General features: G+C 44.1%; 2 protein-coding genes across 7 annotated transcripts; one reads left to right on the top strand and one right to left on the bottom strand.

The window, feature by feature from the left end:
* Positions 1–27174: 27174 nt before the first annotated feature.
* GRIN1 (glutamate ionotropic receptor NMDA type subunit 1) lies at positions 27175–66455 on the top strand. Of its 5 annotated transcripts, XM_027849382.1 has the most exons (21): positions 27190–27447; positions 31624–31758; positions 35859–36035; positions 39864–39926; positions 40782–40882; positions 47460–47581; positions 47860–48034; positions 51232–51376; positions 51483–51566; positions 51931–52072; positions 52211–52338; positions 52893–53057; positions 53241–53359; positions 53566–53678; positions 53924–54072; positions 54390–54547; positions 54986–55147; positions 55630–55739; positions 56663–56808; positions 58720–58830; positions 64708–66455. In XM_027849382.1, the coding sequence occupies exons 1-21, from the start codon at positions 27190–27192 to the stop codon at positions 64774–64776; spliced, it is 2832 nt and encodes a 943-aa protein (XP_027705183.1). In that variant the 3' UTR covers positions 64777–66455. The 5 variants fall into 5 exon arrangements, with proteins under 5 accessions (XP_027705210.1, XP_027705183.1, XP_027705186.1 ...); XM_027849409.1 differs by lacking the exons at positions 39864–39926; positions 64708–66455 and adding an exon at positions 64234–64365 and having other exon boundaries at positions 27175–27447; XM_027849385.1 differs by lacking the exon at positions 58720–58830.
* Positions 64809–68059, bottom strand: LRRC26 (leucine rich repeat containing 26). 2 transcript variants are annotated; one of them, XR_003568039.1, is made up of 3 exons: positions 67261–68059; positions 65934–67026; positions 64809–65410 (listed from the first exon to the last, which is right to left on the bottom strand). XR_003568039.1 is itself a non-coding variant. In XM_027849415.1 (2 exons), the coding sequence occupies exons 1-2, from the start codon at positions 67880–67882 to the stop codon at positions 66704–66706; spliced, it is 945 nt and encodes a 314-aa protein (XP_027705216.1). In that variant the 5' UTR covers positions 67883–68059; the 3' UTR covers positions 64809–66703. The 2 variants fall into 2 exon arrangements, 1 of the variants encoding a protein (XP_027705216.1); XM_027849415.1 differs by having other exon boundaries at positions 64809–67026.
* Between the last annotated feature and the right edge of the window lie 3310 nt (positions 68060–71369).

Genomic DNA, 71369 nt, shown 5'->3' with positions numbered 1-71369 from the left:
ATGCTTCCCCTAGATTGTACTGTGAGGGCTCTGAGTTCATGCTGATGCATCATGGACATCTGACCCACTTGATAATACAGATTCCGTGACCTCTAGGACAGAAGGGACCAGATACTCACTCACTCACTCGTGGCAGGAAAAGCTTGAACCTCTCTTTAGGACATTGTGATCACCAATAAATGTTTATTGATTGATTTATCGATTCTCTATCAGTGTCTTCAGTCACAGTCACAGCTCAGCAATGTGCAAGGACTGGTGTTGATGCTGCCATCCAGTGGCCATCACTGAGACTGCACTGAAGCAGGTGGAAAGGTTTTGAATGCAGGTTGAGTGGTATCATCAAGTAGGAGCAGAAAGGCACATTGGAGATCATTCGGCCCAATCTCCTCACTTTACAAAAGTGAGTGTGCTCAAGGTCACACAGGGAGTAAGTAATCACAGGCAGAATTTTAATGCAGATCCTTAAAACCTACACCCAGCAAGGTTGCTGTTACCCTTCTATGGCCAGCCTGGCAATGCTGGGTTTTAATATGCCAGAGAAAGGCTTTACAGAACCAAAAAATCCCAGAATTTCATCTGATCAAACCATAGCTGAACTGGAATTTCCCTACAACTTTCCAAACAAATTGTCTTCCAGTCTTTGCTTGAAGAATTCCAGTGAGGAGGAACCCATGACTTCCCAAGGCAGCCACTTTCAGATAGCTCTAATTGTGAGGAAGTTTTTTGTTGCATCAAGTCTGAATCTGCCTCTTCAAAACCTTCACCCACTACTTCGAGTTTTGCCCTCTGGGAGCCAAAAGGAACAAATCTAATCCTTTTCCATCTGACAGCTGTTCAAATGTTTAAAGATAGCAATTGGGTCCACGTTCTCCTCATCCCTCTGCAGAGTTTTCTCTTCTCTAGGCTCGCCCTTGGCTCATTCAAAGAATAATCACAGGACATAAAATTTAGATATTTCACTGTCTTGGTTGTCATCTTTTGGATGGTCTCCACTTTATCAAATGTTTTTGGTTTCTTGTTTTAGGAGGTATTCAGGACCTGTGGTGTTACAGGTGTGGAAACTCTGATCACCAGTGTTGATTAGTAACTTATTTGTAATGTGGGGTCTTAGAGAGTTGTCTGGGGCATTGAAAGGTCTTACCACTGGTATGTGTCAGAAGCAGGATTTGAACACAGGTCTTTGTGACACTAGGACCAAACCTCCATCCATTATACCCTGCTGGCTTTCAATTTACCTATGTACTTCCTAAAATGTGACCCACAAAATTGAACCAAGTACTCCAGGTCGGAAATGATCTGGGCAGTATGGTATAGTGGATAGAGGTTTGGGTCTGAAGTCAGAAAGCCCTGGGTTTAATTAAATTCAGCCTTTGGCACATACAAGTGGTTTGACCTCACAGTGCTTAAGACAACTCCCTAAGACTCCACTTTACAGAGGAATTACTCATCTACATCTGTGGACGGTTTCCACACCTATGATATCACAGATGTTGAATAACTTCCCTTTGCCAAAGAAACCCCCAAAAGTTTCTTTAAGGAAGCCTAAGATTGCAGTGGGGAGGGTTCTCCTGAAAAGAGACTCTGTTGAGTTGCCTGATAACTGTCAGTGACGAGGGTTGGAAGAAAGATATGCCAATCCCAATCCTATTGGCACCACTTCCCTAGCTGCCATAGCTCATGGCTCTTACCTCCAAGAGGGTAAATCCTGTAGGACACAGCTCCATGTTCTCTCCTCTCCTATTCTCTCCATCTGTGGCCCTTTAAGACATTGTGAAACTTAGTGGTAACTCAAGTTTCTGGCCAAATCTTTAGCTAAACCTCTTGCCTGTACTTCTGGGATCTGCATGTCAAATATACAGCGTCAGCCTCGTCAAGCCAGAGAGTTATCTAACCTGAGAGTTTAGTGGGTAACATTCCATCTTCCCTGACATGCTTCAAACCTCCCTTATACAGCCATTCATGGCCTCATGGCAAGGTCAGGAAGGTGGCACTTCTTGCTGTAGTCATCCATAATTCTACCAAGTACCTCTTTTCTCTGCCTCCTAACTTTACTATTAGGGCACAGCAGTGGTCTGAGCTTTGTGCTATACCATCAGCCTTGATAAGACCCTCTGTATCTCCCACTTGAACTATTACGGCGGCCTCCTCCCTGGTCTCCTGGGCTTCATTCTCTCCCTTCTCCAACTCACCCTTCACACAGCTGCCAGTCTCATGACCATTCCCCTGGTCAAAAACTTTCAGTGACTCACTACTAAATACAATTCAAAAATCCAAGGTCCTCATGCTGGCATTCAAGGCCTTCTACAATTTGGTATAATCATTTCATACCAGGTCTCTTCATGTACTTAATGTTTTAGTAAAACTGGACTATTTCCCAGATCTTAATCTTCTTTTTCCCATCTCTATACATTTGAATATGTATCCTTCCCCCTTCTATCTAGAGCTGATTCTCTATATCACCATCTGTTGAAGTACTTCCCTTCCTCTGGAACCAGATTAGGCACTAATTAGGCCTTCATGAAGGCTTCTCTGCTCAATCAAAGCTTAATATTCTCCCTCCCCAAATTCCTCATGCTAGTTCAGTCCCTATTATACCTTTATCACATTTTATCTACTTATTTTTATATATATGTAATATTCTCTTTATTAATCAGGGTCATTTGGTCATTTTTCATTTTCCAAGCATTTAACACAATTCTTTGCACATGATAGGAGATAAACAGTTTGTTAAATTGACCTGAAATAAATTAAATTGAACAATTGTAATTCTAAAATAAATAAACCCAATTCTCTTATAAAGATAAAATATTATGTCCTGGATTAAAATCAAATGAAAACTCAACAATAAAAGCCTATTAGAAATACACTTTTTAAATAAGCACTGGTAAAAATGAAATAAAATTATTTCTTTTTGAAGGTAATAGTTTACTTAGAGAACCCTAGAGTGTCAACTAAAAAGTAATTAAAATAAGTAATAACCAGCAAAATTGCGAGATATAAAACAGATTCCCTGAAATTGTCGACATTTCTGTATATTACTAACAAAACCTAGCAGGAAGAAACATAAAGAGAAATGTCATTTAAAATAACTACAGAATGTATAAAATATTTGGAAGTCTATCTACCAAGACACACATGGGAATTATATGAGTAGAATTACAAAATACTTTTTTCATGGAAATAAAGACAGATCTAAACAACTAGAGAAAAATTAATTGCTCATGAGTAGGCTGAGTTAATATAAAGTAAATGGCAATGCAACCTAAATTAATTAACTTATTCAATGATATACCAATTAAATGACAAAAGAATTGTTTTATGGTGCTAGAAAAAAACATTAAAATTCATCTGTAGGAGGAAAAAAGTTAAGAATCTCAAGGGAAATAATGAAAGAGAGGAAGAGAAACTAACATTACTAAATTTCAAACTACACTATAAACCAGCAATTATCAAATCAATTTGATATTTGTTAAGAAATCAAGAGGTCTGTCAGTGGAAGAGATTAAGTACAAAATATACAGAAACAAATTAATCTAGTAGCCAAGTCTTTGATAAAGTTAAAGAGCTCAGCCCAGTAAGAACTCATTCACTATTTGACTTTTTTTGCTGGGAAAACTGAAAAGCAGTCTGGCAGAAACTAGGTAAACAGTATATACTATAGGCCAACACCTCACACCATATAACAAGATAAGCTCCAAATGGGTAACATGACTTGGACATAATGGGTGGTATCATAAGCAAATTAGAGGAGCAAGGAAGAAATTTCCTTTCATATTTATGGATAGAAGAAGAGTTCATGACCAAATAAGCATTAGAGAAGATCACAAAAGAAAAAATGAATAATTTTGATTATATTATATATGTATAATTTATAAGTATAATTCAAAAGTTTTTATACAAACAAAACTAATATAACTAAAATTAGAAGGGAAGCAAATAACTAGGGAAAACTTTCTTGCAGCAAGTTTCCCTGATCAAGATATATAAAGGTTCAAATTAATATGAGCAAAAGCCATTCCTCAAGTGATAAATGAAGGTCAGTGGATATGAATAGGTAGTTTTCTAAGGAAGAAATCCAAGCTATTTATAGTCAAATGAAAAAAATTCTACATATCACTAATAATTAGAGAAATGCAAATTAAAACAACTCTTAAATTCTATTTCACACCCACCAGACTTGCAAAATTGACCCAAAAAAAGGAAAATGGCAAATGTTGGAGGGATTTCCAGGAAACTGGAATGTTAATGTATTGTTGGTGAAGCTGTAAATTGGTCTAATCATCCTGAAAAGCAATTTGGAACTATGACAAAAATGTTATTAAACTGTGCATAATTTTTAAACCACTTATATCACTACCAGTCCTATACCTCAAAGAGATCAAAGAAAGAGGAAAAAAGAACCATATGTACAAAAAAAACATGTAATAGCTCTTTCTTATGGTAGTAAAAGACCAATATCTAAGGTTATGTTCATCAGTTGAAGAAGATAAAAACAAATTATGGTATATGAATGTAATAGTATACTATAGTGCCATAAGCAATGATGAAAGGGATGGTTTCAGAGAAACCTAGAAAGACTCAGAGTGATACAGATACAAAGTGAACAGAATCAGGAGAACAATTTATATAACAACTGCAAAAACAAGCAACTTTGAAAGACTTAAGAACTCTGATCAACACAAGGACCAACCATTATTCCAGATGACAAATGATGAAGCATGCTACCTAATTCCTGACAGAAAGTTGATGGATTCATGATGCAGAATGAAATATATGTATATTTTGGACATGGACAATGCAGGAATTTGTTTTGCTTAACTCTGCATACTTGTTACATATTTTTCCAATGGAAGGAGTAGGTGGAAAGAAAAGAAATTTGATTTTTATTCATTAAAAATTTTAAGTAGAAAAATTTAAAGTAAAAGTATTCCCCAAAATAGACTAATCAAGAATCTGCCAAGGCTCATTACATGAACTGTTATCTAGACATGCTTCCCTCATCTGGTACTTGTGCAGTTGGTCTTTTAATGGAAGAATTATTTGTTTAAAATATATTTTATTGTCTTTATATCACAACTATTTCCTACCTCCATCCACTGAAGCTTGAATTCTTGTTTGTGACAAAGGAAAACAGTTACAAAAAAAAATCTGACACAAAAAACATGTCTGTCAATGTATGCAACATTCTGGCTTAGTAGTCCCCTCCCCATCTTCCTTGAGGAGGAAGCACATTTTTTTAACTCTTCTCTAGGAGGTTCATTAGTTTTTCAATGATTGCAAGTTCCACTTAATTTTAGTGCTCTTTCTTTTCTATTGTTGGAGCAATGTACTTTGTTTTCTTGGTTCTGCTTATTTCACTCTTCTTCAGTTCATAAAGATCTTCACGTATTTTTTTGAATTCTTCGTAGTCATCATTTCTTATATTATTACTGCATAAAAACATTCCATTAAATTAATATAACCATTACCCAGCATTACCCAATCTGCAGGAACCTAATTTCTTTCCAGTTCTTTGCTATCACAAAAAGTATTATTAGGAATATTTTGGCATATACTGAATTTTTGTTTCTATCTTTGACTTCCTTGGGTTATTATGTCCAGTAGTGGGATCACTGAGTCAAAGAGCATGGAGAATTCACTTTTTGCAATCCAGAATAAATATGCGACTTCCCAACTCCATCAATAGCACATTAGTGTCTCTCTTTTCATAGCCCTTCCAGCATTATTCCCAATGTCTTTTATCTTTCCTAATTTTCATAGTGTGAGGTAAAAGCACATAGTTGTTTCAATTTTCATTTTGCTTCCTATTAGTGATGTGGAGCATGTTTTCATGTATTCATTTACAGTTTATAATTCTTCTGAAAATCTGGAGTTTAGTGCTAAAATTTTTGTCAGCTCACTATATAGTTTGGCTATCATTACCTTCTTCAATGATTTTTGTTGCAAGTATTTTCTCACTCTACCATTATTATTGTAATTATGTCTTTATTAATTTTATTCATATGTAACCCACACATGGGTACCTGTATGACATTTCCCCACAAATCCTCCAAAGAATTCACCTAATGTATTAGAGGTTTTCCTTTCATTCTTTTTTTTTTTTAAGACATGGGATTTTTTTTTACTTTTGTCAATATATTACAAGCATTTAATTCCCACTCCATTCTAATTCAACTCTCCCTTTTGGAAAAGAAAAAACAATCAAAACAAACAAACAATCAAACAAAACAAACAAATCAAAACAAAAACATTTGAAAAACCCACATTTGATAATGTATATAATATTCAACTCTTGTTTACCTCTTTATGTTGTGAACTTTTGTTTTTGCTGTGTCTGAGAGCATGATTGTAATTCCTTCTTTTTTTTTTTTTGGATTTACCTGATGGTAGTAAATTTTGTTCCAGATCTTCATTTTTGTTTTGTGTGTGCCTTTGATAATGTTTCTGTTAAGCAACAAATCGTGGAGTTTTATTTTCTTATCTAATCTTTCACTCTTGTCATTTATTTTGGATTGTTTAATCTATTTACATTTAAAGTTATAAGAGTTAGGTTCTCCATTCACCTCTACTATTGGAGAGGGGTTTTCAAATTGAGGTTTTTTTTTCCCCTCTTCCTTTGTAAAGGGCAGTACTTTATCTCCAGTTATTTTAGATTAATCTACCTTAAAGCAACCCTATTCCCACCAGTTCTCTTCCTTTCATTTTGCTCACCCCAATTTGTTGCACTTTTCCTTTGTTTTGAAGTTTTCTTCAATGTATTAGTTCTTGTTTCTTCCTTCCTTTAATTTAGTTATATAATTCTTCCCTTCTTTTCTTTCCTTTTAGTTAAGTAGTCAAGTAAAATCTCTCTCTCCTCCCCTTCAACTTGTTTTGTTTGTTAGTTTTTTAAATTTCATTTTCTGCACTTTTGTCTAAAAAGGATTTTCCCTTTCATTCTCTTCATCATTTATCTTTCCTTTCTGTCTATTCTTGATGTTTATTTTTTGATTCATGACCCTTATACTTATTTGGTCCTTCTTTATTCTCTATATTCTTCATGGAATTAAAGCTTCTAAACTAACTATTTTGGGTTCCCTCTTCTAAATATTTTCCATGTTATTGCTTTGTAGATCTTCATCTCTGGCCTGCTTTTTCTGTTGTGCCTCATGCTTAGAAATACCAATTCCTAAAAAATAAAATACATATTCCTGCAGGTGATAGAGAAGATAAAAGTATTACTCCATGTCCAGAATTTTCCTATTTTCCTGAATGTGCAGTTCATCACTATCCTTTTTTTCCCCTTTGCCATGAAATCTCTTCCCTGGGTGCATGCCTTCCCACTCTTCTGGGGGTCAGTTGATGCTAGAAATTCTGATTCCCCTTCTTCTGAGGCAGGATAAGTGGTCTCTCTAAGCAGTAAACCCTTGCAGATTATACCCATTGTAAGGTTCTGATCTACCTTTATAAAATATTTCTCTTCCCTCATGGGAGTATTCCCTAGTGGGACTCCCCCCATCATGTAAACAAATTTTGCCCTTTCTTTTCATATGTTTCAGTCACTCCTTTTGCCTCATAACTGTTCTCCTATAGGGCTTCTTCTTCCTGAGAGACTACAAGAATTATTTTCCCTTCGCTATTAACCTTTGACTTGATCATAGTGTGTCACACATCCCCCTCTCTCTTCCTCCTCCCCACTCTTTTTTTTATGTGCGCTTTCATTCTGCAATTTAATCCTACCAAAAACAAACAAACAAACAAACAAAAAACAAGAAACAAAAAACCCCAAACCATTGATTCAACTGCAGGCAGGGAGTTGCAAGGCTTAGCCCATGGTATTTCAGGCCTTTTTCTCTGTCATATCTCCTACTTGACTTCCATTTTCATTCTTGTCTCCCTCAGTATTTTTAGAAAGAAATCTCTTTGTGGTATCTCTGTTGTCCTTCCTTGTCCTTGTTGATGTATTTGTTTACCTTTTCTGTATTATCTATTGTCTGGGATGTTTGAAAAACAAATAACTTGTTCAGGTCTCGTTTTCTTTATAAAAATGCTTTAAACATTCCTTTTAGTTGAATGTCCATCTTTTTTCATTAAAAGTTAGGCTCAGGTTTGCAGGGTATGTTACCTTGGGCTCAATCTTGAATGCCTTATTCCTTTATGTATGTGTGTGTGTGTGTGTGTGTGTGTGTGTGTATAATTTTTTTTTGCAAGGCAGTTGGGGTTAAGTGACTTGCCCAGAGTCACACAGCTAGTGAGGGTTATGTGTCTGAGTCTGGATTTGAACTCAGCTACTCCTGACTCCAGAGCCGGTGTTCTATCCACTTCACTACCTAGCTGACCCTTTTCTGTTGTTCTCTTGAGGAATTTGGTTTTTGTCTTTGGAATTGTTAAATTAAACTACTGTATGTCTTGGAGTTTGTAGCAGAGGTTAGTTTGCTAATGTTGTTTTTCTGGAGGTGATCTGTGGATTCTTTTGACTGGTACTTTGTTTGCTATAATCAGAAATACTGGGCCATTTTCTTGTTATTGTCTCTTGCATTATAGCTTTTAGGTTTTTTGACTTGTGTTCTTCTGGGAGAACCATAATTCTTATATTGTTCCTTTGCATCCTCTCTTCGAGATCAATATGTTTTGCTTTATGGAGATAATATTTTCTTTTAATGTTACTGTTTTTTGTTTCTCTTCTTCCAGAATGTCCTTCACTTCTGCATATTTGGATTCTCAGTCACTTGTTCTCTCTTTTGTTTCTTTAGTAAGGTTTGTTGCTATGGTTTCAATTTTTTCTGTTCTGCCAATTACTTCTTCTGTTTAAGCCAAAATTTCTGCTTTTACAATTTTTATTTCTTTTTTAAACCATTTAAGAACATCATGTTGTAGTTTCTCTCTCATTAGTATTTTTTTTTTTTGGTTTTTAGTTTGACTTCATTTGATTTCAAGTGATTCATTTTCCTTAGTCTTCACAATTTCATTTTGTAGATGCCTGGACTCTTCTACCTGACCTGGAGGCCATATTCCTTTCTTTTATTAATATCTTCTCTGTTGGTTTGTATGCGTGTGCTCAAGGTCTTTAACAGAATTTTATTCTTCCTGACATATTTTGTAATTGCAGTCTTTTTCCCTTTTATTCCACTTTTTGCTCACTTTCTCACTCTTTCCTCTTTGATTGTAGTTTTCCTCAGGAATGGACTTCAAAGCTTTCTCAGCCTACTCTCTCACTGGGCAATTCACATTTTACTATCCTTTGTCTCCACCCCCAACTGACATTTGGGGGAACAGTTTAACTTCCTTTTGGTAATCTTTTCATTCACATAGTTATAGTCATTGCTTATCACTCATTATTTTAATACTTGTGAGATACTTTAATACATAGTGAGATACTATTATCTCACTTGATCCATTCACCTGTAGTTTCCTATTCTTGCTTCGTGACTGGGCCACCTCCTTTTCTCATCTTACATAGCTTTTATAATGTCTTTTATGCCAGGTCATCATTAATGACATTCTACATCCTGCTCGTGATGACCATTCATTTCTCTATTGTCCTTTTGGTTAGTGATAGTTTTGATTCCTCCAATTCTGTAGTATTCCATGATTTGGGGTCATACAGCACCATATAGCACCAGGAGGATATTGGCATTAAAGAGATGAATTTTTGTGGCAATGAGAAGTTGGAGATCATTGAAAGACACGGGCATTTACCCAAATTTGATTCAGTCTAATGGACTCCTTCTATTCAACTCTGGGCCTAGTTCATTGCCTATCTCTATGCCTCTATAAAAAATAAAATTAAAATATGCATATGTGTACATACATATAAAAATTTACATGCACATATTTGTATATGCATATATATTATATGTATGTGTATATATTATGTATATTCATAGTTACAGATTCAGATATATCTGAATAACCACAGCTAGGGTTACATAGATATTTACTAGGAACTTAACTCTGAATATCAACAAAACTAGTTAAACAACTATTGACATTTGAAAAAATGAATTTCAACATGTACAATGTCCATAACTACTCCCTCTGTGTATCCTTTCATTTTCTCTGTCCATACATCCCTATATTTACCCATAAATTTGTCCTTCAAATAGTTGTAGTCAGTGTGCTTACCTTTCTGGCCCTGTTCCCTTTCTCTCAGGTATTTCAAACAAGTTTGTTAAGTTTTCTTCAGGTTCTTCACATTTATGTGATAGATGGAATTGACTGGGTGTATATTTACTGGTCCTGCAGAAGCAATAGAAGCACACACCTGGCTCATTCTCATTTTCTTTCTGCAAGCTAAGAAAAGCAGACTGTCAAGTTATTAATTAATTAAGATTCTCCCCTCAGATCATCATTTCATGGTTACATCTTTTCCCTTACAAAATCCCTTGTCATCAATATCAAGAATAGTATGATCCTCAGTGGTAACAAATTGTACTTCAACCATTACAGGCATTTTGTATACCAGTATGTATGCCTATCAAATTCTTTTCTAAAAGAACTCTTTTGTAGCCAAAAAGGACACTCTCACACCAGTGCCTTCTCTCTGGGATTACCTCCCATCTATACTTTACATTTGCATGTTGTGTTCTACATTAGAGTGGGAGCTCCTTGAGGACAGAGACCATGTGTTTGCCTGTCTTTGTTTCCCAGGGCTTAGCACAGTGCCTGATACCTAGTAAATAGTTAATAAATGCTTGTTGACTTACTGACTAGTCACCAGGTGGCATCAGCCAAATGGTTCGTCAGAGGGTATCAGTTTGTAAGCCTCAGCTTTCCCAAAGTCCACAGTATCCCCACTACTGGCCAAAGTGTGCACTGCCTACAAATTCTAAAATTACTCCCTTTGCCAGTGCCCCAACTAACACAGCTGGTGGCTCTTGAGTGTTGGCCCAATTCAATATTTTTCTAGGGAAACAAAAAGGTACATAATTTTGAAATGTTAAATTATGAAAACTTTACTATGGCTCTTTCTCCATGGCTCTGCCATCTCCCTGCATTTGAGAGATTCCCTTTAATTTGACTGTCTACATTTTATGTCATCTCATGGATATTCTGGCCTGAGGCTATATATATTTGTTATAGAGAACAAAAATAACAGAAAAACTATTTCTAACCATTTCTCAAAATGTATATATAACCTCAACTAGGATTAGACACACACACACACACTCACACACACACACATGTAATCTGAACTTAATATTGAGCATAAACAAAAGTTCCCATTGCTTTTCCTACTTTTCTTCAGTGGCAAAAAGATTGGGGGATGGATTTACATGTCTGAACCCCCTTTTTAGGGTTCAGGGGCCTCAATTTACTGAAGCAAAAAAATATTGTAGGAGGGTAAAGTTTACACTCCCTCTGTCTCACCAATTGATACAGCTCTCAAAAGCAGCAGTTAATCCAATCAACCTGTAAATCATCTCTGCCCTGGCTACACTCACTCCCCAGGGTTTTGGAAGGCAGCTTGAATCTTTGCTTTGGGTCTGGGTCCTTACTCTCAAGCTGTCCCAGTCAAACAGATGGTGGCTCAAGCCTCTCTTACAGTGGTGGCCATGCCAAAAATGTCAGTCTGAGCCCAGTGACGAGTCTCCCTTTGTGGTCAGCAGGACCACTGGCACACATGGCTCTACCTCTTTCCTTCCCTTCCATGTGCACCAAAATTTGTTGCAAGATGTCTTTTTAAAAGAGCATTTTATTAGCATCTTTTGTTTTACCTCATCTATACTTACCAATATATCCCTCCCTCTCCCAGAGAGCCATCTCTTAAAATAAATGTGGTGTTGTTTGTTTGTTTGTTTTTTTAAATAAGCTCTAGGGGTCTTTATCTCAATTCCCACTCTCATTAGCAAACTGGGTCCCAGAACATGACAACATGCTCTCTTCAGGGACCCAATGGCTCATCGTCATCAACCCCTATGCTGTTGTCGGCTCCCCTTTCTTGTCTATCTCCTTTTTCCTGAAGGCAAACTCCCTGCTTGTGTGCTGTGTCATCTCTACTCTCTCTGTCTCATTTATCCATCAAGGACATCGAAATTCCCAAGTGCAGCTCAAGCCCACTTCCTAGCTCAAAGATTGTGATAATCCAAATCACTCTCAGGAACGGGAGAGAATGTTTGTCCCTCTGAACTACAAATCCCAGAAAGTCAGTAAGTTCTCAAACTTCAATTACATGGAGAAAAATCAGCCTAGTATAAATGGCAGCAATCTTAGTAGACATTCCTCCTACAAAACCCATCCCTTGGTGGCAAAATTCTAAAGGTCTTCTATAGTAGAGTTCTTAACCTTTTTTGTGTTATAAATGAACCTCTTTGGGAAGCTGATGAAACATAGGGACTCTTCAGAATGATGTTTTTAAACATATAAGATAAAATACATAGAGGTGTAAAAGAAACTAATTAAATCAAAATATAATTATCAAAACATTTATTAAAAAAAAAAAAGGTTCATTGACTCCAGGCTAAGAATCTCTGTTTTAGAAGATCTTCTGCCATTTAAATGGTCTTAGGACCATTACTATAGAACTCTAACTTTGGAGATGCAAGAAGCTGGCAACACTGTAGACAGTGGTCAGTTCAGGTAAAAAAATAAAACAGAAAGACATGAAAAAACAAACAAACAAACAAAATTACCATCTGCTGATGGAGAATAGTACCAGGGAGACCCAGGCTTTCCCTCCCCTCACTAGAAGGGCCAAGTCCCAGATCTTCTATACGGTCAGTGATGCTTAGAGGCTGTGCGAAGAGGATCTTCCAAAATAAAGCCATGACACTGAGAAAGAGAAGGACTGAAAACATCATGGCCATAGCAGAGATGATATGATGACACATCCAATAATCACCAATTCTGATCATGGGTCAGGGTCATTAAGAGGTCACGAGCCTTTTGCACATTGACCCCAGAACATGAGATGATGCTGAGACTGACCCTACCTACACCATCACTCATTTAGTGTCCCCTCACCTACCAGTCAATATCTCCTATAGTCTTACACTTCCTCCCAGAGAGCCCCATCAGGGAGATGATACCAAATCTTTCTCCCTTTAGTGCCCTCTGATGAGGGGATACCCCTTTCATCCTCAGGGACTTGGTAAAGGATCTCCCTCACTTTTATCTGGGGTCTCAGAATTGCCATCAAATCGATTAGGGGATCCCTTTTCTTCCAGGTAAATTCACAATTGCTATAGTTATGCACAGTCTCAATTCTTCAGTGTCTAGAAAGCAAGGTATCTCTCAACAACAATTTCACTACATCACCCCCCAGCCCTTTCTGGGAAGTTGTCAGAACCATTCTAGGGAAAGAGATGTGCCATTTCCTCTCTCTTAGGGGCGGGCAGCATATTTCATCATCAGTCCTCTAGAATCATGACTGGTCACTACTGATCAGAATTCTCAAGTCTTTCAAAGTTGCTTGTTTTTAATGTTGTTATTATTGTATAAATTGTTCTCCTGGTTCTACTCACTTCACTTTGTATCAGTTCACACAAGAGATGTGACAGTTCCACTAGAAATATTCAGAGTTGAGTCCCAATACAAGTCCCAGGCTGGGAAGTAAGGGCCAGGAAGAAGAATGAGTAAACAATGACAACAAAAGAATAAAGAGCTATTGGGATGCCAGGGATCCCAAGACACTTGGAAGAAGAGAATTACTCCAAAACACTGACAAGCAAAGCCTCAAAGAAAAACAGAACTTACCTACAAGATTAATTAGAATTCCTAAAAGCAATTGTGTGAATTTAAAAGAAAAAAATGATATTATAAATTAAATGAGAGTGATAGAGAAAAGAACTGGAAAGGAAATGAGAAATTTGGAAGAAAGACTTTGGAAAGAGAAATAACAGTTTGGTACAAAAAGTACAAAGTCTTACCCAAGTAATAGACTCCCTAAAATTAGGAAGAACTAAACAGAAATTAATGAAACAACATGTTGTCCATGAGACAACAAGAAATATTAAAATAAAGTCAAAACATTTTAAAAATAGAAGAAAATATAAAGTATCTCATATCAAAACACATGCACACACACACACATACACACGTACATGACCTGGAGAGCAGATCCAGGAGAGACAATTTAATAACCAAAAATTCATTGGACTACCTGAAAATCTATGACCCCCCCCCCCCCCCCAAAAGGATATCATATTTTTTTAAATCATGAAAAAACACTTCCTGGACAAGAAAGGCAAAGGAAAAATAGAAAGAATGCACTGATCATCTGAAAGAAACCCCAAAATGAAAGTTCCCAGGAACATCATAGCCAAAATCCAAAGCTTCCAAGACAAAGAAGAAATACTGCAAGTATCCAGAAAGAAAGAATTAAAGAATTCCAGTACTGAGGAGCCACAGTCAGGATCACAAAGTATATAGTGCTACCACTAAGAAGTTATCAAGAGCACAGAATTCAATAGTCTAAAAGGCAAAACATATGGGCCTACAACCAAGAATAACTTACTCAGCAAAACTGAATATAATCCTATGGGGGGGGGGAATGTATCTTTAATTAAATAGAGGACTTTAAAGCATTCTTAATGAAAAGATAAGATCTGGGGGGCGGAGCCAAGATGGCAGAGGGAAAGCAGTGACTGTCTTGAGCTCTCTCCCAAAGCCCTCCAAATACCTAAAAAAATGGCTCTAAACAAATTCTAAAGCAGCAGAACCCACAAAAAGACAGGGTGAAACAAATTTCCAGCCCAAGACAGCCTGGATGGTTGATCGGAAAGGCATATTGCGCTGGGCAGGGAGAGGAGCACAGCTCGGTGTGGGCATGCAGGCCGCAGCAAACTGGAAGCAGGCCTTAAAGGACTGACTCGTGGGCAGCTGTGGTGGTTTCCAGACTTCTCAACCCAGGAACGCCAAAGGCAACATGGAAGGTCAGTGAGAAAAGTCTGTGACTGCAGTGAGAGAGGAGCTAGGTCTCAGCCACAAGTCTCGAACCCAGCCTGGGGCCAAGGCTTTTTCCTGAGCTTCTGGCCCACAAACTGAGGGGGAATCAAGGGGCTGATCAGAGGGAGATTGCAGGGATCTCTTTGCCAGTGCTGAGGCAGGAATCTCTTGCTTTACCAGTGCTTGGATCTGGGTCACAGTTCTGAGGAGGGGTCCTGGGGTGGTCCTGGGGTGAAGAGGAACACTGGTGTGGTGGAGCTTGTTGTGGCTGTGGAGAGGAAACACCTCGCCCCTTATCATACCACCTTGGAAGAACTGAAAATTTACAAGTCCCTAGAAGTACCTCTGAAAACAGCTGTACAAACCCCTGAAGCTTGGGACAGTACACTCTTCACATTGGAAGCAGACTTTTACCTTAACAAAGAGTTTAAAACTCAAGTAATTGGCTGGGATCATGAGTAAGCAGCACAAAAAATATCAGACTATATTATCTTACTTTGGTGACAAAGAAGATCAAAACATACAACCAGAAGAAGACAACAAAGCCAGAGCTCCTACATCCAAAGCCTCCAAGAAAAATATGAATCAGTTCCAGGCTTTGGAAGAGCTCAAAAGGGATTTTGAGAAGCAAGTAAGAAAAGCAGAGGAAAAACTGAGAGTTTTGCAAGAAAATCATGAAAAACAAGTCAACAGCTTGCTAAAGGAGACCCCAAAAAATACTGAAGAAAATAACACCTTAAAAAATAGCCTAACCCAAATGGCAAAAGAAGTCCAAAAAGCCAATGAGTAGAAGAATGCCCTAAAAAGCAAAACTGGCCAAATGGAAAAGGAAGTCCAAAAGATTACTGAAGAAAATACTTCCTTAAAAATTAGAATAGAGCAATTGGAAGCTAGTGACTTTATGAGAAATCAAGACACTGTAAAACAAATCCAAAAGAATGAAAAATTAGAAAACAATGTGAAATATCTCATTGGAAAAACAACTGACCTGGAAAATAGATCCAGGAGAGAGAATTTAAAAATTATTGGACTATCTGAAAGCCATGATCAAAAAAAGAGCCTAGACATCATCTTTCAAGAAATTATCCAGGAAAACCATCCTGATAATTTTAGAACCAGAGGGCAAAATAGAAATTGAAAGAATCCACCGATCTCCTCCTGAAAGAGATCCCCAAAGGAAAACTTCTAGGAATATTGTAGCCAAATTCCAGAGTTCCCAGGTCAAGGAGAAAATATTACAAGCAGCCAGAAAGAAACAATTCAAGTATTGTGGAAATACAATCAGGATAACACAAGATTTAGCTGCTTCTACATTAAGGGACTGCAGGGCATGGAATATAATATTCTGGAGGGTAAAGGAGATAGGATTACGACCAAGAATCACCTACCCAGCAAAACTGAGCATAATCCTGCAGGGGAAAAAATGGTCACTCAGTGAAATAGAGGACTTTCAAGCATTCTTGATGAAAAGACCAGAGTTGAATAGAAAATTTGATTTTCAAATATAAGACTCGAGTGGAACATGAAGAGGTAAACAAGGAAGAGAAAATCATAAGAGACTTATTAAGGTTGAACTGTTTACATTCCTTCATGGAAAGATGATATTTGTAACTCATGAGACCTTTGTCAGTATTAGGGTAGTTGGAGGGGAAAAAATTATATGTACATATATATAGATATAGATAGATAGAGGGCACAGGGTGAGTTGAAAATGAAGGGGTCATATCTGGAGAATAAAATTAAGGGGTGAGAGAGGACTATACTAGGAGAAGGAGAAAGGGAGAGGTAGAATGGGGTAAATTATCCCACAAAAAAAAAAAACAACATAAAAGAAAAGGCTCTTACAGTGGAGGGGAAATGGGGGAAGGTGAGAGGGAATGAGTGAATCTTATTCTCATAGGATTTGACTTAAGGAGGGAATAACATACACACTCAATTGGGTGTGGAAATCTGTCTTACCCTACAGGAAAGTAGTGGGGGAAGGGGACAAGAGAGTAGGAGAATGATAGAGAGGAGGGCAGATTGGGAAAGGGAGTAATCAGAAACAAATACTTCTGAGGAGGGACAGGGTCAAAAAAAAAAATAGAATAGATGGGTGGGTGGGATAGGATTAAGGGAAATAGAGTTAGTTTTTCACAGCATGTCTACTATGGAAGTATTTTGCATGACTGCACATATATATAACCTATATTTAGTTGCTTGCCTTATCAATGAGGGTGGGTGGGGAGGGAGGGAGAAAATTTGGAACCCAAAGTTTTAAAAACACATGTTTAAAACAAATCATTTCACATGCAACTGGAAAATAAGAAATACAGGAAATGGGGTACAGAAATCCATCCTGCCCTACAGGAAAATTGAAGGGGAAGGGGATAAGAGAAGGGGGGAAGAGATAGAAGGGAAGGCAGACTAGGGGAAGTGGTATTTAGAATGCATGACATCTTGGGGTGGGGGGAGGGATGAGCTGGGGTGAAAATTTGGAACTCAAAATCTTGTGGAGTAAATGTTGAAAACAAAAAAAAAATTAAAATTACCATAAAAAATAAGAAAATAAATAAATAAATAAATAAAAGAAAAAAAAAGAAAAGATCAGATCTGAGCAGAAACTTTGAAATATAAACAAGGTAGTCAAGAGAAATTTAACAAGGTAAAATACAAGTGAGCAATTACAAAGGACTTTGTAAAGATGAACTATTTACAATCTAATAAAGGGGATGACACAAGAATCCCTTCAGAATTCTTATGTCATTAGAGGTCATAGAGTCACATAAGAAACAAGAAAGGGAGGACGAAAGAGATTTGATGTTTTGAGGATTTTATAAAAAGAAATTAAAGGTAGTGGAAAATAGATACACTGGGAGGGAAAGGGAAGGAAGAGTACCAGAATTTATTAATAGTCTGGGAGGGCAAGTCTATACAAACATGGAATCTCACTTTCATCTGAACTAGTCAAAGGAGAGTAGAACTCATAGAATGACCTAAAGATTTTGATGTAGGCATACATTCAACTCAACAGGAAAACAGTGGGGAACGAGGATAGGGGAAAGAATTTAGCCATAAGCTAAACAAACTCTAAGTTCAGAGTGGGGAATTATGAAGGGGGTTTAAAAGGAAAGAAATATGGGGCAAAAATCTTATTGGATTCTGGATGAGGGCAAATGAAGAAGGTTAGGGCAGTAGAAGCTATTTGCATTAAATCTAGAGCATTAGTACCAATTATGCCCCTGGTCCATGCCCTTCTTCTTTTGTGTAAAGAGGGGGCTGGAAGCAAATAAAGGAAGGAGTATAAAAGAATAGGATAGAGGGAAATATATAATTAACTATCATAACCATGAATGTGAATGAGATGAATTCATCTGTAAAATTCAAGAGGATAGCAGTGGATTAGAAGGCAGAATCTAAAAATATGTTCTTTACAAGAAATTCACTTGAAATACAAAGAACAGAATAAAAAGTTATAGCAAAACCTTAACTAAACTCCAAAAATCAGTAGTAGCAATCATGATTTCAGACAAAGCGACAGCAAAAAAAATAAATTTAATTAAAAGAGATAAACAGAGAAACAACTTTTGGTGAAAGGTACCAAAGACAATAAATTAAATTTCTATACTTAACCTATACACATCTATGGCACAATATCTAAATACTTAAAGGAAAAACTAAAAGTCAGGGAGAAATAGAGAGTAAAACCAAAATAGTGGAGATCTCAATGTGCTCCTTCCAAAAATAAATAAATTTATACTAAAATAAACAAAAAAGACATTGTGGACCTGAAGAAAATTTTAGAAACATCAGATATTCTGGATTTTGGGTGATTATTCAGTGGAAAATGGAAATATTATACATATTTTTCATCTATGTCTCCCACCTTTACAAAAACTGATCATATTTTAGGACATAAAAACCTCACATACAAATGCAGAAAAGCAGTAATATTAACTACAGGCTTTACTGACCACAATATAATGAAATTATATTCAATAAAGGGTTGTTAAAGACAAGATTAAAACTCGACTAGAGACTAAGTAACTTAATCCTAAAGAATTGGTAGATCAAAGGACAAATACCAGAAACAATAGATATTTCCATCAAAGATAATGACAACAATGAGACAAGATATAAAAATTGGGGAGATGCAGCCAAAGCAGTATTAAGGGGAAAATGTATTTCTCTAAATATTTTCACCAACAAAAGAAAAAAATAACAGATCAATGATTTGGGCGGTCAACTGAAAAAAAAAAACCCTTGAAAGCCAACAAATTCTAAAACCCTACCAAAGTAGAAATTCTGAAAATCAAAGAAGAGATTAACAAAATTGAAAACTAGACACTTTACAGCCAGCTGAGCTGTGAAGAAGCCATAGAATGGCAGAGACTTGTGGTGAAGGAAAAGGATGGGACATTTGGACTAGGCTGAAGCCATGCCATTCTTTGATGTTCATAGCTAGCTAGACCTCAATGTTGACAAATGTATGACAAAGATGAATGTTGGACTATCTTACCAGATGCTAGCCTAATGCCCTGCTTTTGAGAAGGAATTCATTGAGTTTGCCCATGAAATTGGTATGACCTGAACCTAGAAAGAATGCAAATTCAAATATGCTTTCACTAAATGTTTGCATAAGTGGAAAAATGATGCAACACTTGAAAATAGTCATCAAGCAGAAGGAGAAACTAATGAAGGATGGAAAGCATATTTCATTTCACCGCTAAGGCAAGGAAGAGTTGAGGCCTTGAGCAGTCAGTGGTGACATTGGGTGGTTTCACTCTTTATGCTGGGATGAAATATAACCTGTTGTCCACCAGAAATGTATATTTCTTATAACAGACACCTCCTTCCAAAGGTAAAAAATTAGAGCATAGAAACCAACCAGCTTTCTCCTACCCCTGGTTCTCTCTGTACTTTATGGTTTTTTTGTTTTCTTTTTTGTTTTTATACTTTTAGGCAATTGGGGTTAAGTGACTTGCCCAGAGTCAAACAGCTAGTAAGTGTCAAGTGTTTGGTCTGAGACCAGATTTGAACTCAGGTCCTCCTGACTTTAAGGCTGGTGCTCTATCCACTGCGCCACCTAGCTGCCCCTTTTTTTTGTTGGTTTTTTTTTTTACTTTTTTTAGTATATAGTATTTTTTTTTTTTTTTTTTTTTTTGGTAAGGCAATCAGGGTTAAGTGACTTGCCCAGGGTCTCCCAGCTAGTAAATGTCAACTGTCTGAGGTCGGATATGAACTCTCTCTGTACTTTAGCACAAGGACAACCAAACCAGGCAAGTCATGGTGGTAGTTCATGCTCTAATATAGGATCTGTGATTCTACCTGTGTCTGAAAATAAGCATTATAGAAAGTAAATATTTACCAGTGTAAGCAAAGAAACAAAAATTTTAAATTTTAAAATCATTCAATTTATAAATAAAACTAGGAATTGGTTCTTTTAAAAAAAAAATCTAAACAAATAGACCTTTAGTTAATTTGATTAAAAAGGAGGAATATCAAATTGCAAGTATTAAAATTAAAAAAAAGAGAATCACAACAAGTGCAGAAGAAATGAAGGACATAATTAGAAATTATTTTGTTCAACTGTATGGCAATAAAACTGATAACTTAAGTGAAATATTTTAATTTTTTTTTAAAAAAATACATAAATGCCCAGATTGAAAGAATAAGAAATGGATAATTTAAACAACCAAATCTCAGAAAAAAAATTTGAACAAGTCATAAGTGAACTCCCCAAACATCCAGCAATAGTCTTCATCACTCCCCTTATGATCTTTCACCAGAACCTTGGACTTTGTTCCTGAATTTCTGAACTCTGTTAGGTGAGCTTTTGCTTTATCTTGCCTGGAATCAGGTCACTTCCTAACCATCTTCACACTATGCCAATGCATATGAACTATATCCCGTTTCCATCTTCCCATTTATATGTTGCCTTCCCTCATTAGAGCTCCTTGTAAGGGCAGATACTATCTCTCTTGCTTATATTTGTATCCTCAAAGCTTAACACAATACCTGACACATAGTAATTGCTTAATAAATGCTCTATCAATCTGTCTACCTATATAGATAAATCTATAAGAAGAAACTCTGTTACATCTTTTTAGGGAGACCATAGACATAAGCCAAATCTAAGCTTTATTTAAGAGATTTTCCCTGGGACCCTGGGGTGGGAGAATAATGAGTTGAAGAGAGCAAGAAAAACTTGATCCCCTCTCTTTGCAGTCAGCCTTCTCTCCCTCTCTGGGTCTGCTTGAGCCCTTTGTGAGAAAGAGCCCCCCTGGGCCGTGGATGACAATAGTAAAACACAATATTAAGACTCTTCAAATAGAAGTATGAATTAATGAAGCATGAAGTGAGCAGAACCAAGAGAACCATCTTATCTCAAAGAAAACAAAACAACTTTGAAAGACTTTTGAACTCCAATGAAAACAATGACTAATTACACCTCCAGAAGGTGATGAAGTATGTTACTATCTCCTGACAGAAAAGTGACATACTCAAGGTGTAGAAAGAGAAAAGGAGACATACATTGTTAGATATGAATACTGTATAGATTTGTTTTGCTTAACTATGTTTCTTTGCTAAAAGCATTTTTTTCTGTTTTTATGGAAGATCAGGTGAAATTAACAACAGCAATGCCCCTCAAAAGGAGACTGTTAAAACAGTTTTTAAATGCACAGAAAAGAACGGAAAGTCCAGAATGAAGAATAAGATAAATAGAATAGTTTTGAAAGTAATGTGTTGAATTTATAATACATTTTAAAAACAAATGTTATGAAATGGAGATTCACAGTTTCATATACAACCTTTTTGTGTTCTGTTGTGTACATGAAAATACTTTTTGTGTTTAAGTTCAGAATTTTTTAAATTAAATTTTAAGAAGACATCCTTTTGTAAAGGTTAAATCAAAGAGATGAAAATTTAGACTAGGGATTCTTAATCTAAGATCCATTAATTTGTTCTTTGAACGTTTGATAACTCTATTTCAATATAATTAATTTCTTTTTAATCACATGTATTTTATTTTATGCACTTAAAAACGTTACTCTGAGAATGGTGCTTCTAAAAGGGTCGATGGTGCAAAAAAAAAAAAAAAGATTAAGAACCCCAGGACTAGAATATGATTGCTCCCAAACAGTCCAACCTAGGTTCCTCTGTTTTCTCCTTCATCTTTCCATTTTCTGCCTTTCAACTCCACGTCACTTAAAAATCCTGGGGCCCAAACCTGCTGGGCTAGGTTCCAAAGAGAAATTTCAGGCACTCATTGGGCAGCTAGCTATTGAAGGGGGAGGGGCATTCAGCATGCCTTGTGTAACCCTGGGAGAAAGTAGAGAAAGGAAGACCTGCTAGGAAGCCATGGAGCTAGTCCAGTAGAAGTGTAGGAAGATGGCAGTGAGACTCAAGAGGAGGGGACAGATTTTAGAAAGTTTGGAGTGGTGAGATTAACAAGACCCAGTAACCAAGCTTTTTATCTCTTCCCAAAAGACTTGGGGAAGTTTTCTACTACTGTCTCCTTTAATCATCTAATAAAATCATATTCCTCATTGTAGCTATATTTCAGTTGATTAGGAGAAGTGTTTTTGTTTGTAGCCAGGAGAGTTTCTATACTGATGCCCTAGACTTTGGCACACCCAGACTCTGGCAGACAAATGCAAGACTGCAGTCTAAAATGTGTTCAACCATGAGTCATTGTGCGACAGCAATTCTACATGGAGTTGAGAGAAATAAAGAGCAAAACTTAATTTCAGTAGACAGTCTTCAGCCATCTTAGGAAAACAAAAAGGCAATTAGAGTGAGGTACTAGCTGACCCCAACAAACCAAACTTGTGTATTTGATTACCTGATGTTTGGAGTTCTCTTACTGCCCAGTGTCTTTACCTCCAGTCTCTTTCTGCTCCAGATCATTCTTAAGTCCAATACATCAATGCATTGTTGATCCCATTGATAGGGATGATTACTACATGGATTCATGACCTACATCAGGAGTGTAAAACATGCAGCCCACAACATTCCCAAATGTGGTCTGAATCAGATTAAAATGTAGTTCCTATCTGATGTGGTTATGTAGTAATAAAAAAAGTCAAAAAAAAGTGTGGTTTTCTAAGTCATTATGCAGTCATTAGGAATCCTTTTGTATGGTTTAATGGTTTCCATTTCTATTTAGGTTTGACATTACTGATCTACATCATTGTGATTTATCCAAGCCTCCTTATCCTGTGTTTCTTGTCTGTCTTTCCATAAAATCTTCATAGAGTACCTACCCAATGTCCATTCTTCTCAGAGCTTCCAAAATAATCTTCCTAATAAATAAGTCTGAACGTGACACTCCTTTGCTCAGAAATCTCCAGTGGCTCCCTCTTATCTCTAGAATAGAGTATAAGTTTTTCAACCTAGAATTTAAGACTCTCCATAGTCTGGAGACCAACCTACCTTTCTAATCTTTTTCACTTACTTCTTCCCATTCATTCTCCATTGCCATATGAACCAGAACAGTATTTGTTCCTTGATCTTGTCCTCCTGCCTTCTGCCCAGTTCTCCTTACCTAAGATGCTTTCCTTCACATCTCTGCCTGTTGAAATCCTTCTTCTAAATTACTTGTTTCAGAGGATGTACAGCTAGAGCTAATCTAATCTAATCTCCTAATTTCATAAATTAGAAATCTGAGGCTTAAAGAGGTTCATTGCCTTCAAGATCCAGCTTGGGTGCCAATTCTTTATTAATGCCTTCTCAACCCAAGTCCAACCACTTACCAGTCCCAACTGAAAGTCATGCTCAGATTTTCTTATAGTACTTTATTCTTGTAGCACTTTTCCTCTCATTGTACTCCCTAATCAAGTTTTCTTATAGTACTTTGAGGATATCCTTTCCCTTTATCACATTCAACCTTGTAGCATATAGCATGCATATTTGCATACACATGGTTTCCACTAGAACTAATATCATTTTTTGTCTTTGTATACATGCTCTGAGCTAAGCTGCTATACTATATATAACTAGGTGTTTAATGTTGGTTGGATTAAATCAGTCTTATCTTTCCAACCATACTATGAGCTCCCAAAAGTCTCTTCTTCCTGAATCTTCTGTAGCACCTACCACATGGTTAAATACACAGGTATACAGTCAATCTTGAGGTTGAATTGGCACCATAATGTAACCATGGAATAGGACAGATTCAAAACAAAAAATTTGAACCCCAAATCCAGTTTTTACATTTTAGAGGCAGGTGTGTTTTTGTTAAGGGGCCAATGACCACACACACACACACACACACACTACAGGGAGGGATGAGGTTAGGGGCCCAGCAAGAGTTTCCATGGCCATCTTCCATCTATATCCTTACTCCTCTCATTCTACAAGCTGGTTAATATTCCTCCTGAAAATAAGCCTAGGAATGGGTATACGTAGTTTTTCTTGTCACATATTTGACAAGTATATGTCATTCCCAGGTTCTACAACTTCCCCTACTTTAGTCCCACCTCCTAACACACATGGTAAGTGCTTTTATTCCTCTGTCCTGAAGATTATATTCTCCTTATCGATCTTTTCCTAATTGGTCTAAAACAGGGGCTACATAGGATTATCGGACATAGAGAGAGAATCTTAGAAATAATCTAGTCAAACCACCTCATTTTACAGATGCAGAAAAATAGGCCCATGCCTGACTATGGATTTGCTACAATGATTTTCTTTTTCTTTTCTAGTGTGTAGAGGAAAAGAGAGAAAATAAAAATTTAATAATAATAATAAAAAGAAACAAACTGAGGCTCAAAGAGGTTAAGTGATTTGCCTAAAGTCACATCCAAGCATCAAAGCCTGGGTTCAGACCTAGGTCTTCTAACTCCAAATCCAAATCCATTGCTCTTTCTACTGTATCAGAATGTTATGTCACATGTATCCACACTTGTCTAAAATGTTGCAGGTGTAGGAGGAACATAGATCTTAGAAAAACCGTCCTAGTCTGGGTGACCAAGGACCAGGAATAGGAAGGGCATGGGAAAATCAAGATTAGCATAGCCTGGCCATGGAAAGGTTGTGAATTAAGGAGTTTTGAAATGGTCCCTTCAGTCACCTAGGAAAAGCAGGAAAAAATAAAATAAAAGAGATGCCATTTATAAACCTGAGGCAGCTAGCTGGCACAGTGGATAGAGTGCTGGGCCTGGAGTCAGGAAGATCCAAGTTCAAATCTAGCCTCAGACACTTACTAGCTGTGTGACCCTAAGAAAGTTACTTAACCCTGTTTGCCTCAGTTTCCTCATCTGTAAAATGAACTGGAGAAGGAAATGGCAAACCACATCAGTATCTTTGCCAAGAAAAGCCCAATAAGGTCACGAAGATTTGAATATGACTTAAAATAATGACAACATTTACAAAACTCCCTTTTAATTCCCTCTAACCTCCTCAGTAACAGAGTTGTATAAAACAAGGTGCACCTGTTCTTCCTAGTCTCTAGGCTAGAACCTTTTGGGGAAGCTCTGGCCTGTTTCCTCATACCCAGTCTAATTTCAAATTAGGAACAGAGACTAAGAATATGGCAGAATAGAGGGAGGTTAGCTTTTGGGTGGTGAATGGATTCTGAAGCATAGGAGCATAGGTTTAGGGCTGAAAGTTACTTTATAGGTCATCTCCTTGAACCTCTTCATCTTACAGATAAGGAATCTGAGGCCCAGAGAGGTTATCTGCCCAAGGTCACATAGTGGCCAGGAGAGCAAGGCATGAAGTAAAAAGGAGGAAGAGACCTCTCCTGGGATACTGGGGACTGGAGAGAAAGCTAACCCAACTGTGAGCCTGGAAAGGCAATGCCTCCACCCCATACCTCCTTCCCATGACCAGCCTTTTGAGGAGGATTGGGGTGAGGTCCCTCCTTTGTCCCAGTTTGGGGCTTCTTCACTAGGCCAAGAGAATCTTCAGTTGCCATGGAAACAGTGATGTCACCAGCAGAGGCAGAGCGCCAAATCTCCCACCATGGGGGAGGGGGACAAGGAAGGAGAATTTAGGGGATAGAGAACAGGGCCAGAGGAATAGGGCATAGAAACTGGGGCATAGGAGACTGGGAAAGGGCAAAACGGTAGGAAGAGATAGACAGGTGGTCTTGGGAGGATAAGAACACAAAGATGGAATATGACTTAGAGAAAGGAACCCCATTTTCTTGATTATTCCTAGGTTTTATGATCTGGGGAAGAGGGAAAGGGAAAAGAATCTTTAGACTGGTAAAGAGACTGAAGGGTTTGGGGTGTTGAATTACAGAGGCAGGAAGAAAGAGTAGGTGAAGGAGCCCTGATTTCCTCTGTCATATGCCTTATAAACGGGAAGTTCTTCCTAGTGTCTAACCTCAATCCATTCTTCTGTAGGTCCAGCCCTCTTTATTCTTTTTCTTCCCCCACTTGAGATGAGGGTTACCCCCACTCCTATCCTTATCCCTTTAGGAGTCACCCTGACTGAACAGCCTGGCTCATTTTGAAGCCTCTGATTCCTTCCCTGATTCCTCCTTATGTGAACCAGAGCTTCTAGACAATTGCTTCAGCTTCTCCTCCCTTCTCTCTCCCCTCCTAAAACTCACAAGGGGAACTCTGAGTTCCCATGACGGGCCAGTGAAGCTTTCTCTGGAGGTGAGGAAGGTTCAAGAACATGGGAACTGCTAGAGTCCTCATCCAAAAAGTCACTCAGAACAGACATTTTCCGGCTTATGATCACCTATCCCAGCCACCCAGACCAGGCATGAAGTGACCTAAACTGGTAGGCAGCGACACGGTCGGGATGGGAGTAGGGGGCGGGGCGGGAGGAACTAGAACGCGAGGTGGGGAAACCCGTTCTCCAGGCGCCTTCCTCACCACCCCCACCCCCAGCCTCCATGCTCCAGACTCAGTGGGCTGGAGACCCGAACACCACTCTACGTGTCACTAACACTCGTTCCCAGTAGCTCGCATCCGCGCACACGAGCACGCGCGCACACACTGGTGTGTGCTGGGGTTGGGGTTGGGAGAAGGAAGGTTTGCGGAGGCGGGGGTGGCAAGCGAGGAGGGGCTTGGGGGGGGGTCGTTCTCTCTCTCTCTGTAGCTCCGCAGGCGAATCCCTGCTAGCCCCGCAGCAGCAGCTGCGGCAAAAGCCACAGCGTCAGGACCAGAGCTGCTGCCGCTGGGTCCCCTCAATTAGCTCCACTCACCCGTTCCCTACAAGGCGCTGCGGGTTCCTGGGCCCCCCTGCCGTGCAGCTCACATCCTTCACTTCAGAACCTCGGACAGCGTGGGGAGCTGGGAGTAGAGCGCGCCTGGGGCGCACAGCTAGGAATGCCCAGGGGCATGCAGGTGCGGAGCTGCTAACACCCCGGGGCCCAGGTTGGGGCCCATGAGCACGATGCGTCTACTGTTGCTCGCCCTGCTCTTCTCTTGTTCCTTCGCCCGCGCCGCTTGCGACCCCAAGATCGTTAACATTGGTGCAGTTCTGAGCACCCGAAAGCATGAACAGATGTTTCGTGAGGCTGTGAACCAGGCCAACAAACGGCATGGATCCTGGAAGATACAGCTCAATGCTACCTCGGTCACCCACAAGCCCAATGCCATCCAGATGGCCTTGTCTGTGTGTGAAGACCTCATCTCCAGCCAGGTACCCTCCCCCTCCTCTGGGGCTCTAATCCTAGTCCCTAAATCCTTTCCCCCTCCTTCACATCATTCATACCCATCACATACAACCCCTAACTCTCTCATTTGTCGTGCTGTGCTGTTTCATATCCTTCAACGTCCTCCTTAATCCCTGTCTCTTTCCTCTCATTCTTCCTCTCTCTCCCTCCTCCCTCTTCTCCCATCCCAACCCATCTCCCTTCTCTATTCTCCCCCCTCTTGCCTCCACTATCTTTTCTTCCACCACTCTCTTCATCCCTCTTCATCTATCACCATCTCTCCCCTTCATTTCACTATCCTTCTCTCCATCCCCTCCTTCTCCATCATCCTCTTCATCTCTCTTCTTCCACTCCATCTTATTCCTTTCCTTCCATTTTCTTCTTTCTCCCTTCTTTCCATCATTCTTCTTTCAGCCACTTATCCACCTTATCACACCCTCTCCTCTGTATCCTCCTCCTCTGCAACCTCCTACAATTCCTTTTTTCCTGTTCATCCTCCTCTACCTCTTCATTTCTTTCCTCCTTCTCCCCTCCAGTCTCCTATCATTTCCTTCCTCCCTTAACTGGCTTCCTCAGATCGAATATCTTCCCCAATGATCATTCCATTTGGCTCCAGATTCCCTCAATGTCATGTCAGAAAAAACGTCTTTGTAAAGGACTCTAATGCAGGCAGCCATCTGTCCATCTATCCATTCCTCCACACCTTTGTCCCCAGGTCCAGTATTTGAGTAATTATCTTGCTGCCCTCATCAGTTCTCAGAGAAGCCAGAGCAGACATCTGGTATGCACTGAGGATTTTGTTGGGGGGGGGGGTGGAGAGAGGAAAAGAGGAGGAAGGAAGGAAAGGAGAGGAGAAAGTGAGAAATAGAGTAGGAAAGTGGATAGCAAAAGAATGATGGAGAAAAGAGAAAGAGGAGAAAGGAGGGAGGGAGGAAGAGTAAGAGAAAGGTGGAGGTAGGGAAAGGAGAGAGTGGGAGAGTGAGAACAAGCAGGAGAGAGAGGGAGGAGGGGGGAGAGGGAGGGAGAAAGGAGGAATAGAGAGCAAGAGAGAATGGGAAAGCATGAGAGAGACAGACAGACAGACAGAGAAGGAGAGAGAGAGAGAGATCATTCTGTGTTTTAGTGTGTGCTGGGTGTGAATGCCTGAACAGCAGTCATGAACTCACAGAATGGAGCTTTAGGAGAGGACCTGAGGCCATCACTGTGTCCTTCTGTCTTATCTTATGTCTTATCTTTTAGTTCCCTCAAATCTTTCTCTGCCTCTCTCATTCTCCCTTCTCCATACATCATAATATTAGTGAATATCTACATGGGAAGAGAAAATGGTTGTCTTTCTATGTTGCTGTTACACATATAACTGTTATACGTGGGGACAGGTACATGTGTGGTTCTACATGGGTTTGTATGAAATATATATGCAGTATACTGTGCTCACAGTGTGTGAATACGGGAATGTCACAGGTGTGTGAGACATATTCTTTTGTGTATGGTATATATACACATACATCATACACAATATATATGTATATATACAAATATATGTACTTGGCTCTGTAAAGTGTACATAGAGGTTATATGCTCTGTGTGTGTGTGTGTGTGTGTGTGTGTGTGTGTGTGTGTGGTGTACATAGGGAGGAGGGGTTCACAGTAAGGGGAAGGATAAGTTAACATAGCTTCCCTTGTGTCTGTCTAAAGTTATCCCTCCCCTGGAGCTCAGCTTCCTTTTGAATTCCAACAAAGCCAAGAGGATTACCCGCAATGCAGTCCTTTATGTAAGAGACAGTGAGACACAGAGACAGAGAGACACACACTCAGAGACAGAGATCCTAAGGCACAGGTGCCCACACACAGTGTGTGGCATGCTAAGCAATGTGTACCTAATTCAGGAAGTGTCACTGTCAAGGTCCTAATTGTAAAATAATAAAATGGCCCCCAGCTCCCAACCCACCACTGGACCTTCCCACTATATCCAGAGTTCACTCCCCTGTAATCACCTCAGCTCTCTGTCCATGTGCCAAGTTATACTCAATGACCCTCTCTCCAGAATGTCCATTCATGTAGGAGTGGGGTTCTGCTTGCTCTCAGGTTCCTCCTAAGACCACTCACCCAAGCTGACACAAAGCCAGATCCAAGCAGTAGGAGGTGAGGGAGTGTGAAGTAGTGTTGCCTTGTCAGAGATTGTGGGGGCTGAAGAATAGATGGAGGCACCCAGCAGGGAACAGCTGTTCCCTATGACAGTGTTCCTTGTGGAGGAGGAATGAGGGAAAAGGAGTACCTTAGATCCATGCCTCCAAATTACCACTTACCAGATCACAAGGGGATGGGGAGTTAGGAGGGGACAGTACATATGTACATGGGAGCAAAAGTGTTTTCAGGAATCAGATTCACAATCTATTTACCATTCTTCTCACAACCAGACTGATTGTTTAGCTCCCAGGCGCTCATTTATGAGACCACATCTGTAGCCAGCAATTTGGCTCACCAATATCCCTGCCTAGGAATGTTGATGCAAAGGGGCTGGGACCAGCACAGGCCAGTCCAGTTAGGCTAGGGAGACCTACTAGTTCTGCTTCTCCTCATTTTATTGTTGAAGAAACTGAGGCAGACAGAGGGTTAAATGACTTGCCCAGAGTGGGTCACACAGATAGTATGTATCTGAGAGGCCAGATTTGAATTCAAGTCTGTCTCCAGATCCAGCTTCCTATCAGTGGAGCCACCAGTTTTTTCTGAACTAGATGACCTATAAGATCCCTTAGAGCTCTAAATCTGTGATCCTATGACAAATTAGTAGTGGTGTCCCAGTTAGTGCCAGTTCATGGGGAAGGACTTAGGTAATTGGAGACGTTGTAAAAATCAGGAAAGGGAGGGCCTGATTACTTAGCTGTGAATTTGTCCTTCCTGGATAAAGAAAAGACAGCTTCCTAGGCCCTTGTTGATATGTGCAAGATTCACATCTTCTTTATGTTGCTATGGTCTACTGGGACCCCCGGGGCCTTTGGGAGAGGGGTTCCCCTTAGTGGGGACTGCTCACTCCACCAACTAGGGGAAACTCCAGCGATATCTTGATTTTATACCTACTAAAAATCAACCTATCACTGATCAACACGCCCATGAAGAGGTCAGTGGCTAGAAACTGGCTCTCATTCCCCAAGGTGGGCCCTTTATGTTTCCTTCAGCCACTGAGTTCTGACAATTGAATGGGGGAAGAAGGGAGTTGGAGGAGGGTTTCAATGCCATTCTGAGAATTTGATTTGTACCCTGTTCTTTCCAGCTTGGCGTTCTCACTCCCACGCCTTCCTCAGAGTGGGCAGACTCTTAGTCAGACCCTATAACAAGAAACAGGGAAACACCCCTTTCCCTGAAGGTCTGAGCTTCCTTTCCAAATCTATCAGTCAGATAGGTTTGCCTTACCTTCTTTGTCTTGCCTTACCCTGCTTACCTTCTTACTACCCAGCTCCCTCAGATGTCCTCTGCTCCCCAGTTTCTGTACCTCTTTAATGCCTCAACAAAGATATGGCCAAAGCAGGCAGGTAATACCCTACAGATGTGTATGGAGGCTGGTTCTGATAGCTTACTCTCTGGCCTCTGCTTCTCTGAATCTTAGCTAAGGCTCTGCTGATCCTGGATTCTGTCATTTTCACTAATGGTCTCAGAGGGGGCTTTACAGTCCGAGTGTTGTAATGAGATTCTGATGAAATCTTGTATATGAAACACTTTGGGAAATGTTAATGCCAGCTATCATTATCATTATTACTATTACATGTGCCTGTATGTATACTATGCGGGAGACCAGGGTAAGGATGGGGGGGGGTCTCTGTATGTGATTATATGTATGTTTAGGCAATGTATGCATATAAGGCATATATGTCCATATGTAGATATTGTTTGGTAATGGTGATGGTGGTGGAGGTATGCATGTGTGTATGTGGAGGGGGGGGAGGTACCTCCAACTTTGGGCAACCTCCTGTGGCTTTTTTTATTTCCCTCAGCCCTAGTTTCTACATCCTCCGACATCAGTGGACTCAACTTCTGCTTGCCAGCCTTGGCCTCCATTTGTCAACAGCCAGTATGGTGGGAGGGTGGGCTCATGGGCAGTGCTGGCTGGCATGCCTGGGCCCCCCCAGACCCACAACCCCCACTGACCTCATATCCTATGTCCACAGGTCTACGCAATCTTAGTTAGCCACCCACCTACCCCCAACGACCACTTCACTCCAACCCCCGTCTCCTACACAGCCGGCTTCTACCGCATCCCCGTCCTGGGGCTCACCACCCGCATGTCCATCTACTCCGACAAGGTAACTCCCGCATGTGCCCCTCGATGCCCTGGTCAGCACTCTGCCCTGCATTGTGTGTCAGACTGGGGTAGACCTGGCCTATGGGCAGCAGTTCTGTGGCTAGAGACAGCTGACTGATAACCTCAGGCCTCAAGGAATCTGGGGGCCAGAAGTGAGCAAGAGAGAGGAAGAAAATCGGGTCTGAATGGGCAGTAGGTGAGTGGTGGTACAAAGGAGGAACCCTGGGACTAGTAGTCCTGAGCACCCCAGCTCTTCCAGCCCCCACGTGAATGTGGGGTCCAAATGGTTTCCCTCTGGGGCTACGCATGACCCTAGGAGGAACCCAGATCACTTTATGTCAGTGGCAAAGGCTGGAGGGCCCTGCACAAAGCGGAGGGTGAGGGAAAGTTCCCTAGTCTAAGGTGTCCAATAACCAGCCACTAGACAGCATTTCCAGGATGACAGAAAGGTTGCTTCCGAGGTCCATTAGCCAAAGCCAGCAATTAAGAAGGCCAAGCAGTCATGCCTGATGCTCAGTGCCTTCATCGCACCCCCAGCCCTAGAAGAAGATAGGGCCAAGACTTTTCTTCTGGGAAAGGGAGACCAATGCCTATCTGCTCTCCTGCTTGGCATGAAGGAAATAAGTTTGCTAGAAAAGTTACCATGTTTCATGACCAAATATCACAGTTTGTCCACTCAAGACAGTCCATAGAAGATGCTTTAATGAGCTTCGCCTGCCTCCTTGTCATCCCCCAGACCTTATTCCTGTGCTGCCCCACTGGAGGGCCAGCAGTTTTCTCTGAGATTACATAAAGGGATGTTAAAGTCTAGCCCCAGCTCAGGACTGGGTCATTTGGGGCACAGAGGGGAAACACATTCCCTCCCCTCCTCCACCTACCAAATTCCAGGGAGCCAATGTTGAAACAAAAAGAAGGCAGTTTCAGGGCCAAGTAAATCCACTTCACACAGTGGGGGGCCTTCCCTCATTAATCAATCAACACCTGTTTATTGAATGCTTACTGTGCTTTATGCTGGGGAGACAAAGATGTAGGAGGCAGAGTCCTTTGCCCTGAAGACTGACCAAGCACAAGAAAAGAGAGGTAATTCAAGATCCTGTGAGATCAGTGCCCAGCAAATGCCTCAATCTAGCAACCCTTCAGGGAATTGAGTAGACAAAGAACATTATGACCTGGGGCTGTCAGGGGACTTTTCATGGAAGAGCTGCCCAGAGACTGGAATTGGGATCTAAAGACTAGAAAGAGTTTAAATAAGTGGAAAGGTATGGGGAAGGGCATTCTAGATTTGGAGGTAACAAAGTACCCACTGCATTTAAGGACCAATGAATGAAGTGAACTTCAGGCTAGAAAGGACCTTAGAGATGAGATCATTAATCCAACCCATTCATTGTACAAATGGAGAAATTGAGTCCTTGAGGGGAGAAGTGACTTGCTCAAGGTCTCTGACAGACAGCTCTGAATGATGAAAGTCCTTTCATATCTGGGCTCTCAAGATCTGCCCCTGGGGGGGAGGTGTCATCCCCTTCATCACCATCATTTGAAAACTATGCATGCATTTCTTGGGAAAATCATTCTGCTCATAGATCATTTACAGGACACTGGAGTGGTTAAACACCATGACAAACACAATCACTAAATCAAACAGATGCCTCTGGGAGCTACAAGAACTTGGATGCATAGGTGGAGTACATCCCTGGATCAAGGAGTGTCCCTCGGGCACCCTTTCCAGGAGTTCCTCAGGCCTGAAAATCACAGAATGGGAAAAAATAGACACACAGAGAACAGTCTTTTCATCTTATAAAGCCCAGGAGGGAAGGAGAGCCTACGGAATGAACCCTATACCTTTCAGTTAGTATAAGGGAAAGTATGTTGAAGAAGAAGGGACTGTCTGCCCCAAATTCCAATGAAATCATCTATAATGTGCTCTTCTATGACTACAAAAATATCTTAGCAACTTGTCAAATACTAATCAGTTTAGCATTCTCAGAACTCAGCCCTTCCCCTGGGGAGAAGAGAACTAAAGGAGGAGCTAGATAAGGTAGATGTTCAACACTCAAAAGAGGAGCTTCAAGGCTAGGTACCCCCAAACAGGGCTGAGATAGAGGAAAGAACTGAAAATTAGAAGCCACTTTAAACTATCCCAGATGAGACCATCTGTGGACAGATTTTCACTAGATCAGAGATCTGGACTCTGTAAAGCTCACTGATTTCTCTAATTTTGTGGTTCTTAAGGCTATTGGTTGTTCAACTGATGGTGGCAAGTTGGGGGAGGGGGGGAAGGCAGTCCAGCTGGTGATTTTGCTTTTGTAGTCTCTTAGTGAAAGTTCCTTTTAACAAATTCCAACCTTGTCTTGACTAAAACAGGAAGGAAAGGTTTTTTCCTTGCCTCTCCCAGCACAGGCAGAGATAAGCACAAGCTTGGAGGCTTGGTGGGGTGGCAACAGTGACCTTGTCAGCTCCAGAGGATGGGGAAAGCCAGCACTGCTGGAGACAAAGAGGATTGGAAGCCCTTTATGTTGAAGGTTTGAAGGTCACGTTGCCCTGTTATGTCACTTCTACCCATTGGTCCCAGTTCTACTCTTAAAGACAAATGGGACAAGTCTAATCACTTTTTCACATGACCGCCTTTCAGATATTTGAAGACACATAGAGCACAGTAACCCTTAGTCCCTCTCACTGCCTAGATCAGTTTATCTTACCCCCAAGTTTCAAAAATATCTCAGGTTCCTGCAATGATGGACACTTGGATTTTTTTTAAATCATTTACACAAGTACACAATGAAGGAAGAATGAGTGAGTAAATAGCAGATCATGTGAAAAAGACCTGGGGATTTTAGTGAATTGTATGCTCTGTATCAGTTAAGGGTGTGATACAACAGCCCAAAAAAACCTCCTACTGTAATCTTAGGTTACATCAAAAGAAGTACAATATCCCAAATGAGAGAAGTCATAGTCCCACTGTACTGTGCCCTCATCAAGCCACATCTGGAGCACTGTGCTTAGTTTGAGGATTCAGGTTTTAGAAGGTACATGGATGAATTTGAGCATTTCTAGAAGAGAAAACTATGAAAACTATTACCACCAGCATGATAAGGGGACTTGAAATCAAATAACATGGGGACCAAATCATATAGTGAAGGAATTTGGGATGTTTAGCCTGGAGAAGAAAAACCTTATAAGGGGACATGATATCTGTCTTCAAATATCCAAATGGTTGTCCTGTAGAAAAGATCAGGCTTATTCTGTTTTTTCCTAGAGATCAGAACCTAGGACCAATAGGCAAAAGTTACAGGGAGACAGATATTGACTCAAAAACAAAGGAGTTCTTGACAAAAAGAACTTTTTGAAGCTAGAATGGGCTCCCTTGGTATTCCATTACTTGAAATGTTTGAGCAGAGGTTCAATCATCACTTGGCAAGGATGCTGTAAATAAGCAGTCCAGTGTTGGGTTAAAGTTGGGCTGGGTGGCCTTTGAGGGACTTTACAAATAAAAATTCTGTGATTTTGATTTTAAGGTGTGGGAGGGAAACAAGAGGTAAGGGGGTAGGGAGCATAGAGACAGAAGCGGTACCAAGAGGGATCCCATGACTGGGACAGTGCCTAGTCTCTTAGACCGGTAAGTGTTAGCCTGGCCAGCGGTGGCATGAGTTGGGGAGAATGGGAGGATCTGGGTGAAAATATCTGCCCTCTCAGTTTCCAATTGACTCCCCAGCCTCCATCCAATTAGGGACCCTTTGCTCGTTTCCCATCCCCCAAAATCCCAATTCCCCTCAAGCCTCTGCTCTCCTCAATCTCTTACCTCTCAGGCTTCTCTCACCTCTTAGGTTCTCCCACCCCAGACTCTGTCTCTCCTTGGCCTCCACATCCCCACACTCCAGGACTCAAGTCCTTCTAGCCACTTGCTCCTTTGGCCTACGTATAGTCCTGAACTCTGGTCCCCTTGGCCTCTATGCTCCTGAGTCCCTGTTCCCTACCCCAGTTCCTACACACACACACACACACACACACACACACACACTCACACACACACACACACAGACACACATACATACACACACATACTATAGCTCCCGTCCCCCTCAGTCTCTCCTGTGCCCCCTACAGAGCATCCATTTGAGCTTCCTTCGGACTGTGCCTCCATACTCCCACCAATCAAACGTCTGGTTTGAGATGATGCGTGTCTACAGCTGGAACCACATCATCCTCATTGTCAGCGATGACCACGAGGGCCGGGCAGCCCAAAAGCGCCTAGAAACACTTCTGGAGGAGCGGGAGTCCAAGGTGAGGGGGACAGGGGTGGTTGAGGGAGGCAGCTGAGGCGAGGAGCAGAGGGCAGAGGCCGCCTGGGGCAGGGCCGCAGTGTCTGTAGCTCCTATGTGTAAAACACCCTTCTCTTTCCATTGTGCCATGGCTGGCATCACCATGTCTGACGAGCGCCCAACCCAATCTGTACTTGGTTCATTTCACGTGCTTTGCCATAGTCGAAATCTCCCACGTGTCATCCCTACTGGCAAAGGGTCACATAACCTGGAGTTCTGCAAACACCACCCTGCCCCTGCCTCCAGGAGCCCCTTGGGCTGAGTGTGGGGGGCTTCAAGCAGGGCTGTTCTCCTCTGCACCCTGGCATGGAGCCCCCTGCCCTGGAACTGTCCCTGTGCTCACTAATACATCTCCCTGGGCCATGTGCCTAGAAAGTGGGCATAGGCCAGTCCACTGGAGTCCCTTCAAGTATACTTCCCTCCTGAGTGTGAGTCAATGAGCCATGTAGCCCAGCCCTTAGCTCTGTTTGTTTCTTTAGAGAGCTCACTTTGATGATTGGGAGGTAGCATGGTATGTTGGAAAGAGCACTGACTCTGGAGTCAGAGGCTCTAGGTTCAAATCCCTTCCTCTGACATTTACTGCCTGTGTGACCTTGAACCAATCATTTAAACTTCCATCAAACTCAGTTTCCTTCTTGGTAAAATGAGAGGTTTGGACTAGTAGGCCTCTGAGTTCCCTCCAGGCTCTAAGTCTATGATCCTATTATTCACCTCACCCCAAGCCTGGGAATGGGAGGTCTTTATCTGGGCATGGACCTTGGAGCTCTTAAATCCACCCAACCTCTACAATCTCCAGGCCTCCTACTCATCAGAACTCAACCAAGACAAATCTCAGAGAGTCACAGCACTCCTGAGACTGGCCACCCAGACACAACCTCTTTGGGACAGGGACCCTATCCCAGAGAAGGGCCCAGGCTCTAGCCCTTTTCTCTCTCCCCTTTCCCAGGTACCTGATTCTCCCTTCCTAAGTCTTATTTCTCCAGCTATTCTGGGGCATGGGTGGAAAATTGCCCTTAGCACAAATGGAAAAGAGGTTGAAGTGTTTCCCCATGCCCTTGGAGTCCTACCTTTCCCTCTGTGTTCTCCCTGGCTTCTCTACTCTCATCTTCCCTTTCTTGTGCCCTCCTATATCTTTCCCACCACCAGTGCTGGGGATCTAAGGACTGAAGCATTTAGTCTCCATTTCCTTCAGAGGTGCTGATATTCATGCTTTCCAATCAAGCCCTCTCACCCTCTACCATGACCTCAGTTCCTTTGGTTCATGACTATCAACCCTGGTCATGAACCAAATCTTTGAATGCACCATTGCTTCCTTGGATTAAGAGGGAAGCCAGAGACTTATCCTACACATATCCCCATTCTGTCCCGTGTCTGTACTCAAGACAACTCTTGGGCTCAATTAGGGTGTTTGCCAGTCCAGAACTAATGTTAGGAGAAACAGGAAGAGAGGGGATTCTGGGGCTGGGGGCCCTGGGAAATGGGGAAGACATTAGGGCACTCTTCAAATTTTGACCCATTTTATAGATCCTTGGAGGTTGGCACCCTTTCTAGCTGACAGAGAAGTCATGAGAATGGGTTTTCTGGAGTTAGGGATATCTCGCTAGGACTGGGAGCTCCTGAGATCAGGGGTCATGTCTCCCCTCTCAAGTTAGAAAAATATAAACAGTGGGCCCCCCTCCCCCAGTGATCAATGTTAGAATCATCCTTATTTAATATTTTTAAATAAATAGTCTGGAGTAGGAAATGCACAATGAAATCTATGCATTTGTAGGTGGTGCTAAGTTTTGTTTTGTTTTGAGAAACAAGGTGATACATTGGACAGCGTTCTGGACTGGGAGCCAGGGTCTTGGCTCTGCCTCTAACACAATGCATATATGACCTTGAGAAAAATATAACCCTTCTCTGGGTTTCAATTTATGCACTTGCAAAATGAGGGAGATAATACAATATAATAGGGAAACATTTATTAAGTACGTACTATGTGCCAGGCACTGTGCTAAGAAATAAGACTAGCTGTTCTCTAAGATTTCTTCCAGAAAACTGACAACTCTGTGACTCCATAACTCTCATACAACCTATAATGCATTTACACCAGAATACTGATCCTTAGAATAGATATAAGACTCTTACAATAGATACTAGAAATGGTCTCAAAGGAAGGGGAGAAAAGTCTGAGGGCCCAGAGGGAGGGCAGAGAAAAAGACTAATTTGTAAATACAAAGGCAGAGAGGAGAGATTTGGGCTTATAAAATTACAGAGGGGAGAGGCCCAAGGAAGACTTGGGGCCTGTTTGCCAAACCTCAAATATTACACTTAGGGTGAGTAGAGTGGAACATGAAAATGAATCCCAGGCTATCTCACTTTACTGATTAGGGAGTGAGCTGAAGAACCTTGTTCCTCAGAATTGCTACAGGCTGGAAACACAACCTATGGCAAATTCATAGCAGATTTGTAACCCCTCCTCCAGAGACATATCAGTAAGATTTGGGAAGACCCTATAACTTTTAAGTTTGACCCATATACTTTTAGTCTTTTGCGCAAGGTCAAAGCTGCAGGTCTTTCCATATTGTACAGAAAGGTTTCTTGAGGAAGGGTCACAAATTACAAAGGAAGCTGGGGATTGGGTGATGGGGGAGGGAGGGAATGTTCCTGACCCATGTGGTGATGATATAAAATACAACCAGGGCCTTTCCCAAATACACACACACACACACACACACACACACACACACACACTCAGTGCCTCATCCTAAATGTTCTGCCCAGAGAGCTCATAGCTCATAGGTCGTAGCTCAGGCTTTCATTCTTAGCAGTGAATTGGTGGCAGGGTGGGGTGGGCAAGTGGCTGCTATTGGGAAGGATGCATATCCTCTGGAAAGTCTGAGGACAGCCCAAGCAGGGTTTGTCTACTTTGGGCACTGCCTGTGGGCCCCGATCACACAATTTTTTTCTGTTCTGCCTGGCATTGCATCAGTCTCACAAGCCAATTCATCAGTACTTCATAGCCACTTAGGGAGGAGAAATGAGATGGAATTTCCTTTTCTCCCTAGATAATTTCATGCAGCTATCACCCTCCTGATTGTCTAGGTTCTTAACGACTAGCATATAGATTCTACCGTATGTGTGTGTGCATGTATATATGTATATGTATATGTATATATATATATATATATTCCTCCTATCTGTGTGTATATATGAAACAGTCATACACTCTTCTCAAGACAGTCATACACTCTTCTTAAGACCTAGTTCTCCATATATTGTCTGAAAATTTAGACCAATCCAATCCAACAGCCATCTCCTACAGTGAAGCCCAATATTCAATTGTGCTCACTGGAGGAAAGGCAGAGCTGTCAGCCCCTCATACATCTTGGAATGCAGATGGTAGACCATGGATCAGGATATATAGTGACACAATTTTGGACAAGGATGGGTTGGAAATGGGGACACACAAGGACACAGACTGAGTGACATATGGGTAGGGGGAGGGGAGCGGGATCCAAATGCCAACACACTTTTCTTTCCCCAAGGTATGAGCTATTTCGTAATGCCTAGCTCCTTGGACAGGAGCTGTCCCGCCAGCACCAGTCTCCCCCACTCTTGGTCCCCGCCCCTCCCTGCCCTAACTCTCCCAGGGGAAATATGGTGTTTGCAAGCTCCATGGCTACGTGGCCCTCATGCAGACCGTGGAGAGGCGGTGATGTTGGATTTGCTTTAGTGCTCGTCATTTTCAGCTGTTTATAATCTTCTTCTGTGTCTGCATATTTTCTCTGTGCACATTATCCATCAGAGTAAAAAAAGGAACTATGAAAACCTCGACCAACTTTCCTATGACAACAAGCGAGGACCCAAGGTATCTTTGCATGGACGTGCACGCCGCCCACCGACCTAGGTAGTCACTGAGGTGCCTGTGAGAGTCACAGACACCAGCCCTCAGGCGTTCGCCTTCGCCTTTGAGCGAGAGGGCTTTAACCAAACAAGGAATAACTCTAAAGTCGAGGCAGGCTGGTGCTGGCAACATGGGCGCACGTGGCGGTGCCGAGCTGGTAGTTTTGTTTGAAGAGACAGAGAGAAAGACAGAGAGAGAGAAAGAAAGAGAGAGAGAAGCACAGTCAGCTGGAGGAGGAGGACGAGCTCTCTCTGGGAAATGCATGTGAACCGTTGGGACCCGCCAGGGTTTCCTTTTTGAAACCCGGGAGGGAGCCGCCCCTACCTGGTCACCTGGGGACGGGGCTACTCCTGCTGGCCACTGCCTAAATCGGGGCCTTTGCGGATTTCCCGCGGTTCTGGAAAAGACGCCCCCGTCTGAGTTCCCGGTTGCATTCCGAAAGCCTTTTTTCTGTTACCTGTCCGCTGCACGCCTCTTTCTGAGTCTCGGTCCACTTCAGTTTGCATGCACAGTGCAAAAAGGAGAGAAAGAGAGAGCGCGAGAGAGAGAGAGCGCGAGAGAGTTTGAGATTGATTGAGAGAGGGAGAGCGAAAACGAGAGCGAGAAAGAGAGAGAGAGCAAGAACAAGGGAGCCAAGGAAAGAGAGAAGGAACGGAGAAGGAGTGAGTGGAAAAGGAGAGGAAATAAAGGAAGAAACGGCAACAGCCTTAGTTTACCTGAATTGCCGTTTGGGGTTACTGGTGGCTGCGGCCCCATTGCGCCAGAGAGGCGCCCGTATCGGACCCAGCAGCCCCCTAACACTCCGGTTCATAACCACAGGCAGAGAAGGTGCTGCAGTTTGAACCTGGGACAAAGAATGTGACAGCATTATTGAAGGAAGCCCAAGAGCTGGAGGCCCGAGTGATCATCCTCTCAGCCAGGTAAGTCAGAAGTCAAGGATACTTTGTCACCTGCACCTAAACCCCATCTTGAGGCCTCAGGGTTTTATCCCTGTTCTGACCTAACTCCCCATAACATAGAGCTTTTCATCTCTACCTCATCCCCTCTGTAGCCCTTATTCCACCCTACCCAAATTACATATGCCCTCCCATGAGAGCAAGCACACACACAAACACACACACATGCACACAAACACACACACTTCTTCATGCTACAGAGTTACTAGAGAAAGTAATAGAATATTTCAAGTTCCACAAGGCCTTTCACATTTACAAACTAAGGCAACACAGACTTATAAGACTGAATTGGAATTGGAAACAAAATAATATTTATAGAGTTCCTTGAGACTTAAAAAAAAAAAGTACTTTTCACTTAACTGTCCTGTGGTGGAAGAAGTACAAGTATTAACCTTATTTCACACGAGAGGAAACTAAGGCTCACAAAGGTTAAGTGATGAATCCAAGGTCACATAAATAGAGAGTATCTTTCAGCCACTGTTCAAATCTAAATGTCTTAAGTCTAAGTTCAACATTCTTTCTTTCTTAAAAAGATAAATAAATGTTTTATTTTAAAAAACTTAATGTTTTATATCAATGCAGTCCAACTAAACATGCTTAATAATTGTATTTAAATTATTTCATTTTAAGACTTAAAGCATCATTACCCACCTTTGGGTCATTCCCTCTTCTTTTTCTTTTTCTTTTTTTTGCTTTTATTTAGTATTTTATTTTCCCCCAGTTACATGGAAAAACATTTTCTGATATTCATTTTTAAAACTTTGAGTTTTAAATTTTCTCCCTTCCTCCCTCCCCACCTCCCCTCACTGAGAAGGCAAGCAATTCGATATAGGTTATATATGTGTAGTCATGCAAAACATATCCATAACAGTTATGTTGTAAAAGAAAGTGTTGACAAGGAAAAAAACTCAAGAAAAATTAAGCAAAAAAAAGTATGCTTCAATCTGTATGCAGACACCATCAGTTCTTTCTCTGGGGATGGATAGCATTTTTCATCATAAGTTCTTCAGAGTTGTCTTGGATTGTTGTATTGCTGAGAATAGCCAAGTCATTCATAGCTGATCATCTTACAATATTGCTATTATTTTGTACACAGTACCTTTCACTTTGCATCAGCCCATGTAAGTCTTTCCAAGTTTTTCTGAGAGCATCGTATTCACCATTTCTTATAGTACAATAATATGCCATCATAATCACATATCACAATTTATTCAGCCATTCCCCAATTGATGAGCATTCCCTCAACTTCTAATTCTTTACCCCTAGAAAAGAGTTGCTATAAATATTTTTGTACATGTAAGTCCTTCTTTTTTTTTTTTATCTCTTTTGGTATACAGATGTGTAGTGGTATTGCTAGGTCAAAGGGTATGTATAGTTTTATAGCCCTTTGGGCAAAGTTCCAAATTGCTCTACAGAATGATTGAATTGAATCAGTTCACAACTGCACCAACAGTGCATTAAAGTCTCATTTTTCCCATACTGCCTCCAACATTTGTCATTTTTCTTTTCTGTCCTGTTAGTCAATCTAATAAGCATGAGGTAGTATCACAGAATTGTTTTGATTTGCATTTCTCCTATCAACAGTGAGTTAGAGTATTTTTTTTAATATGGCTATAGATAGCTTTGATTACTTCATTGAAAACTGATCATATCTTTTGATCATTTATCAATTGGGAAATAGCTCTTAATTTTTATAAATTTGACTCAGTTCTTTATATGTTTGAGAATCATTCCCTCTTCTAAGTCCCCACCAAGGTTCATTCTTATCCATTTTTCCTCCTATATGGTCCTAGCTAGTACATCAAGTCCACAGCTGTTTTAGAGATAGACAAAAAAAAAATCTTATCAAAGGAGAAATGTAGATAGTGGGGTACTCTGGAGAATGGTTTATTTTGCATTTCCTACAAATTAGTTAAAAGAGGGAGTTACAGGGATATTTCATAGACTCCCAGACAGTCAGAACTGGAAGAGCCTTAAAGAGCAATGCCAGAATTTGGCAGATGAGGAAACTCCCTTCAAAAAAGGGAAATAGCCCATTCAAGACCACATAGTCAGGTGATAGAAGACCAGAACTAGGATTTCTTAATTTGATTCCCCATCCAATATTCTTGCCTCTACACCATGCTGTCCATTTTTGCCAATGACTTTAGTAGTGTCATGTCATCCCAAGATGATATTGCATACTAAGATCAATTGCAGGAATCTCTGTGATGGGATTGCCCAGGTGTAAAGGGGCTTAAGTGTCCAAAGCTGGCTGGTCCTTGTTCTGTTCTTCTTGGTCTCCCACAACCTCTGTACTAGTTCTAACAATCCATCTCTCCCCTAGACTCTGGAATGTATCTGGCCACCATTATGCTTTTTGAGGTTGGATGAGATGTCAGAAAAGTAAACCATGAATTTCAATGTGGGCTGAAGTCATACTTTGTGATACACAAGGAACATATCACCCAACCACATTTGTAGACTGGCAGGCCCTGAGCTCTGGGGAAAGAGATGGAGCAAGGATGCAAGGTCATCATTGTAGATCATTCCATGAAGATGTAGATCTTGTGTGTGACTGTGGCTATGGTGACCTTCCACAATATTAGACAGCATTAAGAGGTAAGCTGGAAATTAAAACAGAAAACTCTTGTCCTTGTCTACTAAAAAACATTCATCTATCCTAGCAGAGCTGTGGATAGGTCTGGCCACTGCCCTTCTGGACAGATACACTAGGAAAGGTCTGAGAAAGATGACAATTATGATCCAAGAAAAGAAACTTGGGTGAAGGGGAGGGGGTAAAGATCACAACAGGAAAATAACTTGAGTTGGGGTATTAGAAAGGGAAAATAAGTAAGGACTTGTGGAGAAGATGAGGACACTTTAGCTTATAGGGATGGAGGCTAAAAAAATATGGGAAAGGATGACATAGATAATCACCAAATGCCAGACACTAGGAAAAGAAGATGGAAAGAGGTTTTTTGGGGAAAGTTTTACATTCCACTTTGAAAAGTAAATTAATGTGTGCTGGTAAATGTTTAACAATCTGCTCTGAGTGGATAGGTGTATGCAGAACACATTTTTAGGTTCAACTGGCATTATTAACATTTTTCTCCATCACTTTCTTAAGTCTAGACAATCAACAAAACAATAAATCAAGTCTTGATTTATAGCAGTTGCTGATTTCGGAGGTGTAAAAGCTCACGTGGAATTAGCACACCCCTGGAAATAAACTTAGTAACTCATTGCCCCAAGATCATAGAACTCAAGAATTTAGAGCTGAAAGTGCTCTTAGTCCATCGCCTTCACAGAAACAGCCTTATTGTAATGAAAAGAACTATAGCTTAGGTGTCAGAGGAGTAACTTTGCTAGTTACTGACTCTGTGAGCTTGAACAAGACACTTCGTATCCCTGGGACTCAATTTCTGGATCTGTAAAACAAGAGATTGGACCAGATGATCCCTAGGGCCCCTTCCAGCTCTACATGCCATGATATTAATGCAAATGAGGAAAGTGAAGTTCAGAGAAGATAAACTGATTTGCCTTAATACAGGCTGGTAATACAAATAGATTCAGAAAAGATTTCAAAGCATTCAAAAAGGACAAATTTCCTAATGAGATAAATCTGGATTTTTCCTGAAGTCTTCTATACAAGAATCCCATTAGGACTGATTTTTTTTTTTTTTTAAAGAATGCTCAAATGATGATCCAAACACCACTATGAAAAGGGAAGCCAGGCACATTAATATGGCTGTTTGCCCTTGATGTTGTCACTTCCTCACACTTCCTTAGATCTGTCCTTGGATTCTATCACAATGCAACCCCCACTCTGTTCTCCCAAAACTGCTGTGTTTGAATATTTGAGAAAAAAAAAGAGGAAAACATTTCAGTTTTAGCTTTTATCAAAGGCCTGCCTGATGCTAGGTATCAAGGAAGATCTAGTGACCTAATAAGATACAACAGCCCCTGTCTACTTTCAAGGATCTCACAGGGTAGGTAGTAAGGAAGCTATGACCTATGGCAGAACTGGGATAAGGCAAGGTCTGAACATTGAAGCCTCATGCCATGGAAGGTCACAATCCATTGGGTGTCACTGTCCACTGGAGGCTATTGTCTCATATTGTAGCACATGCAACCTGACTTTATCATAAAATCAATTCCCACATGCTAGGGAGAGAGGGATTTCCTGGCTTTAAAACTATGTCCATAAAATATTAAAAAAGCGTTTTTATGTAGCAATTTAAGGATTTTCATAATAATCTAGGAACTGAACACAATGGCCAAATAAAGTTGAAATTTTAGTTTAAAAAAGTCTACAATGCCATAAAGAAGTTATAGAAAGTTATAAAAAGTCATATTAAAAAGTGTCCAAGATTGTATGCTAAGCAGCTGCCTGTTTTACCTGTTTCTAATACCAAGTCTGTACCTTGGACAAGTCACTTCCTTTCTCTGGGTCCTAGTTTCCTCTTCTGCCAAATAAGGGGGTGGGACTAAGTGATTACCAAAAGAAAATAGAGGACAACCAGCCCTCTCTCCTGGAGCACCCTAGTCCTCTGTTAGTCAGAACCCTGAGATTCAGAGATCTGCTTTCCATCCTGATAACAATAATGGTAAATGTGTTCTAGTGGAAATAGCAGACTTGGAGTCTGAGGACATAGTTTCAGATCCTTGCTTTGTTACTAATTTCCTAGCAACTTGTACTGAGTATAATCAACATCTAGGGAGGGAATGACACTCCTGACTGCCCCAACCTGCCTTCTGGCTGGTTTGGACAAGTCGCTACTCCAATTCTTTGTGCCTCAGTCTCTTTATCTATCAAATGAGAGAGTTGGATTAGCTGATATCTAAATCCCCTCTTAGCTCTGAATTCAATGACCCTGTCAATATCTAGTATCTATAAGGCTTCAAGGTTTCACCAAAAGCTCCTCTAGCTTCCTTCGAATGTCTCTTCCGTCTCACTATGAGTGGCAAGATCCTGGATGGCCAGGAGGCACATGAGGGTGGGCACAAGGGTCTACAGATTTATAGGTTTTTATGCCATTACTTCTATATCGCCCTTCCAGACATACATCAGTTTTTAGTTTGAAAAGGTGCTGGGAAAGATCCCCTAGCAGTGCTCTCACCTCTTCCCTATGTCTTTTTCCCACCAGACCATGAAAAGCTCCAGGGCCCTACAAGTACACCCTACCCTAGCCTGGACATATTTCTGCCCCACTACACACACCACCCTTCCCTGCTCATACCCCCACACCTAGTATACCCCTAATTGGCCCTAGGCATACCCCCAGCCCAGTCCTTCAATGCCTTCCTGGAATCTGTGACATTGCTAATATATTCTACCCCGGCCTATGATGTGAGTCTATCCTGTCTGCCCAGCAGGTACCCAGGGCAGGGACTGTGTTTGATGTTTCTTTTGACTTTTGTTCTGTCAAACACATGCATTTGCACACACACACACACACACACACACACACACACACACAGAGTCTACCGTGGTGCTAGCCATTTGATAGGTATTCAGTGATGGCTCTTGACTGAAAAAGTCTGGCAGAGCGGTCATCAAGGGTACTACAATTCCATGTTACTAACTCTGTTTCTGTACTTCCTGTATTCTCTAAAGCTTAATGGTCTGACTGTCCAAGAAAATTTTTTTGCCTTAAATGAGAGCAATGGAATGAGACCTCTTGTCAAGAGAATCTGTTGCCCCTGTGCCACATTTGAGCATGCTTCCATGTGATGAAAACCCTCATTGAGACAGAAATCTTTCTTAAAAAGACAATTGGACTGCAGAACAGAAGGCACGAGAGATAGATTTGTCGATTGTGTTTTCCTTGGGCTTTAGCTAGGACACTTAGGGAAGGTCCTAAGAGCCTTACTCTTGGTCCTAAGGACTGGACTTTTGTCTGAGGTGAGACAAGTGGAGGGACAGTGTGTGAGTGTGTTGAGGGGTGGGGGTGATGAATGGGGTGGGGATAGGGAATCGTGAGTAGGAAACATGTCAAAGAAAGCTCATGGAGGGTCCCTGATAGGGAGACAATAAAGGCAATTAGTGTAAGACTAAATGTTCTGTATGATATATGTATGTGTATGCACGTATATACATACATACATACATACAGATTTAAAGTTTACGAAGCACTTTCCTCCCAAAATTTTTGTGAGATAGACAGTACAAGTATTATAAATCCTGTTTTACAGATGAGAAAGCTTAATCTCATAGAAACTGAATGATTTGTCCATGGTCATATAACAAATAAATGTCAGAACTTAGAAATGAATCCAGGTTTTCAATTCTATGTCTAGCTTTCTTTCCACTATATCATTATTCTTTTATCTCTAAAGGGACCCTTTTAATCCAGATCCAGGACATAGGAGTGTTGTAAGGATAAAAAAAAAGTCTGTGAAAGTTATTTTAAAATATGAAATGCCACCCTTGTATCCAGCTTCACAACTACATTGTTGTCAAAGTAATTTAGGCAAGAGGAATGGAGGCAGGACTTGGGAAAAGGGCCTGAAGGGGAGGGGGGACCCTGGCCCTTGTCACCCCCCATCTGTCCTGCAGCGAGGATGATGCTGCCACTGTGTATCGGGCTGCCGCAATGCTGAACATGACAGGCTCTGGGTACGTGTGGCTCGTCGGCGAGCGGGAGATCTCAGGGAACGCCCTACGCTACGCCCCAGATGGTACGTACCAGGGAATATTCCCAGGAGGATCTGTCTGTGGGGGCTTCATCAGTGATTACTATTGGAATGGGCAGCAGAAACATTGGGATGGTCTTAGCCATGGGTACAAGCACCCAGCTCTGCTCAGGGCTCTGAACTGTTACCAATTTGGGACCCATTCTGGGTCGGGGGTAAGGCCTGGATGGGTCTCTGAGTGAAAACCAGTTTTAAACCTGCTCGGGTATGGGTAAGCTATTTCTGCTGTCTATCAGTCACATTTCTGACATGAACCTTCCCAGGCATCATTGGGCTCCAGCTGATTAATGGAAAGAATGAATCTGCACACATCAGTGATGCTGTGGGTGTGGTAGCCCAAGCTGTGCATGAGCTTTTCGAAAAAGAGAACATCACAGATCCCCCCCGTGGCTGTGTTGGCAATACTAACATCTGGAAGACTGGGCCCCTCTTCAAAAGGTGAGTGGAAGAGTAAAGACAGGGAGAGGGTGGCATACACCATATTGACCACTACTCCGGAGAGACCTCTTAATTAGGGCCCCTCCCACCTTCTCATCCAAACCCTAATAACAGCCCTTTCTTCACCTTTCCGAAGCACTTTACAGTTTGCCGTGTAAATTGCTTTCTTACACAACCCTTCAAGGTATGCAGCACAAGAATTATTAACCCCCTATTTTATAGTTGAGGCTCCTAGAAATTAAGTGGTATGCCCGTGGTCACATGGTCAGTGTCAGAGCCAGGGATCAAACCTAGATCTTCTGACTCTAAATACAGAACTCTTTGCCCCATGCCACTCTGACCATCACCATTGTTGTCTCCATCATCACCATCATCTTTGTCAACATCTCCACCATGATCAACAGCATGTCATGGGATGGTAGAATTTAGACCAGTATTTCCATGGTCATCTTCAGAATCACTATCATATATAAGGCTATCATCACTACCATCCTCAACTTGCTTGCTCTCTTGGTACAGGTTTTTGTTGTTCGGTCATTTCAGTCATGTTCAATTCTTTATGACCTCATTTGAGGTTTTCTAGGCAAAAATATTGGAGTGGTTTGCCATTTCCTTCTCCAGCTCATTTTGTAGATGAGACAAACAGGGTTAAGTGACTTGCCCAGGGTCACATGCCAATAAGTGTCTGAGGCCAGATTTGAACTCAGGAAGATGAGTCTTCCTGACTCCAGGCCCCATGCTCTATCCACTGTACCACCTACCTGCCTTATTGATATAGCACTGACTTTGGAGCTAGAGGACCAGAGCTTAATTACTACTCCTATGACCAGCTTCATTTAATTCATCTGTAAAATGAAGGGATTAGGTCTCTTGCCATTCTCAATCTCTGATCATTATGATCACAGTCAACATACCACTATCACTATCACCATCATTTTCATGATCACTCTCCCACCATCACAGATCTAGTGCTGGATGAGACCATCTTATTCAACTCTCTTTTTTTTGTTTGTTTGTTTGTTTTGTTTTGTTTTGGCTAGGCAATGGGAGTTAAGTGACTTGCCCAGGGTCACACAGCTAGTAAGTGTTATGTGTCTGAGGCTGGATTTGAACTCAGGTACTCCTGAATCCAGGGCTGGTGCTCTATCCACTGCGCCACCTAGCTGCCCCCATCAACTCTTTTATTTTACATAGGAGGAAACTGAGACCCAGAGAGGTTAAGTAAGTTACCCAAGATCACACAGATAGCATCAGAGGTAGAATTTGAACCCAGGTTCTCTAAGTCCACAGAGCCAGAGGAGGAAACTGAGGTCTAGAGAAGTGAAAGTGATTTGCCCAATGCACCTAAGTAGTAAGTGGTAGAGGCAGGATTTGAACTCATGACTTCTGTCTCCATAGCCAATGAGCCCTCTATCTCTCTGTCTCCCTTCCTCCCTCTGTTTCTCCCCCTCTCTCTCTTTCTTCTCTCTTTTTCTCTTCCTTTCTCTCTCTCCTCTCTCTTTTTCTCTCTCTCCATTGTACCATAGTCTTCCTCATAACCATCACTTTCACCTTTATTATCACTAATTCCACGATCTTCATCATCACAGTCTTATCTCAAGCAACATAATCTTTGCCATCGCTCCTTATGACTGCCAACATCACCACCACCAGGAAGCTTCCTTAAAACTTCCTTCAGCTGCCTGGAAACCACCAGGGTAGACCTCAAGAGAAGAAATGCATGGTGAACCCCAATCTACCTTCTTGTAAAGGCTGAAATCCTATGTAAGGATATTGGAGACTAGGTGTTACAGAGTTTGCTGAGGACATTCTGAAAACATGAGGACTATTTTGGGAAGATGAAAAGAGATTAGAATTAATGTTCATAAAATGATCAAGGTGGACAGAGTAGTCACAACCCTGTACACTAGATCCTAGAATCTGCAACTATGGGATTCCTGAAAGAGATTTCCAGCATAGGCTGGGAACAGGTTCCAGAGTAGGCTCTTGCTGAATTCCTAGATGGCAGGTCTACAGAGAACTATAAAGGAAGCCTGGGCATTTGGAGGCATTCCTGACCTGTGTATTGACATCACACCACACAAGGATTGCCATAGCCTCTTCCCAAACCAGCCCGCATTGCTGGAGTTGATCTTCATTCAAATCCTGGTTTTGCCACTTACCAACCATGTGACTTTGGGCAAATCACTTAACTTCTCTGGGCCTCAGTTTCCTTAGTTACCCAATGAGGTGATCAGGTTAAATGACCCAAGATCCTTTCCAGATCTAAATCTATGATACTCATCAGAAACAGAATCCTAGACCAGAGAGGTCAGGGGGTCACCTCCAGGTATATAATTGATGAGCAAATGTTTTTATGTAAGGCTGGGCAGAACAAGCTCCCCTCCCAAGGGTAGAAGAATTAGAAATGGAGATGTAGAGACAAATACACACGCAAAAATATACAGGTGCAGCTATCCCTTCCACATTGAGACTTTCCCCATTTACAGTTTTGATATATTGCAAGTCAGCATAAGAAATTAAATAGGAATTTTGGGGGAGTTTTGTGGAAGCCACAGACATGTGAAAGCCAGTAGATGATACAGAAAAAGTTTAGAAATTCAGAAATGTATAAAATACATGTATAGTATTGTATAATATCAACCCAAATTTTACAATGAGGTACTGTAAAGGGGAAGCTAGGTGGTGCAGTAGTTAGAGCACCAGCACTGAAGTCAGGAGGGCCTGAGTTCAAATGCTGCCTCAGACACTAGAAGTGTGACCCTGGGCAGGTCACTTAACCCAAATTGCCTCCCCCACCTCAAAGAAAATAAATAAGATACTGTAAACACCCCATAAAAGAAAAAAGATAAAATTCAGACTTCTTCTCTGGTGCAAAGAGAGGGCCAAAAAATTTTACGTGAATTTTCCAAATCATGGGGGCGCTGTGCCCCTAATCCCTGCAATGTGGATGGCATAACTACATACTCATCAGGCACTCAGGTTTTATGACGTTTATTCAGAGCTAGTTTAACCTAGAATGATGGATGGGAAAAAGGTGTGGCTTTAGGATTATGACTGGTGAGTTTCTTCTCTCAGTGTGCTCCAGCTGTATGAAGACAGAGGTGGAAGCCAAAGCATTCAGTGCCAGGACAAGGACAGGGAGGAAATCCCCCCAAACTATCACTTGATCTCCCCCATTCTTCCCTGTTTCTCAGAGTGCTGATGTCCTCTAAGTACTCAGAAGGTGTGACTGGCCGGGTGGAATTCAATGAGGATGGGGACAGGAAGTTCGCCAATTACAGCATCATGAATCTGCAGAACCGAAAGCTGGTGCAAGTAGGGATTTTTAATGGGAGCCACGTAAGTGGGGCTGAGAATAGGGTTGGGAGACTTCACCTGGGGGTCCTGGGATTATGACCCAGACCTCTCTGGGCTTCTCCATCATGCAACCCTCCCACCTTTTCAGGTCCTACCCAATGACCGGAAGATCATTTGGCCAGGGGGAGAGACTGAGAAGCCTGAAGGATACGAAATGTCAACCAGACTAAAGGTGAGGCCGACATAGAAAAGTTATAATGTACCATAGGCAAGAGAATTGATCCTACCTCCTTGGCATTGTCTCTCCTCAGTCAATGAGGCCTGACCAACCAGGTAGATCATTCAGGAGAGAGGATGAGAAAACACAGAGAGCTGAGGAGACAGGGATGCTGGGAGAGACAGTGGAATAGGGCCAAGTGGAGAAACAGGGAGATAGATGGAGAGGCAGACAGATGGGGAGGGAGAGATGGAGAGATCGCAACAGAAACAGAGAAAGGCAGAAAGGCAGGATTGGTCTGTGTCAGGGAAGGGAGGAGAGGTTCTCTAGGGAACCCAAGAATGAATAAACTGTTTTCTCTCCCTTCCCCTACCTCCAGATTGTCACCATCCACCAGGAGCCCTTTGTGTATGTGAAACCAGCTCAAGATGGTGAAACCTGTAATGAAGATCTCACAATCAATGGGGAGAAAATAAAGAAGGTCACCTGCACAGGCCCAAATGACACCCATCCGGGCGCCAGTGAGTCTAGGCTAGGGAGTGGGGGTCAGAAATGGAGGCATTTGCTCTTGGTGGCTAGCAGGAACACTTTGATAGTACTCTGGGCTGGGGTGCATATGGTCATAACCATCTTGTCTTTGGGTCCCCTTATCCCCCCAGACCGCCACACTATACTCCAGTGCTGCTATGGTTTCTGCATTGACCTGCTCATCGACCTAGCCAAAACAATGAACTTCACCTATGAGGTCCATCTGGTGGCTGATGGCAAGTTTGGCACCCAGGAGCGGGTAGGTGGGCAAAAGGATTAAGAGAGTGAGATAGGTAGGCCAGGCTTTGGTGTTTGGGGAGTTGGAGGTGGCTAGGAGAATCAAGAAATAGAATAGGTGAAGTGGGGCTCCGGACTGAGGGCCTATGAAGGCAGGAGAATTGGGGTATAGGCCCAGAAAGAAGAATGGGGCACCACATTGCAGGGGTTAGGGGTACGGCACCCCCACAATCTATAAAATCTGCATAAATTTTTTTGGCTTTCTCTGTACCAGAGAAGAAGTCTGAATTTTTTCTTCTTCTTTTATAGAGTGTTTATAGTACCTTATTTATTTATTTATTTGTTTGTTTGTTTGTTTGTTTATTTGTTTATTTATTATTTTGGGGGAGGAAATCCAGTTAAGTGACTTGCCCAGGGGGAATCTTGAGGGACCTGGGGGCTAAATATGAAAAACAGCAGAATGGGGACCAACTGGGATCTGAGGCTGAAGGACTAACCCAGTATAAAGAATGGAAGGGCCAGGAATCAGTGTGGGGATCAGATCCAGGACTCCAAGGTCCATGTCCCTTCCTCCAGGTGAACAACAGCAACAAGAAGGAGTGGAATGGGATGATGGGGGAGCTATTGAGTGGACAGGCAGACATGATCGTGGCTCCACTGACCATCAACAATGAGCGAGCCCAGTACATTGAGTTCTCCAAGCCCTTCAAGTACCAGGGGCTGACCATCCTGGTGAAGAAGGTCAGCTGGAGACTGGGGAAGGGGTCTGGGAAACTGGCATCCCTGGGAAGGGCCAGGGCACCCCCAGCAGCTGGGGAGGTGTAGGAAGTAAAGGGGGGGAATCCTGGTAGGGGGAGGGGCCTGTTCTGGAGGGCAGAGATGTTCCCTCACGCTCTCTCTTTCCCTCCTCTGCCTCCCTTCCAGGAAATCCCTCGGAGCACCCTGGACTCGTTCATGCAGCCCTTCCAGAGCACACTGTGGCTCCTGGTCGGACTCTCTGTCCACGTGGTGGCTGTCATGCTCTACCTGCTGGATCGGTTTAGGTGAGAGTGAGACATCCCCGACCTCTGGCCCTCACCTCACTCATCCTCTCAGTACTTCCTTTTCCCCCAGGATCTGAGAGGGGCAGTGCTAGGGGAAGGAGAGATAAGGGACATGGGAGGGATTATGGTCCAGGAAGGAAGAAGAGAATTGGGGGGGGGCTGGCCCCGAAAGCTGGTGCTGCCCTTTTCCTCCTGTCCCTCCTCAGCCCCTTTGGCCGGTTCAAAGTGAACAGTGAGGAAGAAGAAGAAGATGCACTGACCCTCTCCTCAGCTATGTGGTTCTCCTGGGGGGTCCTGCTCAACTCTGGGATTGGAGAAGGTAAGTGCCACTGGAGCACTCCTATCCACACTGTCCAGCTTCTCAGACCCACACATGGCCTCCCAACCTTCTCATCCAGTCTTCTAGCCTTAACATCCAGCCTTCTGGACCCCTATATCACCCTCTTGGAGGGTCCTCCTACCCCCACCCCACTCCCAGCCTTCTAAATCCTACATTCAACCTCTCAGATTCAGCAACCAAACCCAGGTGGCAAGTACTGCCATGTTTCTCCCTTTGCCCCTCAGGTGCCCCCCGAAGTTTCTCAGCCCGGATTCTGGGCATGGTTTGGGCTGGCTTTGCCATGATTATCGTTGCCTCCTACACTGCCAACCTGGCAGCCTTCCTGGTGCTGGACCGGCCAGAAGAGCGCATCACAGGCATCAATGACCCTCGAGTGAGGACCCAGGCCTAGCTGGGCAGGACTAAGGCGCTGTGATTCCTGGACCAGAGCCCCTGGAAGAGGGAAAACAGAGGGTCGGGGCCTATGGGTGGGGTCAGGGGATATCAGAGTAGAGATAGGGTCTGGGAGATAGCCAATGCTGGGATTTGCAGGCAGTCAGGTGGGTGGGAGCCACATGGACCAGTGGCCAGGAGATATGTGGGGGCAGTCAGTGTGGCTAACATTCTAAGGTGGGAGCAAGGGGCAGGCAGGGGGTTGTGGGAGAGAGGTCCAGAGGCAGCTTCTCTGACACTGCTCCTGCTGACCCCTAGCTACGGAACCCCTCGGACAAGTTCATCTATGCCACAGTAAAACAGAGCTCTGTGGATATCTACTTCCGGCGGCAGGTAGAGCTGAGCACTATGTACCGGCATATGGAGAAACACAACTACGAGAGTGCTGCTGAAGCCATCCAGGCTGTGCGGGACAAGTGAGGGCTAGGGACTGTGTGCGGACCCAGGGTTCAGGGCTGGAGGTCCTGAAGGGAGGTGGGGACGGGTTAGTGCTGGGACTGGGGCACAGGGGAAGCCAGAGTCCAAAGGGTTTAGACAAAGAAAGACCAGGTAGCAGGAGCAGCCGAGGACAACAGGAGAAGGGTACAGAGCACCCGGGTTGGAATCCTGCCTCTGATGTGAACTCCTTGTGCCAACTTAGACAATTTGTCTAACCTCCCTGGGCCTCAGTTTCCTTAAAGGAGTGGTTGTACTAGGTGGCTTCTGAGGTCCCTACCAGCTCCAAATCTGAGATCCCATAACACTGCCCCCAACCCCTGCAGCCTCTAGGTGTATTACAGGGTGCAAGGGGAGCAGGGCACAGGAGATGTGACTGCCTCAGCTGGATCCCCATGACCCTGCTCCTGTACCTCCAGCAAGCTCCATGCCTTCATCTGGGATTCTGCAGTGCTAGAGTTTGAGGCCTCACAGAAGTGTGACCTGGTGACCACAGGAGAACTCTTCTTCCGCTCTGGCTTCGGCATTGGCATGCGCAAAGACAGCCCCTGGAAGCAGAATGTCTCCCTGGCCATCCTCAAGTCTGTACCCCCCCAGCCCTGTGGACCCCAACCCTGGCTGGGAACACCCCACCCTAATGTCCCAAGCCCTGGAGACCCTGTGCACAAACACTAACTGTATGCATACACTCACAGATGTGTGCCCAAACATGCCCTTCCCGTGTGGTCCCCAACCAAGCATCTCCCTGACTCCTTTTGAGCCCCTATGTTTAAAAACAAAAACAAGAAGCCTCCATAAAGCCCAATGTCAGTACTTGTGGCCCTTCTTCCTCATTTCTTCATCCCTCACTCTGTGGCCAGATTCATCTCTCTGTCTTTGCCCTCCCTGTGTTCCTCCTTTCTTTTCTCAATGTGTCTCTTTCCACCTCTCTTTCTCCCTCCTTCCCTCTCTCTTTGTGTCTCTGTCTCCCTCTTTCCTTCATATCTCCCCTCATTTCTCATCATTCTCCATGTCTCTGATCCTGCATCTGAAATGCACTGGGTCCCACACCACTTTTCTCCAGGTCCCATGAGAATGGCTTTATGGAGGATTTAGACAAGACTTGGGTTCGATACCAAGAGTGCGACTCCCGCAGCAATGCTCCAGCAACTCTCACTTTCGAGAACATGGCTGGTGGGTGCCCCCTCTCTCCTCCTCCCCTTCACCCCCAAAGACAGAAGTCCCTGCAAAGGACTCATATCTGGCCTTTTGGGACCATGAAGGGGGCTAATTTCTGAGTCCTGGGGACACCCCAGGATGGTGCTGGCATATGGCCATGAGTTAGTCAATCAGTCAGTATGAATTTATTTAAGCACCTATTATGCGCCAGGCACTGTGCTAAATGCTGAGAATCCAAAGAAAGGCAAAAGAGTCCCTGCCCTCAGGGAGCTTACAATCTAATGAGGGAGACAACATGCAAAGAAATATGTACAAACAAGCTATGTACAAGATAAATAGGGATAATCAACAGAGGGAAAGCTAAGAGGGATTGGGAAAGGCTTCCCATAAAATATGGGATTTTAGCTGGACCTTGAAGAAAGCCAGGGAAGCCAGCAGGTAGATATGAAGAGGAAGAGCATTCCAGGAATAGAGGTGGGTCAGTCAAAATGCAAAATAACCTTGGAGGGGAAGGCCCTGATGGGGGGTGGGGGAGTGAGGGGGAAGGCTTCTATGCAGAAAGGAGGAGATGCTTAAGATGGGTTTTGGGAAAAAAAAAAAAAAAAGCAAGGATTTGGAGAGGCAGAGATGAGAGAGAAGGCATTCCAGGTATGAGGGACAGTCAACCAGCATTTATTATGCACCTACTGTATGCCAGACCCCGTGCTAAGCACTGGCAATATAAAGAAAGGCAAAAACACAGTCTCTACCTTTAAGGAGCTCACATTCTTATGGCGAGAAAACATGGAAATAAGTAAATACATACAGGATTTATTTATGGTTTGAGGATGACCCTGGAAGGACTCACCAGTGGACGTGGATGGGAGTGGGGGCTGGAGCAGAAGGGAGGCATGGATCTGGCCTCAGAATCTAGGGTAACCACCCGTGGGCACTTGTAGGAGTGTTTATGTTGGTGGCCGGCGGGATCGTGGCTGGAATTTTCCTGATTTTCATTGAGATCGCCTATAAGAGACACAAAGATGCCCGCAGGAAGCAGATGCAGCTGGCCTTTGCAGCAGTGAACGTGTGGAGGAAAAACCTACAGGTAGGCCAACGGGGCGAGCGGCTCTGTATCTGTGACCCAGTGTCCTTGCCCCTGCCCTTGGCTGGCCTATCCCGGCTCCCAGAGCACTCCTGCTTAAGGCCAACCCCCACTCTCAGCTCCCAGGTCTTCCTGACCCTGCCATTGCCCCTTTCTCCCACCCTGGGCTGCAACCCCTCCCCCGTTCCTATTGCCCTGGTGTGCGCTGGAGCCCTGGAATAATACCAAAGAGCCAATGGTGAGTGGTGCCCAAGCAGAGCAGTCCTGGAAGGCTGCCCGAAGGAGTGGCCACTGGCTCAAGCTATCCCTTGAGACGGATTCTCCACTTACCAGTGCCTCGCAAGGAGAGGCCTAGGATCATGCCACCCCCGGCATTCAAAATAGCTCATATGTTTTAGGCATCTCTCACTGATGCCCATTTTACACCAAAGGAAACTGAGGACCAGAAGGAGTCAGAGACTCCTTTGAATCTAGAGCCTGAGTCCTGGCTTTGGCTCCCTGTCTCCGTTCCTTCTTGGGAATCACTTTCTCCCTCTCTCTCATGGTCCTTGGGGTTAACCCTTTCCCTGCCATGTCCACGTGCTCAGTGATCTCCTCCGCCCCACCACACTGCTCTGCTCCGCCCTGGATGTCCGAGGCTGTTTCTGTGTCTTTAGGAACCCGCCAGCGCGCAGGGAAACGGTTTGACTTAGAACCAGCGCAGAGAGCGGGGTTGTAAAAAGTGCGATAGCCCTGGCTGGGGCCTGGGTTCGGGCTGTGGTGGAGGGCAGGTGCCCGCTGGGTGGCAGGCAGCCCAGGGTAAGGAACCAGCCCACACTTGGAGATGACTGAGATTGTTGGACTCGGATCCCCGATGGCTAAAGATACGTTTGTCTCGTTTTCTTCTCTTCCTCCCCCAAGCAGGGCCCAGCCCCAGGGAGTCTGGGCTGGGGTATCCCCCCCCACTGTGCACACACACACTTACTCCCTTGGCCTCTTCCTGGAGGCCAGGGGAGGGGGAGGCTGGAGGCACTGAAACCCTTGGAGCTCCCTGTGAAAACAAAAGCAGCCCCTGCTCCGGGGGAGAGTGCTGTCAGGGAGAAAGGGGACTTTGTTGGAACACGTCGAGGGAGGGAAGGTCTGGGCTAGTGCTCACGTCCGGGAAGGAATGCCCCCCACCCCACCACCTATCCCTCATCCCCCTGATCCTGATCTTGTTGCTGGTGCCTAGGACAGCTGCTGATGCTTGTCCCTCAGGGCAATGGGACTCTCTTACTGTTGAGACTGAGCACGTGGGGAGACCCATCCCATCCCACCTGGCCTGGGAGAACCAGGGCTGACTGTTGGACAAGACAACTCCGTCTGTCTTTCTCTCCAACTCCATCACAACCTCTTGGTGACATTACACCTTGCCTTTGGCTGGATTTTCCTTTCTTAGTTTCTTTTTTTCTCTTTCTCTCCTTTTTTTTGTTTTTGTTTTTGTTGACCCCTCATCGGAGGGATTACCTGCTTTGCAGAAATGGATGATCACAATTTCGGTGTGTTTTTCCCAGTCCACCTATGGAACCTGTGACCTTGCTGCCAAGGCCCACCCTCCCACCCTTCTTGAGAACCTGGCCCCCAGGGGAGGCAGGGAGCAGTCTGGGCAAGGCGGGGGCCACTAGGGAGCTGAGATGCACAGGGGCCAGACCCTGAAAAAGAGAGAGAGAGAGCCAGGGTAGCACAGGCCCCATCCTGTTCTCCCCCAACACTCCAGAGTGAGCTAGGCCAGACACACATGGTGTAGAAAGGGAGGAAGCCTGTCTGTCTGTCTGTCCTGTGCAGAGAAGCAGGACTAAGGACCTGCACAGGCATCAGCAGTGACAGCAGCAGGAGGGTAGGGCTAGCAAGGAGCCCACCCTTAGTAATCTAATCACTTATACATATTCATTTTAGGATAGAAAGAGTGGTAGAGCAGAGCCTGACCCTAAAAAGAAAGCCACATTTAGGGCCATCACCTCCACCCTGGCCTCCAGCTTCAAGAGACGTAGGTCCTCCAAAGACACGGTAAGAGGGAGAAGAAATCTCCAGCCACTCTCTCTGTCTCTCCTCTCTCTCTGTCTTTCCTCTCTCTCACTCTCTCTCTCTCTCTCTCTCTTTCTCTCTCTCTCTCTCCTCTCTTCTCTTTCTTTCCTCTTTTTGTCTCTCCATCTCTTCTCTCCCTTTTCTTTGCTTCTCTTTTTTAAGTCTGTATCTTTTTTTCTTTACCTCTGTCCTTGTTTCTGTCTTTCTGTCCTGTTTCACTAGATCATTGTTTCTTTGTTTCTTATCCCTGTCTCCCTGTGTATCTCTCTCTGTATACCTCTGGGCCTCTCTGTATCTCTCTTCCTTTCTTTCCCTCTCTCTCTCTCTCTCTCTCTCTCTCTCTCTCTCTCTCTCCCTTCCTCTCCCTCTCTCCTTTCATCAGCTTCTGTCTCTTAATGTCTCTCATCTTTAACATTTGGTCTTTCTCCATTGGCTTCTCTCTGTTCCCTGTATCTCTTTGTGATATTTTTCTATCATGCTTGAATCTCTAGAGAATATGCCTTTCTCTGTTTTCCATTGTCTTCATCTCATCTCATCTCATTTCTATCTACATACTGAATTATCTTTGTACCAAGAGGGAGAATACAAGTGAAAAAGAAATGTAAACAAACTTATGTTCTGTCTCACTATTCCCTCTCTTGATGTCTATTTTTCTTTCTCTGCTTTCTTCCATCTCTAAATATTTCCAATTTTATCTTTCTTTGTTCTGCCGGTCTTTATGTCTTGGTACCTCTGTATCTGTGTCTCTTTCCATCTCTGTTTTTCCATTTTCTCTCTTTATATCTATCTCCAGTTTTGATTATTTTCTGTCTCTATCTCACTCTCCTTTTTTCATCTCTCCTTATCTCTTTTCACACGGGTCTCTCTTTGTCTGTCATAGCTTCTCTCTGAGTCTCTCTCCTTCCACCTCTGTCTTTCTCTGTCTCTATCTCTGTCTCTGTCTCTCTCTCTGTCTCTCTTTCTCTTTTTTCCTGCCATCCCATGACTGCCACACACTCATCCTGAAGCTGCCTCATGTTGTCAGTCAGTCAGTCAGTCAGTCAGTCTCAGCGCCTGTCTCTGGGCCTGGCCCAGGGGCCCTGGGGGGCCGGGGATGACCTGCCTCCTAGTCTTCTCACCGATTTGGGAGATTCTACCAACTTTTTATTTTTTCCCCCTTTTTTTCTTGGACTCTCCTGGTTTCCGCCGGTCCTCTCCTCGATGCCCCACACAGCCCAGAGATCGGGTAGTGTGTGATGACTGTCCCTCCGTGTCCCGTCCCGTCTGTCCTGGTCCTGCCTGGCCCATCCCCGTCACTCCTTCCCAGAGCCTGTCTCACCTGTCTCACCAGAGCCATGCTTGTTGCATCCTCCATGTGGTCTCTGTGTGGGTCGGGGCCCAGGGCTGGGGAGGCCAGAGGCCAGGCAACTGGGGGGACTCAAGCCTTGGGGGAGGGCTGCGCCCTAAGGGGCTGCCAAGCTGGCTTTCAACTTATACTGGGTCCTATTGTTCCTTTCAGAATATTTCTGAAGGATGCTCTTAGAGAGTGGGGGAATGGGAGGTTCTAGGCTAGGGAATTCTGGACCCTATCTTAAAAGCTCTGGGGTCTGGGGTGGGGAACACTCCATCCCAGCCCTAGTCCAAGACTCCTCAAAGGAAACATTTACCCTGGCCTGACCTCAAGGGTGGGGAGAGGTAGGGTTGGATGAGTAGTTAAGATACAAGGCAAGATAGGGTTAGGGATGGGGGTCACACAAAGACAGCTGGAAGGGCAGAGCTCAGGCTGAAATTATGAATACCAAGGTGCATTACTCAATGTTTGCATTATGCTGGGAATGCTGTTTTTTCCCAGCTACTTTCCTACCCCAGCAATTAGGAGATTTTATGTTGGGAAATGATCATGGAGGCCCTCACCTCCATCCCTTAGCTGGGCCCATCCCCTCCAGTATGTATATGGGATTGGGGGGGGCGGAATAGTCTGCAAAAGCATTCTCTCCCCTTACCCCTGGGCTTAGAAAGAGACCAATCCTCCTCTCCTAAGGCCTCATAGAAGGGACCACCCCCCAGTGGCTGCTTTCTTCTGAAGAAAGAGGCGAAGGCCCTGGGACCTGGGGGAAGTCATACAGAAGGACAGTTCTGGAAGGGAGCTACAGTTCCTGCTTCCTGGAATATCTAACCCAGGAAAAAAAATGTTGTTCTCTGCTCTACTGGGCCCAACCAGGACAACAATGCTTTCTGAACACAGAGACTAATAATCCTAGTGTACCTCTAATTTACAAAGGGACTTCCTGGCAATAGCAATGTGAAGGAACCAGGATAGGTGTTAGTTACAATCCCTGTTTGACAGATGAAGAAACTAAGGCTAAGAGAACATATGTGACTTGCCCAAGATCTCACAGCTAGGCAGCAGCAAGAGGCAGGATTTGAACCCAGGTCTTTTTACACCAAGCTTATCATTCTTACTACCGTTTGACCCCTTATACTCTAACCTAGGAGCTTTAGATACCAGACAGAGAGATGGCAAAAAGAGACTAGATGTACCACGGCTTCCCAGGTATCACAGAAAAAGGAGGCCTATAGGTGAGGAACCGTCCTGCCTTAGGACAGATAGCCCTGGACCTTAATTCTCTGACCTACCTAGCAAAGTGGCATTCTGTATCCCTCTCCCAACTCCTCTTTCCTATGTCCTCCTTTCTACCCCTCTTCATCCCTAAGACCACAGAATTTAGAGTTGGAAGGGACTGTAGCCCATTTTACAAATGAAGAAACTGGGGCTTCAGAGGATTAGTTACTTGGCCTAGGTCACACTGGTTATAAGCAACAGAGTCACAATTCAAAACAATAATGAGTGTAAATAGCACTTTAAGGTTTGCAAAGCAGTGAATTTACATCAAATCCCATTTGATCCTTACAACAACCCTATGAGGTAGGTACTCTTATTAGCCCCATTCTACAGATGAGGAAACTGAGGCTGAGAGGTTAAATGACTTGGCCAGGGTCACACAGTCAGTCAGTGTATGATACAGGACTTGAACCCAGGTCTTTCTGACTCCAATTCCAGTGGTCTGTCCACTGCACCACCTAGCTGCCTTCCTGCATCTAAATCCAGGCCTCCTTCCATGATACCATGATGATGTCATATTGAGCCCCATTCAGTTCAAGTTTTCACTGAGCATATCTTACTACTTGACTTGCCCCAGGTGGACAACTAGCAGGGAGACAGGAGGAGCAACCGGAGGGGAAGTCCTGGAGCAGCTCTTAAGCAGGGTTGGGGTAACATGGGATAGTTTACAGACTATGGAAAGAAGCCCTTTTTTACAGCTCCAGCCTCTGTCCCAGATTCTCCCTAATGTGAGGCAGGTAGCAGCCGGTACAGATGATAGAGAGCTACCCTCTATTGGACTCAGGAAGTCCTGAGTTGGAATCCTGCCTCAGGCATTTGCTAACTGTGTAACCCCTGGCAACCTCTTCTAGCCTCAGTTTCCTCATCTGTAAAATATATATTGTAACGCCTGCCTCACAGAGTTATTATGAGGATCAAATGAGGTAACACATGTACAGTGCTTTGCAAATGTTAAAGAGCTATATAGATTATTATTATTCCTGGGTCTAAGACTAGATATGAGCTTTGGCCTATTCTTAGGCAGTAATAACCTTACCAAGTCAGACTCCAATACAAAAAATAAGTAGCATACCAAGGGTAACAACCTGATTGCCTGCAAATTTACCACTTCAGCCTCAAGGCTGACAAAACACCCAGCAGCTAAAGCACCTACTGTGTGCAAAACATTACAAGGAATATGATGATAGATCAGATGAGATCCCTAATCTCAGAAAGCCTGAATCCTGGCTCAGGCAATTGCACTAAAACCCCATGAAACAGGATGTGATTAAGGGCTAAATTGTACAGTGCAGGGTAAGTGCAGCATGGCTTCAAAGAAGAGAAGAACAAGTGGACAGAGAGGGCTCCCCAAAGATGGGTCTGGAGTATGAAAGACAGGGAGGATTTAGATAAGTGGGGAGAGAAGCTGGGAAAATGGAATAAAGGCAGACGAATAGTCCTGGACTTCAGTTTCCTGTCAGTCACCCTAGGGTCTTTCTGCTACAAATTTTGCCCCTCTCCAAAATTAGTGAGACCAATTTGACCAAGACAATGAGAGAGAAGATTGAATATGTTCACAGACTTGGAAGAAGACTTAGGGGTTGTCTAGCCCCACTCCATTTTACACATAATGAGAGCTTGACTTTGAAGCACACCCAGATTGTTTAACTTGGAGGCATCAGATAAGGAAACTGAAGCACAGAAAGGTTCAGTTACCTGTCCAAGGCTACACAGGTAATAAATGGCAGGGCTAGTATTTGAACCTAGGTTCTCTGACTCCAAATTCCGATATGGTATGGAATCATACCATCATCACAGAGGGCCTTGAAAACCATGCAGAGGAGTTAGAGATGGAGAGAGAGTGGGTACCACCTCAGCATAAAGCTGGTAGTTGTAGTCATGGCACAGATAGAGGAGAGAGGAGAGAAGGGAGAGAAAGAGAAGAGAGGGAGAAAGGACAGAGAAAAGGGGAGAGATGGAAAGAGAAGAGACAATAATAGTTCTTAGCATGCAGCATGGTGAGAGGTGGAAGGGGAGCCCTGGAAAACTCAAGGTTACACTCAGAAAGCTCAGAGCAGTAGCATCCATGTTTCCAAGGCCAAAACACAGAATTTCAAAAAGGAAGGAGCGGCCCCAGCAATATCAAATGCCTCAGGAAGGTCAAAGAAGATGAGGACGAATAAAATAAAAGATTGGTCTCCTGGTCACCGGTGACTCGTCAGAGCAGCCTGAGGAGGGCGTAGCGGGAGAACATCAGCTTTCTGATTTGACAGTGATCTGATTCAGCAAACGAGTTTCATCATTTTAGATGGTCTTTATTCGTTAAAGCACCTCCAAGACTCCTTAAGAGGCCAGTGAGCCCTCAGCTCTCTCCAGACCCCAAACCCAGTCACAGCCCTCACCCCGCCAAAGAATCCCTTGGTGTCCTCGGGAGCTGTCCTGTGCCTGATCGGGGAACACAGGGTTTCTTCAGAATGGGATGGGATGGACCCAGGACTGGGGAAAGACAGTGGTTAGTCTGGGGTCTCTTTACCAACTGGAGCGGGAGGGATGGGGAGGGAGTCTGGGGTGGGTCAGCTCAGCTCCGGAAGTGCTGCTTGGAGGGGGTGGGGGATGGGAAGGGGCGATGCTCGGACTGCTTGAGAGCCCTGCCTGCCCCGCCCTCTCCTCCCACCCCCCCCCCCTTCGCCCTCCCGCTGACAGGCCCGGGGAAGGGCTGGGGGGAGGAAGGGGGCACTCAGGGGCTGGGCTCCCGGGCAGCTGTGCCAGGCCAGCGGGTATTGATTGTTGATTCTTATTTATAGAGCACCGGGGGTGGACGCGGCGCTTTGCAAAACCAAAAAGACACGGTGCTGCCGCGAAGAGCTATTGAGAGGGAGGAGGGACAGCTCCAGATGTGTGCCCGCCATAGGGAGAGCTGAGACGCCCTCGGCCCACCCACCTCTGCCCCCCAGCACCGGCTCTAGCGCCCCTCCCTTCCCCCCCCTCGCAGACGGGACAGCGTCCTGGCCAAAGCAGAGTCCCCGGAGCAAGACGGGGGACGGGGGGGGAAGAGAGGCACCCCCTGGCCCTCCCTCCGGGACTGCTGCTCCCCGCTCCCGAAACCCCTGGGATGGGGCCGGCCGCACCCCACCTCTCCCAGTCCCTGCTACAACTCTTTTCGTGCCCCCCGTGGGCGGCTCCACCAACCACAGTGCTGGCCCGTGGCCCTGCCCCCTCCCCAGGAGCGCTAAGCGCTAACCCCACCTCTGCCTTGTCTGTGTATTTGTATTTTACAGCAGTACCATCCCACTGATATCACAGGGCAGCTCAACCTCTCAGATCCCTCGGTGAGCACCGTGGTGTGAGGCCTCCCGGAGCCGCCGGCCTAGTTACTAACTACTAGGAGCGCTGGTCAGGACTGATGCCTGAGGACTAAGGGGTCCTGCTCGGGAAGGCCAGAGGGAACGCCCCCGTCCCCTGTCCTCCCGGCCCCCAGTGACTGCATATTGCCCCCCTTCTCCCCAGCACTGTGGGGCAGCTGCTGCCCCCGACTCCCTTCCTCCCCACACCCCTATCTTGGCACCCAGAGGGCAGGATCCCTGCTGGAAATAGGCACAGGGGGAGGTATGGCCAAGTGCCAAGACTTGGAGTTTCCTTGTGAGTAAGTCAAGGGTGAGAGGACCTGAAATTGGGATTGGCAGTGAGAGGGACAAGCTGAATCCTCAGCCTGACAGAGGCAAATTGATCTCAAGTCCCAGAGTGGACCTCACCCTGCCCAGGTTCTGGGTATCCAGCATCCCCTCTGTATGGTGTTTGGTTATGTGAGTGGTCTGACTATTCAGGAGCCAGGGTTGACCGGGCAGTGTGGTCTCCTGGGCAGATTCTGCCCCACCCCCACTCTATCCCAGCACAAATATCACCTTGGTCCTGTCATGGAGAGGCTGTGGGGGGAGAAATTGAGGGGAGAGGTGTTCCTCACTCCACAGGCTGCTTTGACCCCTAGAAGCAAAAGAAAACCCTAAGGAATTCTCTAGTTATCCTTAGCTCTCCCACCCAGCTTAGTTCCCTCCTTTTCTTCGATTGCCCCCTCCTCCCTCTCCCCACCCAACACAGTTCCTGCTAAATCCCTGGACACCATCTCTCTTTTGCTCTCCATGATCCCAGTTCCATTCTCCTACAGCTGGCTCTACTCCCTTCTCTCCAAACTGCTTGTACCATTGCCCCAGCTGTTCAATTTTCCTCCCTCCTCTGTACACTCTCTCCATCCCCCTCCCTTGAGTTGGCCTGTTCTCCCTTCCTCCCGCGGGCTTGGCTCCACCCTGGCTGGCTCTGCTACTTCTACACCAATGCTGCCCTGCCACTGCCCCCCTTGCCTCCCTTGCCTCAATGCTCCAGCCTCTGGGCTTCCTCAGCACTGGGCAGCCATGCTCTGCCACTTTCCACCTCCCACACCCATTTTGGTTTCAGTTCCTAGAGAGAAAGAGAGTTGGATTCTGGAAGCTGAAATAAGTCCCCCTCTCACCTCTTGCATCCCCCAAATCCCTCCTTCAGGACTGCAGAGCTGGGGTGAGCCTCCATCCCCCAGGAGAGGGAAGATTGTAACTCCTGCCTCTTGGCATTGACCACCTGCCTCTCTCCCCTGACTCAAGGCCACACCTCCTTTCCAGTACTCCACACCCATGTGGGCTATCCCTGTGTACAGCTGTGAGATAGCCCTACATACAGGGTGTGCCACTCCACAGAAGGTGTGCACCAGCCGTCTCTGTGTACAGGCATACACAGATGCTGTCCCTCCTCACGGTACATGCACCATTATTTTGTAATGCCTTTCTCATGTACAGGCTTGTGCTGTCCCTATTGTACAGGCTTATGCTGCTCCCACTTATGGTTCCTGTACCATTACTGTGTATAGCTATCTACTATTCCTTTGTACAGACATGCCATCCCTATGTATAAGCTTATAACATTCCTGTGTACAGACATTTGCCATTTCCATGTACATGCATGTACCATGGTGTTGCCAAATTGAACATTATGAGCCTCAGTTTTCGTGACAGCTTTCTGATGCCTGCCCCAAGGGGACAGTTATCTCCCGCCAGAGATCTGAAGCATGATCAGGGGGTTGGTTAGGGGTGGGGGGATTCTCTTGGTGCCAACCTACGGAGAATGTTCTGCCTGGGGAATTGAGGGGCACAACTATATTGAGGGGTGATCTTCGGGTCCCTCCCTGCAAAGTACCAGGTTACAGAACAAGCCAGAAGGCTCGGCTCCATGCAGCAATGAGGACAGAAGTCATAGAGAGGGTAGTGTGGGGAAGTTAGTGGTTGGGTTCTTTGATGAGTCACCCAGGCCAAGGGTCTGGGGGATGGGTCTCTTCACCGGATAGCAGCGAACACTTCGGTTTTTACGTCGAGCCTGAAAGGCAGTGACCACGGAACCAAAGATGAAGCAGCAAACTAGACTGGCCAGAAATGAGAATGGTCCAATCATAATGATGACCACCAGGTCCCAAGGGGTCAGCAGGTGTGTACAATAATTGAATGAGGCTTCTGTGATGGCAGCCATTGGCCTGAGGGTCAGTCGGTCTGGGGACACACACAGCAGGGACTCTGCTCCTAGGGACACAATGAGGTGAGAGTGGGGAATGGGGGGTAGTACCTCCATAATACCCATATGAATTGACCACATCCAGGTTGGGCTTGGGGGCAAGATGGTAATCCCCATGCCCTCCACTTTTCTTCCATCCCAGGACTATGTTATCTTGGTTAGCCCATCCTCTACCCCCCACCCAAACTCCTCTAGTCCTTGACCTTGAATCCCTCTCCCTTCTAACAGACCTCCATCCTCACCTGGGACCTGGTGTGCATGGCTTTGCAGCCAGCGGCAGAGGGAGGAAATGGTGCAGTCGCACACCCAAGGGTTCCCATGGAGGTTCAGTATGCGCAAGGCAGGCAGCCTTTCCAGGACCCTCGAGCCCATACTAGAGAGCAGATTATTCTGCAGGTTTAGATTCTGCAGCAGCGGCAGGGGACCCAGCCACGTGGGCTCCAGCCGCATCAGCCGGTTCCCTGCCAGAGACAGGGTGTGGAGTGCACGAAGCGGCCGGAAGGTGCCAGGTTCCAGGGCCTGGAGAGCATTGGAACTTAGATCTAGGGACTTCAGGACCTCCAGGCCCCAGAAGGCATGCACGTGGATTCTCTGTAATCCATTGTCCTGAAGCTCCAGCGAGAGCAGCCTGGGCAGAAGAGCGAAGGCCCCTGGGGGCAAGAAGTCCATATGGTTGTGGTCCAAGAGAAGAACTTGGACACTGGGGTCCAGAATCATAGGCACAGAGTGCAGTTCCCTCCCAGAGCAGTTGACTTGCCCATCCTGCCCACAAACACACTCAGAGAGGCAGCTCCAGGTGGAGCCTGGGGCAGAGGGTGGGGACAGGATCATCAGCACCAGGGGCAGCAAAAAGGAGAAAATCATTGTTGGGCACCCTTCTGCCCCCCCACCCCGAAGCAGCTCACCCGGGCAGCCGAAGTCAGAAAGTGACCCTTAGGAGTCAGGAGGTCCTAGCTTAGGAAAATTCCTCTGGGTGTCTTCTCTCCAAGCTCTGCCCATCTATCTGTCCCTTTTGACGCTCACCTGCTTCTGAACAAATATTAACTCACCAGCTTAGAAATTCTTGTAGATCCTGTGCTGGGACAGGACTCTGTGGGGTGGGGGGTAGGGGGTGAGGCTCTGAGCAAACCCAGCAACTCTACCAGCCACCTGCTGGGCTTGGGGCCAGCTCCACGTCAGCACAGTTAAATGCCTTAGTGAGCACAGGAGCACCTAACCTGTCTTAATCGATGCCAGGCTGGGAGCTGCATGCCCCACTCCCCCGACAGTCCACCACAGGGCAGCACCTCAGGCCCTTGGACAGGGGCAGTGTGCTGCTCCTAGCATCAACCAGACTATGCCCTGTGGCCACTCAAGGTTGGAGAGAAGACTGAGGGAGGGGGATTCGCAACTCAACATAAGATCCTCAGGTAGGACGAAGGGGAAGGAGTGGAAATTGAAATCAAGGAACCAAAGGATCAGTCCAGGCTTCTAACCTAGGAGGTCCTTTTTTTTCTCCCTCATCCCATTCCAATCAGTTCCTTGCTCCATAAAGGCAAGGGGGTAAGTAGGATAGCACCAATATAACAAGCATGAGGAATTTCCCATTTCCATATCTAAGGCCTCTATCGGAGACGAGGTAGTCCGACGGCTTTGTCCTCCCACCGTGGGGACCAGCAGGGGTGTCAGCCAGAGACAACCTCTAGGTGCTTCCTGATCCCAGAACTTGGACCCCTTTCCCACCCCTTCCGCCTCAGGCTGCACAGCTGGGGTGGAGAAGACAAAGAGAGCCTGAAATGCAGTCTCTTTGAACACATCGGTCTGCATATGCTTTCTTGTGTCCTTTGTGAGCCCATCCGCATGTGCCTTTGCAAGCTTGGACCTGCATGTCTGCACTGATCCAGCTTGGCATCTTCATTCTTGCAGGAATCTGTCCTTCGCTCATATGTGACTGGGTCTGTAGGCATCTGTGCATGAAATGCTATGTATTAAAATATAGGTGCCTTCCTGGGTATAAATCTGTGTGTCCAAGTCTCTGTGCGTCTTGGCGGTGAATGTGACAATCAGTCTAGGTGTACGTCAGCATGTCTACATACCCAAACCTGTGTGGATCATTATCTGAGTTATCTCTGAGTCTGAATGGGAACCTGTGTCTCTCAGAATCCCTGTTCTGTGTTCTATCTCTCTGTGCCCATGAAAAGTAGCTGGTTTATCTGAATGTTTTCAGTGGGCCCAGATGGGCAGTTGTTGGGAGGAGATAGGACTAGCCTAACCCCGGTGAGATGGGAGATGACAAGACCTACCTGGTAGGAGGTATGTCAAGCCAGTTTTACTTCAGCTTAAGCCAGTTCCCACCATGATTGATCCAGCCCTGGGAGCCCAGACCCCTGACTTTGCTCCTCCAGGTGCAGGGTCTCAGAGGCAGGATCTGGACAGATTCCCATGGATATGCAGGTGTTACTACTTTTGTTGGCACACCCTGTCCTGTGCTGGGTGGTTCATTTCCTGCTAGGGCTAGGAAGGGGGAGGAGAAGGGAGACTAAGGAAATGTGGGCTGAGCCTGGGGCAGATTGGGAGAAGGGGCCAATCTCTAATGCTGGAGAGGCTCTGAAAGGAGGGTGCTTTATGTGTTGAGAGGCATTCCAGAAAGAAAGAGAGGCTTTTTTTGAGGGGATGAAGGGAGAGACTGTGTTCTGTCTTCCAAAGGATTCGGGTGAGGGGGTTTGGGCAGGGGTAAGAGCCATGGAAGAGGACAGTAGCTCTCAAAATCAAACCAGGCCCCCACTTTTAGTGGGGGATGACTCCTACCAACTAGTGGTTAAAAAAAAAAGTTCATCATTCATTCAATCCATCTCAAGACCACCATTATGGCCAAGGCAAAAAAGATGGGAATGACACCAACAAACTCCCAGGCTGCCTTGGAACTTTACAAACCCAGATAGAGACACCCACAGACTCAGATCCCTACACAGACTGACGCAGGCTCTGACTCACACAGGATGCCCAGACTGATAAAAAGTAATGTATTAATTTTTTTCCCCTCTCCCATTGTCTCCTCCTCCCTTCACCCTACTTCCCCTTCCGTCCTCCTCCAAGGGTGGCTCTTCAAAGGACGGTGCTACTTCCTTCTCCAAGTCTAGAAACTCCAGAACTTCCTCCAAGATTTTAGGGACCTCCAGCAACTCGAGCACCTTATAACTCTTGATGAAACAGTTCTCTGATGGAACATTTAAGGGGCTGCCTTCCACACAATGTCCTGGCAGTATGTTCTTTTGGTTCATTACCACAGATGTTATTTGTTTGTGGCTTCCTTGTAACACACAGTGGGATGGTGGCCACATGTGAGAGTAGCTCCCCATCACTAAACACTGGGATGATGTCCTATGACTGAGTGAGCGAAGTTTCAGCCAAAGTCGAGGGTTAAGAGCAAGGAGGGGGCACATCTGGACTAGATGACCCTCCCCTACCAAAGGACTTTGGGTGCTCTTACAGTTCCAAGATCCATATCATGGCATCATAACAGAAATGTTGGGAAGACTCTCTTCACTCCCAAGAGTCACCTAGTAAAAGGAAGTTTGGCCTCCTCTAGAGGACCAATGGGATGTGTGCACGAGGAAAGAGGGTTCATCAGTAACTGAAGCCTGATGTAATGGCCCTTCGGAGAGGAATAGGAGAGAGAGGAACCAGAAGTAGCTTAATCTCTCCCTTTCTTCCCAGGCAGAGCCTAGCAGGCCCACCCCCCTGAGAAAGGTCCCCATCACTCAGTTTCCATATAGCTGGGCTAGCCACTGAGATACATGAAGGTTGGGGAGCAAGCCCACTTTCCCAGAGAACCTTCCTCTCTCCTACCCACTACCCACTTCAAGGACCAGAAGGACCCTGGACTAGACATCTAGCTCAGGAGAATATTTCTTCTACCTCCCCCACACACATCCTCAAGCCCCCAAATATCCCTATATGGCCCCCCATGTTTCTTCTTCCCTCATGTATTCCCCATACCAGTCCTATATTCTATCCCATGTTCTCTTCATACTCTATCCCTTTCTTACATAACTTCTTTATTCCAGATCCCATATACCTCCTACACAACTTCTATTTCCCTCCCCCATATAATCTCTACATTCAGCTTCTTTTTCTATCTCTACATAATACTGTACTTCATTCTGAAACCCCAACATAATGCTCACATCACCTCTATATGCTAACTCTCTATATAATCCTTATCCTGCTCCTATATTCCATCTTCCCATATAATCCAAATAGCACCTCTATATTCCATCTCCATTTTAGCCAATACCTTTTCCATATTTATCACCCATATAGTCTTTATACTCCCTTCCATATTCTATCACTCAGTCCTCCCACATCTTTC

Source organism: Vombatus ursinus, unplaced genomic scaffold (genome assembly GCF_900497805.2).
Source record: "Vombatus ursinus unplaced genomic scaffold, bare-nosed wombat genome assembly UNPS02000580.1, whole genome shotgun sequence".
NCBI lineage: Eukaryota > Metazoa > Chordata > Mammalia > Diprotodontia > Vombatidae > Vombatus > Vombatus ursinus.
This window is presented reverse-complemented; position numbering and strand designations above follow the sequence as displayed.

Coding starts and splice junctions, on each gene's coding strand:
- GRIN1 (XM_027849382.1), top strand. CDS start 27,190: ATGAGCACGATGCGTCTACTGTTGCTCGCCCTGCTCTTCTCTTGTTCC. Junction 52,073..52,210: donor TGACACCCATCCGGGCGCCA/GTGAGTCTAGGC, acceptor TTATCCCCCCAG/ACCGCCACACTATACTCCAG. Junction 54,073..54,389: donor CAGGCATCAATGACCCTCGA/GTGAGGACCCAG, acceptor GCTGACCCCTAG/CTACGGAACCCCTCGGACAA.
- LRRC26 (XM_027849415.1), bottom strand. CDS start 67,882: ATGATTTTCTCCTTTTTGCTGCCCCTGGTGCTGATGATCCTGTCCCCA. Junction 67,027..67,260: donor CCATGCACACCAGGTCCCAG/GTGAGGATGGAG, acceptor TTGTGTCCCTAG/GAGCAGAGTCCCTGCTGTGT.